We start from the raw sequence: 60948 nt of genomic DNA, 5'->3' as shown, positions 1-60948 counted from the left end.
GTGAAAAAGTTGCTGTAGGGATCCAGCTGGGAGACAGCGAGGCCAAAATTATAAGCAGAGCAGGCCCTAAAGAAGTTCCTCCCAGCCCACAAGGGCATTTAATGCCTGGCACTTTGAAACAGTTTTTGGCCCTGGGAACTCTCTCCCTCACCATCTGAGCCACCTCAGCCCCTCTGTTCCTGAGACTCCTGTTGGTGCTATCTCAGGTCCTCTGATTATTCTAGCTGGAACCATGGTCTTTGTCAGTTTCTATATGGAGGCCACTGTGTGGTTCCTCTATGTTTGCGGATTTGTTAGACTCCAGCTCAGCCTACACCCCAGCCTCTCCCAGTGTGACCATTTCATGCACCCCCAGTTAGGAATGTGGCTGAAGCATCACCTCACCCCACTGTCATCTCATGCTACTCCTTACCTGAGGCCAGTGGCATGTCTGATGCTGAGGGAAGGGCATCCCCTGTAGGCAGAGAAGCATAACCTGAGGAAAGGCCTAGAGGTAGGAAAATGAAAAGATGTTTGGGGAGCAGGGCTGGCATGGTTAGCAGGGTCTGGCAGGGACAAGTCAAGGCCTACAAAACCAGATTTAGAGCCATAACCATATACTACAAAGAAAGGGATACCATAGCCAGGTTTTGAGCAGGGATTGAGAGTCACCTTCATTCATTGACTCATGAATATGCACAGAAACCTGTTGAATTATGCAGATAGAATGGATGTAAATGTGCATGCAAATTTGGCACTGCCCTCCCTGTTGCTATGGAAACCAGAGAATAGCAAAATAGGGGCCCAACACCTTGGGGAGACCAGGCTAGAGAGACTGAGGCCAGGAAACTCCTCTGTCCCTCACTCACTTTGCCCACTCATAATGTTTTAATCTCTTTCTTTGCTTCACCCTGTTGTTGCTCCCTTCTGCTTTGTCCTCTGTCCATCTCTCTGCCTCCCTCTCTTGATCTTGCTGTCACTGTCCTCCTCTCTCTCTTCTCCATCTCTCTGTCTCTCTCTCTCTCAGTTGTTTTTTTCTCCCCACCTCTGTTTCTTCATCTGAGTCTGTCTCCACATTGCTGCCCTGTGACTGAGACAGTTTCTCTCTGATTTCATGTCTCTCTCTATCTTGCTGTCTGTCTTTAATTCCATGGCTCTCCCTTCTGCATTTCCCTGTCTGTCTCTGACTCACATCTCTTTCTCTGCATCTTTATTTTTGTGTCTGACTGTGTCTCTGAGAATTTCTATTTCTCAGTCTCTCTTCCAGGCTCTCTCTTCTCTCTTTTACTCTGATTCTATCTCTCTGAACCTTTTGTCTCAATGCTTGTCTTTGTATGATAAGAAGGACAAGAAGCCACACATCTGCCCTTACCTGATGGGATGTTTTGTTCCTTGCCCAGCTGCCTACATGTTCAAGGATTCCTGGTCACTCTCCCACATGAAATCCTGTTTCGAGTCTGGCCCCCATCACAGTACTGGCATAGGATCCTCCTAACAGGCCCAGGCTGGCTACCAGGACACCAGACTCCTGCCTTAGCCTCTGCCTGCCCAGAGTTTCTCCCTCTCTGCCTCTGTATTCCCAGTGCTCTTTGCTTGAAACTGGCTGGTACCTTGAGGCAATGATGTGTTGGGAGTAGGGAAGTGATGGGGGAGTCTCAATGGCCCACCCAACTGGCTATTTGCCCAAGAGCTGATGTGAAGGATCTGGCCAGGGCCCAGGTGTGGTGGCATCTAGGGCTAGTTGAGACCAATTCTGACCCCCAAAGAATACTCTTTGCTGAACCGCAAAGTTGAGCAGCAGCCTTTCCGTAGTCTATCCATGTTCCTGCCTGCTACAGCCTCAGCTATTCAGTTCCTTGTTTGGAGTCCTCTGTTTGCCCCTCCTTTATTTGGTTTACATTTGTGAGCACTTATTCTACCCCATGCCCTCTGCCTTCACAGGTCCACAGTGACATGGAAATGACATCTGGATTTCTTGAGTTTGCCCCACCACCACTACCTAGAAGGAGCTTTTTAGACCAGGTGAAGAACACATACCCTTCACCCCCTGCAGTTTCCTGTCCCTGGTGGTCTTAGCTTAGGGGTGCAAGGCCTATGCAGCTGCCAAAGTCATGGATTGAGATTGAGAGAGACAGAGATAGAGACAGAGATAGACAGAGCCAGAGACAAGAGAAACTAGATCTGTGGAGGCAATGTGCTTCCATACAGGGTTTGGGATGGGGTATGGGAGGCTCAGAGCAAAAGCTGGCATGAGGATGGGCCAGAATGTTTTGAGGGCAGGTAAGCAAACTTGTGTGGGGGTAGAGGGCTACCCCTTTCAGTTCTGAGCTTTGGGCAGGTTGCCTCACCTCCAGGCAGGCACTAGTTATGGGCAACTGGCCTCAGTCCAGTGTAGGGGCGGCTAGAGAAGTCAGGACAAGTCTCCCCTCCACCAAGAAGCTGCCAGGCTGAGCCTCCAGCTCTCCTGCCCAGCCAGAAAGGGCCATAGACAGGAGTACTCACTCCAAAGATTGTGGTTCACCTATGTTCAGGCTCAGGCATGACCCTGATGCCATGAATGCCATATTTGAATTTACCTCCCTGGACACTCCCACCCTACTTCCCCTGGGCCAGTTGTGCCAGAGGGTTGGAGTAGGGTCATGCAGGGCTCTCTACGGGGCTGCAGACAGGGCCAGATACAAGGAGAGCCAAAGAGATCAAGAGAGAGACAGTAAAAGACAGACAGAGGATGATGTTGACAGAGAAATAAGGAGAAAGGCTGTGACATAGGAAACATAGACATCGACTGGGAGGAAGCCAAAGCCAGCATATGAAGGGGGCTTTAGCACCTACCAGGCCTAGCGGTAAGCACTTAATTGGATTATCTCATTTAACTTAATCTTTTCAACAGTCCTAGGATATACGCACTGTTATGATCCCATTTTACTTCTGAGGTAATTGAGACATTAAATCACTTGCCTGAGGCCACAAAACCAGTAGGTGGTAAAGTATTCAAACCCCTCTGTCTCTAACCAAAGATCCAGGGAGAGAGACAGACATAGAGAGAGAGGCAGGCCCAAATTTCTACACTAACACTCAGGGAATCTGGGAATCCTGAAATCTCTGGACAGCTGTGCAGGGGGAGGGCCTTCCCATCAGTCTTACAAAAGTGCAGCTTCTGATTCTTTCGGTAAGGGACAAAGACTGAGACACAGAGAAAGAGAGACATCCAAGCAAGGAGAGAGATTCCAGGCCACAGAATTCCTTATCTGACCTTTTCACTTCCTGCTACCCTTGTGTACAGGCTGTCCTGCCCCTGCTACAGTTCTGACCAGCCAGCACCTCCCTCTGGCAGGGTCTCCCTCAGGCTTTGAGATCTATTTTCCTCCACATATTTATTGAGCACCTGCTAGTTGATGGGTACTCTTGCCCCACATCTACCTCCTCCCTTTCTTTTTCACTATCGCAGAATTATTCTCATTGTATAACTTCAACCTTATAGGTTCTGCAAAAAGGGATTATTAAGTCTAGAATTTGGGATGTCTCAATATGAAGAGGTTAGTCTGGTATACACTGAGCTTTTCTGCGCACAGAGAAGAGGTCCCCTGAGGTCTGGCTTTGGGTGCCTTCTGGTTGGAGGCCCCTTCTAGGTGGTTTGAGGAGGAGGGTCAGCAGCCCAGCTGGTGGGGGCCTGGGAGAGCTGAGCTGTCAACGGCAGGGAGGATCGGGGTAAGAAGAAAACCAGGAGCTATCCTGGGGGAGCCGCGGAGTCAGCGTTATGGTTTCTAATGTCTTAGCCCTGGTTTCAATTACCCCCAGGGTCCCTAGGGTTCCCCAACCACTGCAAGCTCCCTAGTTTGAGTAAGGCTCAGAACACTCCTGGGAAGACCAAAGACCAGGGGCTCAGGGATGGAAGTCTAGAAGCCTGGGAGGAGCTTTTTGATTCTTCTGCCTGACTGAGAGAGGCCCCCAACCCAAGCAGGGCTCCAGGGAACAGCAGGGAGGCTGGGGAAGGAGGGGTCTACACTCTACTCATGGGCCCCTGTGGAGGGGTCTACAGCAGCCTGTTCCATATCCCCAACTTGATCCCCTTGGCCCCAGCCCACTCCTGGCTGCTAAAAACATGGGCTCTTCCTTGGTCCCACCAGGCTGCTTTTTGGCCTCATACAACCCTGATTCTTCTATCTCAGGGGCCACCACACCTTCCCTGTCTTCTGGAAGTCCCTCATCTTTCCTGTTTTATTTTTATTTTATTTTATTTTTTTTGAGACAGAGTCTCATTCTGTCACCAGGCTGGAGTGCAATGGTGCAATCTTGGCTCACAACAACCTCCACCTCCTGGGTTCAAGCAATTCCCCTGCTGCAGCTTCCCAAGCAGCTAGGATTGCAGGCGCCCATCAGCACGCCTGGCTGATTTTTGTATTTTTAGTAGAGATGGGGTTTCACCATGTTGGCCCAACTGGTCTCGAACTCCCAACCTCAGGTTATCCACCTGCCTCGGCTTCCCAAAGTACTGTGATTACAGGAGTGAGCCACAGCACCCAACCCTTTATTTTTATTTTTATTGATTTATTTTTGTTTATTTATTTTTTACTGCTCTTCCACCCCCAATTTTGTTGTTGTTGTTGTTGAGATGGAGTCTCAGTCTGTTGCCCAGGCTGGAATGTGGTGGCACAATCATTGCTCTTCGCAGCCTCTATTTCCTGGGCTCAAGTGATCCTCCCACCTCAGCCTCCTGAGTAACTGGGACTATACGTGTGTGCTACCACACCTGGCTATATATATATATATATATATATATATATATATATATATATATATATTTTTTTTTTTTTTTTTTTTTTTTTTTTTTTTTGGTAGAGACAGGGTCTCAGTAACGTTGCCAAGGCTGGTCTCAGACTCCCAAGGTGATCCGCCAGCCTTGGCCTCTCACAGTGCTGGGACTACAGGCATGCATCACCACCCATTTCCTCTCTTTTCATCATGGGTTCCCAGAGTTTGTCTCAATCCTCCCCTCTTCCTTTCTTATCACACTCCTTTCCTGTTCTCTGATCTATCTCATCATCCCCTAGTACCATCGTAATGCCCAGGTCAGTCTGAGACTCTGAATGCTCAAGCCTCTAGCACATGCTGAGTACCAAGTAGGCTGGGAACTTTTGAACAGGTGCTGCATACCTAGCTGTCACACCACAAACCCTTCAACTGAACATGTCAAGTCCCTTCTCTCTCCCAAGCTCAGTGAATGGTAGCATCATCTCCCAGTCTCTCAAGCCAAAAACATAGGAGTCATCTGTACTTTTGTACACAATGTTCCCTCTATGCCTGGCACACAGTAGGCACTAATAAATGTCTGTTGAACTGAATTTAATTCAGTTTTCTCTCTTGGACTCCCCTTCTGCCTCTGTCTATTTCCCTGAGAGTTGGTGATGCTGGCATTCAGTTTCCAAATCTCTGACTTTTCTCTGCCTTCCCAATCACCACGGTTGAGTTTCTGGGGGAAAGTTGGGATCTTTTTTTTCTCCTCCCCCCCACTTCCGGGAATCACAGGCTGGCGGGAAATAGAGCCATGGGAGGTGAAGGGAGGGAACCAATCTTGGGGACACATGGTCCTTAGGCTTTCCTGGAAATCCCAGCCTTGTTATCTGGGAGGCAGCTCTGTAGCAGCAGAGAGCAAGGTCAGACTCTGGGCTGGTACCAGAGGGGACAATCCTTTGAGGACAGTTGCCTCCTCTGTGAAGAATGCTGGGTAGGTCAGATCAGAGCCCACTAGGGTGGGAAGGTACGGAGGGACTTTGTGCTTCTGAGCAGGGAATATGTTCATGCAAATTTTTGCAAAATGAAAAATTGTGTCTGTGATTTTGCAAATGTATTCCCCTGCTCCCACCTTCTGACACACATAGTCCTCTGACTCCAGGTTTCTTCATCTTCCCATCTCTGCCCCCACCTCCCACTCCCTCTCCCTGTCCCTCTTCTGGATCCTCTGTTCCTGCTCTCTCCACTGCTTCTCTTTCCACACTTAGCCCAAACTCTGGGATCACACAGGGGCAGGGTGCTTGGGAGAGCAGACACAGGACTAAGTGTCCAGGGAGCCTGTTCTCTGTATATAAGGTGACCTGGGAGACGGGGGTCATGGGACCAGATGAAGCAGATGAATCTGAATGTCCTGCTCCTTTCCCAAACCCTGTCCTCTCTCTCCCTGCTGCAGGTCAGGCTGGAGATCTCTTTCTTATGGGCCACTACAAATACCTCTCTGTGGCTGCCCCACCTCCAGCCTCTGCCATCCTCATCACCCTCTACCCAGCAGCCTCAATGGTCTTGCTAAAACTCCAATGTGTTTATATTCCTGACTTCTTTATGCCCTTCTATACCTCCATAGCTTTGGCCCCAAAGGCATTTCAGGATGTGGTGTCTGAGCCACTCAGGTTGCCTCAGCCTGCCTTCTGGTCTCTGCCACCTCACCGGTTACTAAACTTCTTTCCCATCCCTCAAGGTGGCAACCCATTCATGTAGGCTCCCACTCCTGTGCCCTGGAGCTTGGGTTTACTTCTCACTGTTCAAGGTTGTCCTACTTATTTGCTTGCATCATTCATTCAGTCAACATTTATTTAAATCTATTTCAAACGTTGGGTGTACCTGTGCTATGCCAGACCCAACTCTAGGTGACTGGAGATGAAGGCCACAGGGCTGCCCTCATTGGAGCTCACACACATCACAGAAGTAACTAGATAATTGGACATCAAACTAAGTATGGTAAGGAAAAACAGCATGGCATTAAGAGAGAGGATAAAGGGGCTTACTATAGGCTTCTCTTAGGTGTTATTTAGGCTGCCACCTCTTTTTTTTTTTTGAGATGGAGTCTTGCTCTGTCACCTAGGCTAGAGTGCAGTGGTTCGATCTTGGCTCACTGCAACCTCCACCTTCTGAGGTTCAAGTGATTTTCCTCCCTCAGCCTCCCAAGTAGCCAGGACTACAGGTGCATGTCACCTCACCAGGCTGCTTTTTTTTTATTATTTTTATTTTTTTGTATTTTTTGTATTTTTAGTAGAGATGAGATTTCACCACGTTAGCCAAGATGGTCTCGATCATGATCCACCCACCTTGGCCTTCTAAAGTGCTGAGATTACAGGTGTGAGCCATTGTTCCTGGCCCTAGGTTGCCACCTCTTGCCTGAGGGGGCTGGGGAATCAGACTTGGGGCTTTTGCATGAACAAATATATACAGTACACAGTTGTGGTTTTTGTTTTTATTTTTTGGAGACTGAGTCTCACTCTGTCACCCAGGCTGGAATGCAGTGGCATGATCCCAGCTTGCTGCAACTTCTGCCTCCCAGGTTCAAGCGATTCTCCTGCCTCAGCCTCCCGAGTAGCTGGGATTACAGGCATGTGCCACCACTCCCAGCTAGTTTTGTATATTTAGTAGAAATGGGGTTTCACCATGTTAGTCAGGCTGATCTCAAACTCCTGACTTCTGGTGATCTGCCTATCTCAGCCTCTCAAAGTACTGGAATTACAAATGTGAGCCATCCCACCTGGCGTACAGTACACAGTCTTAATGCATGTGTACAGTTGATCCTCCATATCTGTGAGTTCTGCATCCTCTGATTCAACCAACCACATTAGAAAAAATAAAAAACAATAAAAAATAGAAATACAATTTTAAAAAATACAAATAAAAACCAAAACAGTATAACAACTATTTACATAGCACTTACATTCTCTTCGTTATTTCAAGCAATCTAGAGATGATTTAAAGTAGATGCTGGGGTGTGCTTAGATAATATGCAAGTATTATGCCATTTGTTATATAAGGTACTTGAGCATCCTCAGAGTTGGTATTCTCAGGGGGTCCTGGAACTAATTCCCCACAGATATCTAGGGACAACCGCACACCTGTATCACTCTCTTCCCAACAACGGTGAATACAGTTGTGATTTCTGTCACCATAAATTAGTTTTGTCTTTTCTTGAGCTTTCTATAAATGAAATCATTCATCATATACTTCTTTGTGTCTTTTTCCCCCTTTGCTCAACATTTCATCTGTGAGATTTATCCACATTGTTGTATGTAGATGTAGTTGGTTCTTTTCCATTGTTGTACTCACATCACAATCTGTTTACCTATTTGAGTTGTTTCCAGTTTGGGACTATCATGAGTAAAGCTGCTGTGAACATTCTTGATCAACATATTTGATCATTCTTCCTGGGTATGTATCTAGGAATGGACTTGCTGAGCCATATAACAAATATATTTGTAGTTTTAGTAGATACTGCCACATAGTGTTTCAAAATAGTGGTACCAACTTAACATGCACTAGCATTGTATGGAGTTCCAGTTGCTCTACATCCTTGCAAGGGCAGAGATTTTTGTCTGGTTCACCGCTGTACTTCGATCAATGTCTGGCATATTGTAGGTGCTCAATACATATTTATTGACTGACTTAGGAATGGGGGAGCCATCAGCATTCCTGAGGTTCTACTCTGGCCCAGGCACTAACTTGCTGCGTGTTTCTGAGCAAGTGACTCTCTTTCTCTGGGCTGTTTCCCTGTCTGCAGCATAAGAGGACCAGCACTAGGGTCTTTATCTTTAAGTGCCATCTGGGTGCTATGAAAGCTAGACACCTGTTCATTCATTTACTCCACTTGTATTGATTAAGGATCGCAACTGCTATGTGCCAGGACGGTGAGGGTATTATCTGTGACATGCCACTGACAGCGTCCTTCAGATCAGCTGGGGTCAGGGGTCACTGCCCATCTTGTCCCCAAGTCATCTTCCCAGAGCCCTCTCCTCCTCCCTCTGTCCAGCGCTGACCCTGGGGGGAGGGGGTCTGGTCTGAGACTCAGGATGGAAAATGTGATTAATAATCAAAAAAACATCCAAGAGGAAGAGACCAGGAAAACAACTTGAGGAAGGCTCCTCGCCCGGGGGAGGGGGGCCATGTCCTGGGCCTCGGGACAGCTCCGGCTGCCCTCCCGCCTCCCTTTCTGGGAAGCTGCCACAGGAGTGGATAATTTTAGCCAAAAGTGAAAAAAAGTCACCCTAATTATTTACTTTTTAAAAAGATGCCCCCCAGTGTAAATTATGCTTCCCTTAGGGGCTCCCTCTACTTTATTACCCTCCTCCTAATGGTCCCCCTGCTTGGTCAGGCTGGGGAGCCCTGGAAACACTGGGCTGGGGGCAGAGAAGGAATTTCAACATGAAATGTTTTGTTCATTAACAGAGAACATAGGGGGAAATTCCCTTTCTGCCCGGGTCTGAGCAGCCCAAGCAGACACTCAAAAGCTATTGTGAAAAATTGAGTCTAGGCTACAGAATGGGGTGAGGGTTATGTTGGGGGTGTGTACAGCAGACATTTCCCTCCTCTCAGACTCATGACTTCCAGGGGTTTCCTGAGCCTTAATCTTTCTGCCTTTTGGTGATTTTGTTCCTGATTCCTCAGGTTATGCTCAAAATTTCTTCTTAGCAAAGCATGAGAAACTGGGATTAGACTGGAGTTCGAACTTCCAATGGAGGAGGAAGAAAGGACATCAAAGGGAGGGAGGAGAGACCTTGGACATGAATAATTTAGAATTCTGATAGAATATATTGGAATTGGTAGGCAGCAAATGTGAGGGGAACCTGGACAGGAATGAAAGCCCCTCTCAGAATAGATTTAGAGGGCCCTGGTGAGAAGGGAAGAGGAGATAGCTCCAGGAACTGGGGGCAATTCCAGGTTGAATACTTAGTTTCCTCCGTTCTCTACCTTTAGGAAGTCTTTGCCCTTTCTGGTGCCAGAGGTTGGAAGGGTCAGGGCACACAGGCAGCCTTCCAGATGATGGGATTCCAGAAGGGGGTGTACAGGATGGGGATGTTGTGAGTGGGCCCCAGGTACTATCTCAGGATGGTGCTGGGAGTTGTCTCTGGAATTGGGGGAAGTTGTCCCTAGGGGCCTGGGCTGGACCCTGAGTTGGGGGGCTTTGGACCCCCCTCCCTAGCTCGGCCCCGGAGCTGTGTCGGATCGGGTTTCTCGGCGCCTGGAGCCTCCGCGAGGCCGAGCTGTTCCCGGGCCCCGGCCAAGCCGCCCCGGGCGCTGGCACTGTGTGAGGAAGCAGGCGGAGTGAGGGGGAGTGAGGGGGGGCGCTGTGAGGGCGTTTACGTAACAGCCTCCTGGAGCCCGCCCCACACCCGCCAAACCCCAGTGTGAGTGAGAATGTGTGTGACTGTGTGTGCCTGTGACACTCAATGTGACTGAGTTCATGGCTGTGTATGTAATTGTGTCTACTTGTGTGTATGGTGTGTGTGACTCAGGAACTCTCCCACTCTTTTGGGACCTCTAGTTCCTAGCCCAGGCTGGGGACCCTGACTCTCCGTGTATCACAGTGAAGTTGAATATATACCTTTTACTGTTTGAGATTCGATGTGTGACTTTGTGTGACCATATGTTTGGCATTTGTAATACAGAGAGCCTGTGTGTGAGTATGTGTTTGTAAACTTTGGAGAGCCAGGTGTGTGCTCCAGGGAGGAACTTTCTGATGGTATAGCAAGTTAGAAGGCCGGGCACAGTGGCTCACGCCTATAATCCCAGCACTTTGGAAGGCTGAGGTGAGCGGATCACAAGGTCAGGAGTTCGAGATCAGCCTGGACAACATGGTGAAACCCCATCTCCACGAAAAATACGATTACTTAGATGGGCATGGTGGCGGGGGCCTGTAATCCCAGGTACTCAGGAGGCTGAGGCAGGAGAATTGCTTGAACCTGGGAGGCAGAGGTTGCAGTGAGCCAAAATCGTGCCACTGCACTCCAGCCTGGGTGACAAAGTAAGGCTCTGTCTGGGGGGCAGGCAGGGTAAGCAAGTTAGAAACCAGCACTGCTTCCTAAAGGAGCACTGGAAAGGTAGACCATAGGAGATGGGCAGAGATTTCTCCTTTCTCAGGGACGTGCCAGTAAGAATGAGGAAGGGTCTTTGCTGGCCCAAAGGTTTGGGATGGCACAAATCACCCGTTGGTGGTGAGGAGGAGATCCAAGTTTAGGTCACCTGCCAGTGTGAAGAGTGGTGCCAGAAGTCCTGGCAATAGAGCCCCTTTCATGGTAGTTAGGTACTGAAAGCCAACGCTGAACTTCCCCTAACTTCCCAAGGCCTCTCGGGGTCACCAAATCTGAGATCCACATCACGTACAGGGCACAAGGGATCTGGCCTGGGCGTGTTACTTCCAGCCACTACCCTCATGGGTGAGGTAGATGGTGAAGATTGGAAAGGCAGTGAATTCGTGGAGGTGGGGTTGGGGAGAGGACGTCAGTGAAGTGGATTTGGCTTAAGGATAAGTGACATAACACAGAAAGGGACTGACGCAGGGCTGGGGAGGCCGGGAATAGGGACGCCTAATAAAGCTAGAGAGGAGGCAAGGCCAGATACTGCAGGGCTTTGAAGCCCCACCTAAGTAACCCAACTTTACCCCCAAGGCACTGGGGAGGGCCCAGCACTGAGGATTACAAGCTCAAAGGCTACAGTGTAGGTAAGGGCATCGGAGGCGGCAGGAGCGGAAGCCCCGACTAGTCTGTTGACCCAGCTCCAGGAGGAGGAAAATTGGTTGTGGGCCGGGTTGCAGCAGTGTGGAGAGGTGGCAGCACTCGGTGTTCAGTAGGTGGCAGAGGACTCAGCGCGGAGCAGGAGCAGCAGCCAGAGGAGAAAGCACGTCTCGCACTGCCCGCCAGGTGTCGCTTCGGCCCCAGGGAAGCGCTCGAGGCCGCTGGGTCCCGCGCTGGGAGGAGCTGCTGACCGACCCACGCCCGGACAGAGGTCCGACGTGCGCCTCCACTCTTCCTTTATCCCCCGACACCCACACGTCCACTTCCAGGACTTCGGACGCCCAGTGCGCATCTTGTCCCCGCAGCCGTGCACTGCGGCTCTGCCGACGGCAGCCTCTGCGTCCCCGGGGGCCGAGGGTGGACGTTGGACCAGGGCAGAATTCCCGATTGCTCCCAACCTGGCAGAAAGAGGCTGAACCAGGGACACCGGAGCTTCTGGAGGTCAAGTCCGTTCCCCAACCACTCGCTGATTTCCACCCCGTCCGCCCCTCCCCGGCCGGATGAAGAGCGCCCAGGCCTGTCAGCCCCCTGGGGAGGAGCGGTCCCTGGTGTACCCTGGTGAACCTTGCCAGGGCCTAGCCCTAGATCTTTGCTGCAGGGGCAGGGGCAAGTTCTGCTCCCCACAAGATCCCGTCGCACCGCCCCCTTCCTTCCCCTAGTCCACCGTCTAATCCTGGTCTGCGGCCCGGGAAGCAGCAGGCTAGTGTCCCGGAGAGCCCGGGGAGAGGTCACCTAGTGTGGGCGGCTATGGGCTGGTCCTCAGCGGAGCGCAGCTAATTTGCTGTGTGTCCTGAAGTCCTAGCCGATCGTCTCTGAGCTCCAGCCCATGCTGACCCCTGCCAGTTGTAGGGAGGGGATTCTGTGGCCACGGAAGTGAAAGTGAAAAGCCCAGGCCGCGGCGGGAAGAAGGATTTTCCTTTGCAGTGGGAGTCCCTGAGGCATTTGTTGGGAAAGGGCCCGGGCGCTCTAGGCAGCCTACTGGGGAAGGATGTGAGGAAACAGTGAGACATTTCTCTCCCTTCTCCTTGCTCTCAGTCCTAGAGCAACTCCCCCGAGGGCAAGGCCCAGGATTATGGGTCATGGGTCAGGTGAAAAACCCAAAAAGTGGAGACGGGGTGGCCTTCTCGGTCTCCGCCTCTGCCATGGCCTCTCCATTGCGCTGTCGCGTGGCCTCACAAGTTGGTCAGGTTGTCTAACCTTACTCTCCCATGTTGCAGTCGGACCGGAGGCCCAGAGGCGAGTGCAGTGAACACCCTGGCCCCTCAGAGGCCCAGGCTGCGAAGGGAGTGAGCCTCCTCTCGAGGGGTGCACCTCCTGCGCCAAGGCCGCCGAGGGGTGTGCCTGTGCCCAGCATTAAGGGTGCACCCTCCCTACCCCTTCATTCCAGGGGAGGCTTCTCATCCCGGCTGTGTGTCCTCGGGGCGCGAGGAACATTCCAGTAGTGGCGTTGGTGTCATAGGAGACAAGAGAGGCATGGGCCTGGGCTCCCGGCCGGGTCCATCCCCGATTAAGGAAGCCCCTTTCCCTCCCGCGAGGGGGTGACCCAGAGGGGAGTCGTTGCGGGGGGCAGTAGGAATAGGGGAGGGGCGGAGCCGGCTGGCTGCTTCTGCCCAAAGTGGGGGTTGGGGGTTCTGGCTCGCGTTCCTCTCACGGCGACGCCGGAGGGAGGACCCCGAGAGTTGGCCCGGGGTGTGCCGTGCCAGGGAATCGGTGCGAGGCCGTCAGGGCCTGAACGTGCGGGAGTGTGCGCAGGAGAGACCTGGCCAAGGCCGAGGGGGAGAGTGAGTGTGAAGGAGCGATCCCGGGGGTGGGTGCGCGCCCAGCCGCCCTAGGGGAGCAGGCGGAGTGGGTGTGGGTGTGTGTGCGCGCGCGTTTGCGAGACCCGCGGCCGGGGTTGCGCGTGAAGCACGGGGACCACAGCCGTCTGGAGGGCGCACCCGAGAAAGGGTGAAAGCGAAGGGGCAAAGCGTGCCAATAGGGGCGAGTGTGCCAGCGGGGGGGGGGCAGAGCGCGTGCCAGTGCCAGGCGAGTGGGAGTGGGGGCTCACAGGCCCGCTCAGGGCAAGCGTGCCCCCGCGAGCTGGCCGCGCGTGCCAGGCGCAGGAGCGTGCCAAGTCGGGGGCGCGCGGGGCCCGAGGCGGGGAGGGGTCGTGGCGCGCGGCCGCGGAGGCGCGGGGAGACAAGGCAAGAGGGGGAGGGGAGCGAGGGCGCGCGCGGCCGAGCGGGCGCCCGCGGTCACATGGGCGAGGGAAGGAGGGAGGGAGCGCGCGAGGGAGGGAGGAGGATGGGGGGGTTAAAGCCGCCGAGCGCCGAGGAGCCGGTGCAGAGCGGGCGGCGGCGGCAGCGGAGGCGGCGGCTCCAGCCGGCGCGGCTCGGGGCTCCAAGGTGGGATCCGGCGGACAGTGCTAGCTCCGCGCTCCCTGCCTTGCTCGCTGCCTGGGGCAGTCGGAAGGCACGGCGCGAAGCACGGGTGGCCCGAGGGCGCGGTGAGTACCCTGCGGCGGAGTGCGCGCGGCCGGACCCTCAGAGCCTGGGTTGACGGACAAACCCGCGGCCCTCGTGCGCGCGGGAAGAGTGAGGGGACACTCTTGGGCCCACGGCCGGGGGCGACAGGAAAGTTAACGAGAAACTTTGCCCGCAAACTTGGGGGCGGGGGCGCTGAAGAAGCGGCCCCCAAGTCCGGGCGCTCCGGGGGTTGGGCGTGGTGGTGGTGGTGGTTGGGCCGGACTGTCGATTAGAGGGAGGCGGCTCCGGCGGTTCGCCCTAGTGTCCCTCTTCTTCCCACCCCTCAGCTGCACGCGCGGGGTCTGAAAAAATTCCTGGGCTTGGAGCGTTCGCAGTGGCCCCTTCGCGCCCAAAGGTTGCTTCTTTCTCGGGCAGAAATCTGGACTTCAAAGCGCCCGGGGAGGCGAACGGACGGTTGCGCGTCTGCCAGTGCATGTGTGTCCGTGTGAATCCGCGCGCTCGTGTGTGCGTGTGTGTGTGTGTGTGTGTGTGTGTCGGTCGGCCTCCCATGGATTTCTCTTGAGTCCTCCTGGATGTATCTCCATGTAGTGGGTCTCCTCCAGTGTGTCTCTTTGTAAGTCTTCCTGGCTTGTGTGAGTCCGCCTGTGGTGTATTCCCCAACTGTCTCTTTGTGAGTCTGCTCGTGTGTGTCTCCTCCAGTGCAGCTCAGTGTGAGCCAGCCTGGGTGTCCCTGCTCTGAGTAGTGTATCTCCGCGTGCATGGGGGCTGGGCCGTGGGGAGGTCACCAGACGGACAGCTCTCCCTCTCGGCTCCTCTCCTCTCCCGAGCCTCTCCTCCAGCGTTAGCTCGCTCGCTCGCTCGCTCGCTCGCTCACTCGCTCGCTCCCTTGTCCCCCTCCCCCCTCCAGTAGCTTCAGGCGGGCAGGACTATTTCACGCCTTGTTGAAAATTCAGGATTTTCTTTCTCTTTCCGCCTAGTCTGTCTCTTTGAGAAGCGTTTGTGTGTGTCTGTGTGCCTGGCAGCTTGTCTGTAACATTGGGTGTGTGTCTGCATGCCGCTATAGGAGTGTGTCTGTAACACTAGTTGTTCTGCCTGTAACACTTGGTGTATTTGTGTCTGTGTCACTGGGGGTGTTTGTGTGGCTGTGATCACTGAGGTGGTGAGAGTCTGAAATGCTGGGTGTGTCTGTGCATCTGTAATTGTTGTGTGTCTGAGGGGACAGAAACACCAGGTGTATTTTTTGTGTGTCTAACTCTCGGTGTGATGGTGTGCCATTGCATGTGTGGGGATGGGGCTTGAGCCATTGCATATTCCTAGGGATGTAGGACTAGCAAGGACTTGTGGGCTAGAAGGGCCTGGGTGTCTCAAACTATGCCCCCCTGTCTCCACTGTCACAACCCACACAAATCCTCTCAGCTGGTGCAGGGGCTCCTGGTCAGTATTGGTGAGATGGAGCTAAGGTTCACACCATCAGGGTTGATACTCCAGCTGAGACCCTGAGCCTACACAAAAACTAGGAGTTTAAAATTCATGCACAGGGCGTCTGGGGGCTCTGGAATCCATACTCAGATGCACACTGAGACACTTCAACTCCTTCTAGGGTCTAGGGATTTACACTCATATGGACTCACACATTGTGGGGCTCATATCCAGTGATACACTTCAGTCCTGGAGTTTCCACATAGACTCATGTTGGGACTGTGCTCACACTGGGACCCACACTGGGACTATAGGCTCATGCTTAGATTCACAGTCTTATCCTTTAGCTTAGATATACATTGAGACCTAGAGCTCACACTTAGAATCTCACTGGGGTTCTAGGGCTCACACGAAGACTCTGGTGCTCACTCCAATTCACACTTAGATTCTGGGACTTTGAGTTACAATCAGATTCACATGAGAAACATGGGGCTCACATTTGAACTCGACTCAATGAGGACACTGGGGTTAATAGTCAGATTGACATTTCCAAGCTGGGGCTCACACTGACTCACGCAGGGATCCTGGAGCTCACTGAGATTCACATACAACCTTTGGGCTCACACTTAGATTCATGTGGGGACTCTGAGGGTCAGATCTCCATGGAAACCTAGGGCTAACACTTAGATTCATACCAGGATCTTGGTCACTCCCTCAAATGCACATGAGACCCTGTGACTCACTCAGATTCACGCTGCGATCTCAGAGCTCACACTCAGACTCACACTAGGACTCGTGCTCACATTTGAGATTTCCCCTTCCATTTTAGGATCACTTTGAGACCCAGTGTTCACACTCAGACTCACACTAGGGTTCTGATGTTCACACTTAGACTTACATGGGCACTTTGGGACTCAAACTCAGAATTAAAAAGGGACACCAGTGTTCACACTCAGACTCCATATGAGTCACCTTAGCTCATACTCAGAAGCCCTTACGACCAGGGGCTCACACTCAGACTTACACTAGCACTCTAATGCTTATGCTGACTTGTACAGGAATTCTGGGACTCAGGCTAACACTTCAGTCCTGGAGCTCACATTCAGACCCACTGGTTAGTTTTTTTTGTTTGTTTGTTTTTTGTTTTTTTGAGAGAGAGGCTTGCTCTGTCACCAGGCTACAGGCTGTAGTGCAGTGGCGTGATCTCGGCTCATTGTAACCTCTGCCTCCCGGATTCAAACAATTCTGCCTCAGCCTCCCGAGTAGCTGGGACTACAGGCATGGGCCACCATGCCCAGCAAATTGTATTTTTTAGTAGAGATGGGATTTCACCATGTTGACCCAGGATGGTCTCAGTCTCTTGACCTTGTGATCCGCCTGCCTCAGCCTCTCAAAGTGCTGGCATTACAGGCGTGAGCTACCGCACCCCGCCCCACTGGGGTTTATAGTCAGATGCATGCTGGGACCTGGGCTTATACTCAAACCTGTACTTGCATCTTGGAGTTCACACTCAGATGGACATTAGACCCAGATGCTTAGATTAAACTCACACTTACATCCTGGGTTCACATTCAGATACACACTAAGATTGTGGCAATCACAATCCCAGTGGAATTTAGGACTCACAGTCAGATATGCCCATGCTTTCCTTTGGTTTGTGGTGAGTGTTGGGGCACTTGAGGTGAGGAAGAGAGACTGACTGCTACAGGATACATCCCCTCCAAAGGTGAGGAAGAGAGAGGATACACATTTGGTCACATCCCTCACATGGGCTGTGGGCTGATGGAGACTGGGGGTGGGGGTGATAAAGGCTAACCCAGTTCAATTTCCCTGCTTTCCTTCCGTAAGAAGACTAGGCTCTTAGCAGGAAGATCTGCCAAGATTGTTGGTACAGGGGTGACACGAACCCTTAGATTCCTCCATGTGCCATATCAATGCACACCCATTCCCCTTGAATAGTTTTGGACATCCCTTCTGTGGTAGAGAAGGCCAGGTAGGGGAAATAAGACTCTTGTCTTCCCAAGACACCTCCCCCCATACACACACATCTCAATCATTCTTAAGATGGGAGGGGTGTGAAGATTGGAGGGAGCAGACTTTGGTTCCTATGACTGCTCCAGGGTGTTGAATCTGTGATTATATGAGAGATAACAGCCTCAAATCTATGCAGGGAAGGTAGCTAGAGGAGAAGACTAGAGCTCACCCTCTCTTCTCTCCTCTGCCCTGGCTGGGGAGGGGTAGAGACCATGTTATGTTGTGTGTGTCTCTGGGATTGCCTGTTGAGCCCTTATCCTGGCTCCAGGGCATGCCTAGGCTTCCCCACACTGTTCCCCAAAAGAGCAGTAGGCTTAGAGGGGGCTAGGTTGCAGCCAGCCGTGGGACTCCAACTCCCCTGGAGATTCTCATGGACTTTGCGTGCTCTGCTGCTTTGGAGGTCAGTAGTTGCGGCTGCCTGAGACACACTGTCTTCTAGGGACATGGTCCTGTGGTCTCTACCCCAGTGCTGAGATGACTGGGCTATAACTGCTGCCTGTTCCCGAAGGGGACACATGCTCTCCAGCCCCCCTACGGGGGTGGGGGGCTGGGAAGCAAGGCGCCCCTGCTCTCTGCCCCCTCATGGTGAGTTGAAGTGTAAATGAATCGGAAACATATGGAGTGGATTTTCTTTGAAATGCAGATGGGTTGGGGGGACTGTGTGTGCTTGCTTTGGGGGGCGGTCCTGGAGAGCAAGGAGCCTGAGAAGTGAGAAGTGACCCCCTCCTCCAGATTCACCATTGGGTGGGGGTGGTGAGGGAGACCTCAGCTGTGTAAACTCCTTTGGCCCTGGGTGATCACACCCACAAGGGCTCTTGGCTTCCTATGGGGAGGGGCTGAGAAGGCAAGTGGTCCCTGGGGATGGAGAGCACTGAGATCAGTCCCTTTTACCTTTCCAGAGGGCAAAGAGAGTCCCAAAGCACAGAGCTGTGCCGGTTTGGGGGTTACCAGAGCTAGGCACTCTGGGGGCCAAGGGGTGGATGGAGGAGCTGAAGCAGATGTTCAGGAAGAGTCAGACCCTGCTACTGTGGGCAGCCAGTTCCCAAAAGCTGGGGCTAGAGCTCCAGTAGCAGGAACTGAAATGAAACTATGATAGTGACTTGTGTTCAGCTTGAGGGCCCATCTTGGGTTTAGGAGCGAAGAGTCCTCAGTCCTGTAGAAGGACAGGTTTCTCCAGACCCAGGGCAGTCAGTGTGTCCCACCATATACCCTACCTATACTTTCCCCATGTGACATTCAGCGAGGTTGCATAGTAGTTGCCTGTGAGCTCTGTGTGACTCAAGGACTGGATCTACCTTGCTCACCCTGTACTCACCTGCCCTTGGCACAGACCTCATACACCTTAGGAAGGCATTCTTGTGTAAATAGTAATACATCTTTTTCTCTCTCATCAGACTGAATGCTCCTTGTGGGCAGGACCATGTGCCTGGCTCTCTGTACAGTGCCTGGCAGGGAATAGGTGCTCAATAAATGTTGAGGCATGAATCACTGAGTGGGACAGATGGTGGGGAGAGGGAACCTCCTGGGATTTGTGGTTTGCGACCCACCATCCCTTGTTCTACACCCCTGTTTGGCTCAAAGGAACACTGGTTTGCAGATTAGACTACAGGAAGGAAGGACTTCCCTGAGTGAAGGGAAGGCATGCAGAGGATAGGCCCCTTCCTTGGAAAGGTCTGGACCAGAGGAGGCTGGGGCAGGGCAATCACCCTGATTCCATAGCAGAGGTCGGAGGTCACCCTCCCCCTTCCCACCCTCAGGATGTTTCAGAAGGCAAGGTCCTTTTTTTCCCTGTGTGGTTGTAAACATGTCCCTTGCCCTCTCTAGGTGTGGCTTTCTTAGACTCTACCTGAGGGAATAGACCCTATCTCTGACCCTCCAGCTGAGGGAATGGACCCTATCTCTGACCCTCCAGCTGAGGGAATGGACCCTATCTCTGACCTTCCAAGGCTGGGCTCTGAGACTGTGTAGCTGTTGTGGGCACCACAGAGTGTCTGTATCGGTTATTAATGTCTGTCTGAGAACACGGGGTTCAAATCCTAAAAATACTCTGTCCAGCCAGAGCCCAGGAGTTGCTGGTGTGGGCCAGTGGCTACATCTGGGTCAGATAGAGATAAAGAGGAAGAGACACACACCCAACACCAGGAAAGACTGGGAGAGTGTGTGAATGTGGGGAAACTGAGGTAGCATGGATGAGAGAGGCACAAGAGACAGAGCCTTTGTTTTATGTGGAGCAAAGATGTATAAAATTACTGGTGCCAGTTAGTCAAATTATGGCAACATTTAGGGTAATCTGTTATCCTACACTGCACAGAATTTCCTTCTAAGAGAGTCTGGAGATACATCTGATACCAGACATAAAAACCAAGTATTCAGTAGGATCCATTTCAAGTCCAGCTTCAGGATGTTCCAAAATAAGAATGTGGGAAAAAACAAAGTATTCCCAACTACCCTTTTCTGAGCCACTGCCCTCCTCCTTACCTCTTCAGAGCCCCTTCTTGCAGCCAGAGTCCCAGTGAGGGTCTTCAGACTCCCTTTTATAGCTGCCCCCAACCTCACTTCTAAATCCCAGGCCTTTGTGTAGCCTCTCTCTCCAGAAGGGAGTTGCATGGTGGTCCCAAAAAGACAAGAGGAGCCCAGAGTCAGAGGGAAGATGCCATGTAACCTTGGTCCATGAGCTGACCTTTCTGGGCCCCTTTGTGAAATTGTGGGATGGGGGGCTGGGCCATGGCCCAGGCCTGGAAAGAAGGCAGTTTTGGCACCCATCCAGGCCCCTGACGTCAATGACTCTCCAAATAATGGAATCAATATTGGGGGGTGGGGGCAAGCGTGAACCAGGCCCCAGCGATTAGAAACAGATCAGCACAACCTCGCAGCTGATTCTGATAGAGCTGCCTTGGAGCGTTTGGGTGGGAGGCCTGGAAGGAGGTGAACCTGCAGGGGTGGGGTTGCGGGGTGCTCAGGAATGGGCAGGCAGAGCCACCATGTGTCCAGAGCTCGAGGGTATACAAGTGGGTAGAGATTCGAGCTGTCTGGGATTGGACTGATGGGGTGAGGGACCTTGTCCTGGTCCCTTTCTCCTCTAAGTCTACAGGGTTCTGAGGCTAGGTGAAGTTTGTGGATGGAGTGACAAATTTCAGCCAACGAATGATAAAGAGTGGGCAAGGGAATTCATCTCTCTGCATTCCAGATGTGGGCCCTAGGCCATATTAGGGGTCACAGGTTATACCCATGTCGGGGAAGAGTTCTGAGTGAGATCTAAGTAAGATGACCTTTTGCTTGGAGGCAAAGTGCATTAATCCAAGATAGAGAGATGGGTATCCCTCCTCAGATTGGGAGTCTGGCCTCCACCAGCTCACATTCTCTCAGCCTCCAGAGGGCAGCAGGTGAGGATGGAGGGGACCATAGGGTCTATGGGGGGCTGGCCTGGCAGCAGCTGACAAAAAACAGGAAGAAGGGCTGGGGGAGCGGCTGTAATTATGGGGCATTTATTATTAATCAGATGAAATTGCTGGAAGCAGCTGGTGTAATGTGCGTAGCGATACAGACTCTGCATGCTTCCCCCACAACACGCACACACGCATACACACACCATACAGCCTGAGCCTTGCTTGCTTTCAGTTTGTTTCTTGTGAAGGTCAAATGGGTCTATGTGTGTCTGCATACTGGAGTGTATCTGTGTTTTTTCATGTCAGCCTGTACCCTCCTCTACTCCTGTTGTCTCCTTTTCCAGCTGTCTCTCTCATTCTTTGGCCTAATGTGTCCTTCGCTGTCTCTGGCTTCCCCTCAGTCTCCCTCTCTTTGGGCCTGTCTTGTTGTGGCTGTATCTGTCACCATCAGCCAGCCTGTCTCTAACACCTTATTTTAGTTTCTGGCCCTCTCTCCCTGGTTGGTGATGTCTCTGCATCTCTGGGCAGGATTAGAAGACATGGAGTCCCTTTCTCATGGTATGTGTTTAGGCACCTAATCATACCTTTGGCAGATATATCTGGGACCTGTTTTCAGGGGAGCAGTTGGACCCTGAGGATCAGCTGGGGTCTTATTGAAGGTGAGGGGTCTTTTGAATGGCTGAGTTTGTAGAAGCAACAGTGGCTTTCAAGATATCCCTGAGTTCAAGACCAGCTCCTTTAACAACTACCAGTTGTGTGACTTTGGGCAAGCTGCTTCTGCTCTCTGAGCCTCAGTTTTAGGGTCTGTAAAATGGAAACAGGATTACCTCAAAAGCTTGCGGGTTTTTTTGTTTGTTTGTTTAATACAGGGTTTCATTTGGTCACCCAGGCTGGAGTGCAGTGGCTCAATCTTGGCTTACTGCAACTTCTGCCTCCCAGGCTCAAGTGATCCTCCCACCTCCGCCTCCAGGGTTTCACTATATTGCCCAGGCTAGTCTGGAACTCCTAAGCTCAGGTGATCCACCTGCTTCAGCCTCCCAAAATGCTGGGATTACAGGTGTGACCCACCATGCCCAGCCTTGAAGCTTGTTTTGATGGTTCAGTATCAGAAGGTAAATTAAGTACTTGTCATAGTGTCTGGGAAATCCAGGACCCTGAACAAGTGCTACCTGCTATTATTATTGGGGAAGGCACTGTGGAGGTGGATGAGAGATCTGCACAGGCAGACTGGTATAGCAGCAAGGTTTTGGAGCCAGATATGGACTCAAATCTAGGCTCTGGAACTGGTCAGCTCTGTGGTCTTGGGCAAGACCTCCTTGAAGCTCAATCCCCTTAGCTATCAAATGGGAAGAACAATAGAACCTACGTCATGGAGAAATCATGAATATTAAGTAAGATAATGCATATAATGTGCCAAACACAGTTCCTAGCATATAATAGATGCTCAATAAATCATACTGGTGATAGGAAGGGGGTGTTATGATGGTGGTTATTTGCACCACGCCTGTGACCCTGTGACTCTAGGATTGTACATGTGAAGATATATGTGATATGGAGGTGCCCGTGTGTCTGCAAACTGATTGTATGGGAATTGTGGATTGTCTGTTGTATGCATCTGTGTTGTATCAGGCCACTGCCTTCTGGCAACCTTTGTCCCTGTGGTTCAGAACTTGAAGTAAGCAAGGGGTGCTGGAAGGGGTCTGTGTTACTCTCAACTTTTCTTCTTACAGATGTTTATCTGCTGCCTGACTCAGTCTCTCCTTCTCACAGTGGGGCTGTAAGTATGGAATGGCCTCTGAGTTGGACTAAGGCCTGTGGCTCCTCTGTGACCTCTGATGTGTGCCCTTTGCTCTTCTAGAATCTAGCCTTGTCACCTCGTCTCGCCTCCTTGGTTTTGGAAGTTCTGAAGAGTTTGGTCTGGAGGAGGAAGAGGAGGACATTGATGTGCTTGGTGTGTGGCCAGTGGTGAAGAGGTAGGTGCTGGGGCCCAGGTGGGACAGGTCAATCTCAGGGCATGACGTGGGTGCAGTGGGGCTGTAGGTCTAGGGGACATGAGTGGAGGAGGACCTGATATTCCTTCCTCTCTTCCCGTCATTTCTTCTTCCAGAGGTTTTGGATTCAGCCTGACTGAGGCTTTTCATGCTCTCATTATAGGCCTAGAAAGGGAAGAGACTTAACCTATGGTCACACAGGCAAGGGCAACACTAGGTCAGGAAATGGGGTTCTATGCTAAGTGGGGGCTGAGTCCCAGATATGAGAGTATGTTTCTGTTTCAGTGTCCTCTGGTTTTCTATCTGGCCCCGAAACATCTCTCTGGCTTGATTGGAGGAGCAGCTAGGCTTGAAAGAGGTGGAATGGGAGGTCAGAAAGTCCAGAATCTTCTGAGGCCAGCTGTGGGGCCGCGCCTGACTCTCCCTGTCTCTCATTCAAGCCAGGCAAGGCCCCTGGATTGGCAGCTTGGGGGTGGGGGCATCCAAGGAATCGAGGCACTGGAGCGGAACGGAAGGGCCTATTGTCCAAAACCCGCCAGAGGCCCACAAAGGCCTGCCGGGCTTTTCATCTCAGCTCCCAAACAGACTGGCCATTTTCCTGGCTGGGGGCTGGGGGGACTAACCCTTCACAACTGGGACCAGGGTGTTGTTGAGGGTGGAGTGAGGTACCCCAGGCTGACACATAAAAGGGGCTTAAGATGGAGCTGGGGCCCAGGAGAGGAGGAAGGGAGGCCTGAGATGGCTACAGAAAGTTAAGCTTTTCACCTCACTGTTTCCAGAGGACCCAAGGACATGGGGTGTGTATCTGATAGAAGTCGAGACTAGGATGGGGCTAGGAGATGGATATACAGCATAAAAGATAATATTTATGGGGGATACCTTGGGAGGAGTCTGGTGGCTTATTTGGAAAGTGGGCTACTGAGCTTTGAGGACACATAATCCTCCACAAACTGGGACCACCTTAGGGACCCAGGACAGGAGCTGGAGAAGAGAGGATAGTGGTCAGGGGAAAGAATGGGCTCCCTGCAGCAGGAAGAACTGAGGCCAGACAGCAGGAAGGACTTCCTGCCAGTGAACAGTAGCTCAGATGCCCTGACCCTGTTCCTGGGGATCTCAGAGGATTGCCTTGGAGAGCAGGGGAGCTGGAGAACACCCCAGGGGCTCAGGCTGAGGCAGCTTCTGTGGGGGCCAAGGAGGAGGAGGAGGCCGGAGAGGGAGGACTTGGCAGTTCTGTTCACCCTCCCCCACCAGCACCTCCAGCACCACTTTAAAAACAGCTTTTTAATTTAACAAAGTGGCTGAAAACTGTTTTTGGAAATAAAAGGTATTTGCTGTCTCCCAGGCTAGCACTCAGCCCTTGCAGAGAGCCTCTCTCTGGGTTTCTCCCTGCTGCCGGTGGTTCCTTTCTTCCCTGTCTCTTTTTGTTTGTTTCTGCTCCTCACACCCCCCCACACCCCGCCCAGCTTCCCTTTGGCCTCCCATCACCCCCTCTCTCTCCATCATTCTCTCTCTCCATCTCAGCCTCTGTGGGAGCCTCACCCTCATACCTTATCTTGATGGTATCTCTGCATTTCCTTCTGTCTCTCCTCTCCCAGTCTCTCTCTTCTGGGGCACATCTCTCTCTCTTGATTTGTCTCTGTCTCCCAGCCTGTCTCAATCTCTGTCTCCCTCCACCCCCTTCCTTTTCCCCCAACCCCAGCTCTAAATGGGTCTATTTAAAACGCCCAACGCTGCCAAGTCAGAAAAGCGTCTCCTGATAAAGCACATTAGGCGGAGGGAGGGAGGAGAGAGAAGGAGGGAGCGGCGGGCGGACGGATTGATCCAAGCCCGTAACCCCATTAATCAGGCAGCGTGGATTCCCCTCCCTCCCCCGTTCCAGCCCCTTTTGAGCTAAAAGCCCCTTAAATATTTATCACCCCTCCCCAACAGGGGCAAAGGGAGGGATGTATGGCCCTTGGTGTAAATATCCACAGCTGTCTGGTGCCCCCGACCCTGTGTGCCTGTGCTCATGTGTCACGGGTGTGCACACCTGACAAACCTAGGGTCCTGGAGACCCTAGGAGTCTGGCCCTGCTTCTGTCCCTCTGGAATGGGGACCTGGGGTCCTCATCCCAAATGCAGAAAGTAACTGGAGAACGGGTGGCATTGCACTATCATTCCCAGAGGGCAGGATGGTGAGCCTGGGGTTCAGTTCCCAGATTCCTCCAAATTCCCAGCATTGGAAGTAACCGGGAATAGAGTTAGGGCCCCATACTCCTAAAGTAAGGCAACTTGGAAGGTTGGCTCAAGTTCCTGCTTTATCCTCAGAGGGCAGGAATAGGACCTGGAATACGACCTGGGCCTTGGGTGGGGGCAGTCACCCCGGGGAGGAAGAAGGTAGCCCAGAGCTGGGTCCAGGTCCCACATCTCTCACCCCTTGCTGATAGCCCCAGGCAGCAGAGGTCCGCCCTGAGACGGGTAGTGGTCTGCCTGAGTTGGCCTCCGGCAACTTCGCCTGGGGCGGGGAAGGGAGGCCCGGGCCGCCCCTGGGTGTGGAGAGGGGCCGGGACCGGAGCGGGGAGGGTCCCTTCTCCCTCCCCTCCCCCATCATCAAGTGCCACATCTCCTCCTGACTCAGACAATTAGATTCAAAGGATGACCTCACTGCATGCCGTCCCTCACTCTCCCTCCGCTAGCTAGCTCGCTTGCTCGTTCGCTTGCAGCGCGCTCCTTCCTCCCCTCCTCCCGGCCCGCTTGCCCGGTCGCTCACTCGCCACTCGGCCCTCGTCGCTCAGCTCACCGCTCACCGCGGCCCCTCGCCCACCCGCCTGCCGGAACCTCTAGGGGGGTTGCTTCTGCCTCCCGGGTCCGTCCCTGCTGCCCGGGCCCAAGCCCTGCAGACCCGATGCCCGCGGGCGGCCGGGCGGACCCGCGGAGAGCCGGAGGCACCGACGGGGCGCCTGCCTGGGGACTCAGGTCAGTGACCGCAGGGCCGGAGGACTTGTCACCCCTTGCTGCCGCTGCAACGCCCCCGCCCGCGCCGGCCCGCCAGCCAGCTCGGCCCGCCTCGGCGCTTCCCGCTCCTTTCTCGGCCCCCGCCCCCCGCGGCTGCTCGGCGCGCTCCCCCTGCCAAGCTGTCTCTCTTCTCTTCTCTTTCTCTCCCCTCAGCCCCCCTGCCTCTGCAGCCGGTGGGAGGGACTGGGACTTCCTGAGGTCCCAGGGATGGGGCCGGGGCCCATTGGCTGCAATCGGACCAGGCCTCTGAGAGGGGAGGGGGCTCTGGCTGTGTCCATCGGCCTGGGGGAGGGGACCACTGCCTGAGTGGAAGAGGGGCTGCAGAGAGAGAGGCCCACAGTGTGGGGTGACATCTAGACAGAGGGGATGAGCTCCTGATATCTTTCTTTTCTCACATCCTGTGGGCCTCCTGCCTGGTTTCATTTGATCCCCAAAGCCTGGCTTCATTTGTCCATACCTCCTAGCTAACTCCAGTCCCACTGCCTGGTTTCATTTGGCTCCCGCTGCCTACCTTCTTTGGGGCCCTGTCACCTGGTTTCCTTACACCCTGCTGCCTGGTTCCTTTTGTCCCCACTGCCCCCTTCCCCAGAGTCCCTATCATCTGGCTTTATGGCATTGCCCCAGACAGGTCCTGCCTGGCTTCCATGGAGTCACATCAGGCTCCTTTTAGGATGGGGGCATCGAGGCCCCAGCTACACCTGGAGTGGCAAGTGGCAAGGATGTCCACAGCATTGCTGATCTTTCCCGAGTTGGGGCCTGGCCAGCACAGCCTGGATTCCATTCTGCCTGGACAGCGACTCCGTGTCTACTCCTCAGGAGATGGGGGCGGGGCTGCAGGGTCCAAGGACACCTTAGGACTCTTCTCCTCAGTGGTTAGAGTGGCACCCACTTGCTCTGCCTGCTGCCCCCCCCCCCCCCCCGCTTCTGGGCATCTGCCCTACCTCTCTGTGGGCGTGGTGCACATGCACATTAGGGGGCAGAGAGAACAGAATACAGTGATGCCAGGGCTTTGGTGGGGACTGGGGGGCTGGAGTGGAGGGCCTATCTCCTTCCCCTCTCCTGCCCCTTCTGCACCCAGGCCAGACATCTGGGTGCCTGCTAGACAGTTATGGGCACAAAGAGGTTTTGAAGAGGCCTTGGGATCCCACGGCAGATAGCTAGGCTGAGAGCTGCTGTTGATCCTCATCGTGGAGAAGAGGGGGTGATGAGGAGAGGCATCAAGGGCCTGAGGAGCTGAATGGTTTCTGGGCCTTTCTGGCTCTTGCTGATTCCAGTGCCACCATCTGTCTCCCTCAGGTACTTCCTTCACCTCTCCTGTCTGGACTGGATCTTCCTTCATTCCCTAATGCTGGTGAAAGCAGGCTTTGGGGAAGGAGGAGCTGCCTGGGGAATAATCATCTATTTTCTCACTTTTTAGGGACAACTAAGTATTTCCTTCCCTTTTCCTTACTGCCCTAGGCCACCCTGGTCTTTCTCTCCCTCCCTTCAGGTACAGCTAGGCAACCTGAGGTCCCGGCACAGTGTGGCTGTTCAGGGTGTATATGTGGGTGATACCCATTGCCGGGTTTCGGGGCATGAGAGGCTGAGGGCAACTGGGGGCTCTGAGCTTTTGGAGGGGTGCAATGGTGTCTGTGTGGAAGGTTGATTGTTCTGAGTGTGTGATGATATCCATATGTGAGACCATGGCTGTGAGGGAGTCTGTGTGTGTATGACTGTAATGTGTGTGTGCACGCACATGAACGTGTACGGGGCTATGGGAGCGGGTGTCCATGTGGGAGGCCCTGATGTGTGGCCACGATGGTAAGCTCAGAATACCAGTGTCTGTGAGGGGCTGCCTGGTGTGTCTGTAAAACCCTGGCCCTGTGTGTCTGAGGAGGCAGGGGCTTTGAGAGCTCTGCTGGGTGTAGTAAGAGCCCAAGTGTGGGCTCTGTCTCGGGGTGAAGTGAGCACTGGGTGCTGTGTGGACTGAGTGACTGGTGTGTACATGAGCATGTGTGTGCGCGTTCTCACGCCTGTGTTTACCCATCAGGAACAGATTGCTCTGGCTTCCCCACTGCAAGGAGGGGAGGAAAGGGGAGGAAGGATGGCTTGGTCTTGCCCAGCAGACCAGAAGGCTCCTCAGAAGTAGCGTGCATGGTGCACATGCACGTTAGGGGACAGAGAGAACAGAACACAGAAGACATTTGAAGCTTCTGTTCCCCAACTCTGGCTCTGTCAGAACGACCACTTTTGGTTTTTTTTTGTTGTAATCCAATGCATCACATGTGTTGCCCCCTGGGGTGTGTGTGTGTGTGTGTGTGTGTGTGTGTGTGTGTGTGTGAGCTTGCATGCATGGGCCTCTGTGTGGATGCAAGGGTGTGTCTGCACCATAGCAGGGATGGGGCCGGGGGTGGGTGTGGTAGGAGATGCTGAGGCAAATAGGTCTTTGTCCCAGCCTCCAATTCTGGAAAGCCATTCTATCCATTCTTGTGTCTCCATGGAGGGCCCTGCCTTGCAGCTTCCTTCCTGTCCCCATCCTGTCCCCAGCATCCGCTTCGGGCCTTTCCCTACCCCATCCCCACCCTAAGGGAAGTCTTAGTCAACCCTATTGCTCTGTCCATTCCCTGCCTTTCATGGAGTTCTTCCAGCTATCTAACCTGCTGCAGCATTCTGTCGTTCCAAGAGGAGCAGCACCCTACTCCCCACAGACTTAACCTGAATGGTGTGTGTGCCTTTCCTGGGTAAAAGGGGGCTCCTGATTTTTCTGGAAACCAGAAAAGACTGGACTGGGGGCTGGAGGATTTGGCACCAGTGCCTCAGGTTCTGTGAAGCTCTCTAGAGCCTATGTCTCCAAAGGGAGGATCTGAACTTATCTGCCCCTTCCTCCTGTCCATTCAAGAGGCAGGGGGCTGGACCAGATGACTTTTGAGGATGAAAGCCCAGCCCTTCTGCATCTAGAGGGCTGCGTAAGCACAGGCCTGCATGTATGTGAATATAGAAGCCCATGCCCAGGTCACCAGGCAGCACACAGGGCCCCAAGTGGGGCACACATGTGGGCACAGGCTGGTGACAGATTCTCATCTCCCCAGGATGCCTCCCCAGCTGCCCAGCCAGGCCCATCATGGGAGGGGCCCAGGCTCCCCCCTACAACACGCCCGCACACACTTGCAGCAGGGCACACATATGCTGATCTCAGGGTCCCCACAGTGCAAGAGACTGGGGGTGAGGGTTTTGAGCACTCAGAGTCCAGGCTACTGCCAAAATCCGTCAGAATCTTGTCCCCCCCGCCAGACCCCCATCTCTGGCTGTGGAGGTCACAACAGCAGGTGCAGATACCCACCCCTCTAACTCACTCAATTGGGCCGCCTCCTTTTCCACAGCTTCAGCCAGCAGTGAAAGCTGGGGGACCGCTCCCCCTGCCTCCCTCTTGGCCCCCTCCCACTGGTGCTCAGCTTATCCTCCCTGCTTCTAAGGAGGAGGATGGGGCCTAAGTTTGGGTAGGGTCCTTTCCCCTGAGCACCAAGGCTTGCCCCTGGTGTGGGTGGGGACATGGTAGCCCAGGAGGAGGTAAAGCTTGAATCCTGAACCCAGACACATCTTGGAGCCCTGTGCCACTTTGGGTGGGTCACTGAGAGAGCTGAGAGGAGAGGCAGGTCTGGATTCAGTGAAGAGGGAAAAGAGAAGGGGCTAGAGACTGGAGATTCAGAGACAGGAGGGAGAAACACCACCGGGAGTGGGAGCCTGCCCGCCATGGCTGGCCAGCCACAGCCCAAGAGCTGGCCCCTGACCTAGGCCCATCCCTCCCTGGTGGGGGGCCTGGTAGGCCAGCTGCCAGGGGCTAGGCCTCTGGTCCCCCCACCCACTAAGCCTCTGGACCGCTCAGGCCTCTGCCCCCGCCCCCACCGCCCACGCTGTCCAGGCTGCCTAGGCCTGGTGGGATCTGGGGGCCTCACAGCCTCAGCCCCTCCTCCCCCTCCTGGAGCTTCCCACCCACCCTGATTATCTCTCCCAAGCTCCCCCTCAGCCATTGCTGTTCCTCCCTGCCCACCATGTCCTTGTCCCTGTCTTTGCTGCCCGCTCTGTCTCTTATTTCCTTATCTATCTCCAAGTCTATGTATCTCTCTTTCCCTGCTCCAACCTAATTCCTCTGCAGTTCTGAGGCATCTACTGTCCCCAGGTGTTTGAATCAGTGAGTCCATGCTGTGTCCTGTGTTCTTGCTTCATTCCTGAGATGGGCCCCCTAGGCTACTGTGGGGAGAGGTGAAGGAGATGAGGCCCCAGGATAAAAGGTGCCTTTTCCCCCCTCACACTGTGGGATTCTAGAGTCTGGGCTGTGGGAGTCAGAGGGGGCACTGGAAGCTGTGGGGAGTCCCCTCTGTTCTATGCTGGGCCAGATGCCTTTCCTCAGATGGATGTTCTGAACCCACCCTGATCCCTGGCAATGGTGGGGAGTCCATCTGGTGACCTTCTTTGGATTTCAATTCCCTGCCTCGGAGATGGAACAGTAACCTTGCTTTGAGGTCACTTGCTTTGAAGCCTCCCTGCTCACTCATTGTCCAGGCTAGACTGAGCCTACCTGACCCTCACCATGCCCACACCAACCCAAACCCTGAAGTTCACAACACACTATTACAGATCAACACACACACACACACAATTACAGCTGAGACAGTCAGTGGTGCTAATTACCCCCCACACCAACCTGATGGTGGCAGGGCTTCCCCAGGGTTGGCCTTGTACAGTCTAAAGTGCTGTCTGTGGTTCTGCAGGGATAAATAAAGGCTTTCCAAAACTCACACCTCCCTCCCCTAGGTTGTGCCCTCAGCTGGCATGGGGTGAGGGGAAGGGCGCAGAGCAACTGGAACGTTGCTGCATCTGGCAAGAGGGTTCTTGGGTCTTGGGTCCTAAAACCGGATAATAGGGGTTCCTGACCTGGAGCCTGTCACTGTGTCTGTTACTGTTACCGATGGCAGCTGTCAGACTCCAGGACTGCCAGTATTACTGTGGACTGGTATCATTCTGTGAGACTGTTACTGAGTCTATCAACATCTCTGTGTCACTGCATCGATGTCACCATCGGTATTACTCTGTGTGACTGAGTCTCATTGCATCTTTGATTCTGAGGTTACTGTCACTGTGACTGTGCCAGTGTTAACCGGTATCCTTGCCCTGTTTGTTGGTGTCAATGTATGTGATGGTCACTCACTGCATTATTGTAATTGTGATGACTGTTAACATCCCTGTGTCATTGTCAACTGTGTCATTTTCACTGGAAGGCTATCATTGTATAATGGTATCTTTATGCCACAGCGGGACAATGGCAGTAAACTGGGGCCCCAGAATTTGACTCTTAATGTGTCACCTGTGTGGGAGTAATGATGACACTGGGGTGCTGTGCTGGGAGAGGTGCAGGGACTCTTGTGCTGACAGGAAGTTCAGGGGTTGCCAGGTGCTGAGCTCCTTTCTTGCTCATGGGGTACCCTCTGTTCCCTCCTCATTCTGGGGCTGACTTCTAGGGGCTGACAGGAAGCCTGGGCCGGTTCGAATAGCCCTTATCTGGGGCTCTGTGGGAATTATCCTGCAGATCTATCCCAGAGCCATGGGGTGTGGACTTGGAAAATTCTCGGGAAAGATGCTCTTTGCCCTGGGATGGGTGGCCTGGAGTGAGCCAGGGCAGGATGGAGGTGTGTTCTGGATGCCTCTGGCCTCATCCTCCCGACCTGGGCAGTGGGCCCAGCTGAGACTCTGAAGAAAGGGGTAAGTGAAACTGGCCTGGGGCTTTCTGGATCTGCAGGGGGCAGGGGCAGGGGCAGAGGTGGGGTTTCACCCATGGATCTGCAGGGGAAGGAGTAGGTGCAGGGATGGGGTTTTGCCCTTGTCCCCTAGGGCCTGGGCTCCTAGATCCCCAGCAAGAATCCTTCCAGCCTCCAGGAAGGCACTGCTCTTGCCTCAAATTGCACTGACCACCCTCCCACCCTCCTTTGTGCTAGAGGAGCTGGGCAGGACATGGAGATGCCCTAGGGTGGGCAGAGAACCTGCCAGGGTCTCCTCCCTTCTGCCCTTGAGTATCTGCCCATCTCCTAGGTGCGCCATCTTTCCCCGTGTCTCTTCTATTTCTTGCTATCTCAGCCTTTTCTTGTTTCTCTGGGTCTCCACTCAGAGCTCCTCCTCTCTCCCTGCCTCTTGCTTCTCCTCCCTGAGTCTCTGTCTTTTCTGGGTGCCCCCAACCCTGCAGTGTCTGTCTTGGTACCCCACCCCCACTCTGCAGCACTCACTCTCAGCAACGCCTGTCTCCCGTGGCTGCAGCCCCGTTGGCCCAGGGCCCGGCCCTTACAGTAACTCATCGGGCTGATGGAGGCGACTTTGATGAAGAAGCCACCCCTCCCCCTGCAGAGGCCTGAGAGAAAGAGAGAGAGAGAGAGAGAGTGCGTGTGTGTGTGCGCGCGTGTGTGTGCATGTGCGCGTGTGTGCACATGTGCGTGCACTTGTGCACATACATAGGAGTGTGTGCTTGTGTGGACCAAGAGGGGGCTGGGAGTAGAGGACACCACTCCTTCTTTCCCTGGGTACTCCTATCCTGGGATCTAACCTCAGCGGTTCCACCTGCTCTTTTACCTGCCTATGCCCTGGTTCTTGCTCCCTTGTGGTGGGCAGTGGGCCTGGCATGGAGGCAGAGGATCTTCCTGGCTGTGAGGAGAAAGGCATGGACAGATGGCAGAGTCAGTGGGGGAGGGTCTGAGGGCAACTGGCCAGGGCTGAGGTCGGGGATCCAGGTAGGCTCTGGCTGCTGGTCTCTTTTTCTCTTTCTCTTACACCAGCCCTGAATTCAGGCAGTCCTGGGTTCATTTCCTGGCTCCACCACTTGCTGGCTGTGTAACTTTGGCCATTGTCTTAACCTCCTAGGCCTGAGGAATAGCTGAAGAGTGGGCAGTGGCTGAGGGTCAAAAGAAGCCAGACTAAGTGGTAGTAAGGCTCCAGGCATTACTGACACACAAAGGGTAGCGGGGGCCATTTGGGACACAGAGAGGTTTGCTGTGCCAGAGGGGCAGTCAGGGCACCTGTGGCTGTGACAGGGAGGAAAGGAAAAGCAGGCTCAGAGGAGGGGACTTTCCTGGAAAGGGTTAAGGGTAGCAAAGGGCAGGGCAGACAGGAGCCCCCTCCGACAGAAAGCCCCAGAAAGTCCGTTGCTCTCCAGCCTCTCCGCAGCTGCTTCAGGCTGATACCCACATTTGTCTCTACTATGCTATGCCTGCACCGTCTGGAGCTGGGTCTCTGGCACTTTGTTGGGGTGTATCTGGCACTGCGTCTCTGTCAGTTTCTCTGGCTGTGTGTCTGTCAGTTTCTCTGGCTGTGTGTCTGGCTGTTTCTCTGGCAGTCTTTCTAACAACGTCTCTGGCAGTACGTCTGACTGTGTGTCTGACAGTGTCTGTGGCAGTGTTTGGAATGGTGTGGATACTTCCTGAATGAGCATCTGGCTGTGGCTCTGGCTCTTTACTTGAGCTGTTTTTCTGAGTGTATGCCTGTTTGTGTCTATCAGTTTCTCTGGTATTTCTCTGCTTGTGCGTCAGACAGTTTCTCTGGCAGTGTTTCTGACAGTGTCTTAGCTCTCTGGCTTTGTCACCGACAGCTTCACTGCCTGTGCTCCTTGCTTGTCCTCCAGTGGTATGTCTGCCTGGGTCTGTCCTTTACAGTGTTTCTGGTGAGTCTTTTGATTGTGTCCGCTGTTCTCTGACCATCTCTCTGGCTGGTTATCTGGTTTCATCTACCTGCCTCTTTGGCTTTGTCTGATGGTTCTTCTAACAGTCTCTGGTGTATCTTACACTGTCTATGGAGCTGTTTCTTTGGGGTTCTGTCTGGTTTGGGGCAGTGTCCCTGGCCAGCATCTTTGCTATGTGGCTGGCTGGAATCTCGGAGGGTGGCTCTGGTTAGGTGCCTGGTAGCATTCCTCAGTGTATCTCTGATCTCTGCTTCTGTGTGGTTGATAGTTCTTCTCTCTCCTCAGACTGAAGGTCGGCGGGTGGGGGCGTTGTCACATTTGGGGCCCATTCTGCAGGAAATAATTATTTTCTTGCCATCATGTATAGGCATGTGCTGGGAGAGAGGGAGAGAACAGCTGGACTCTTCAGGAAGCAGGACACCAGACTGGGGGGCACTGGATCCATCCTGGCTTCTGGGGCCATGTCCTGAGTGTGACTTGTACTTACATGGGTGCATGTAGACACTGATGCACACCTGCTGGGCTGGGTTCCCAGGCTCCTAGGGGCACATGGCTGCAGTCAAGGGTGGGCCGGGGTCCCTGACAAGGACTTACATATGAAAATCCCTCATTTTCTCTTGAGCATTGGTGTATAATTAGGCAAAAGCCACATCCGACCTGGGTCATGTCCCACTGCCCTGACTCAACTACTCTGAGCTTCCCAGGGCCCAGTGGCAAGGCTTGCCTCGGGGGTGTTGGGGACAGATGACAGATCCAAGGGGCTCCAGAGCATCCAGGTTTCAGGCTCAATCCCCAGGAGCATGGCAGGGGTCCTTCCATTCAAAGCAATCTGTAGAAGTACAGACCTCCAATTAAGTTAAAACATTACCCTTTCAGTTTATGATGTTTATAGCCAATTAGCTAACCTCACCAGTAAAGTTATTATTTATTATTTTTTTTAAGAAAAATGGCCCTGGCATTACCAATATTGTATAACTCATTCGCGGTTGACAGCATTATGCAGCCAGCAGTCTTATCGAACAGCAAACCACCATAAGTTGCCTTCTACCATCTTAGCAAACCTTTGCCTACAGATGCCAATAATGTTGCTTTATATTGCCTGAAAGAGGATCTTGAGCCCCATTAAGAAGGGCATTTTCGTGTCAAGGTGCCCTGGCCCTAGGGCTGGGATTTCCCAGTCTTGCCTGAGGAACAGGAGGGGCTCCCCAGGAGGGTCCTGCCTGGGCTGATGCTGCCCTCCTCCCCCACCCCGGTTTCTCCCAACAGATGGCTGCTCCTGTCCCGTGGGCCTGCTGTGCTGTGCTTGCTGCTGCCGCTGCAGTTGTGTACACCCAGAGACACAGTCCACAGGGTGAGTGCTCACGGGAGCCGCCTGCTGACCCCCCTCTTAGAGGTGGGCATGAACCCTTGTTGGCACAGCTGCATCCTGATACCACCCAAGAGCCACACACTGGCATTGTCAGACATGACCACCCAGAGGGACATGGAGTCATGTGATACTGATATGCACAGTCCTCCACAGCCACACCTGGGTGTTGGAATGCTGATGGTGTCTCTCGCTTGAAATGATCTGTCTTCCTGCTAGGGTGTCATAGGATATAGGCAGGTGGGATGGGAGTTGGTGGGGGATGCTGGGGTGGGGCCCGTATAGAGTATCTGGGTGAAAGGGGATCTTCTGGAGATTTGTGGGGGTGCAGTTGGAGGCACTGATTGGAGACAGTAGGCAAGACTGCAGGCCTTCTACCCTCAGCCTCATCCCAGAGGGAGGATGGGGACAGAGATGGTGACTGAGAATGAGATGATGGGACAGGGTAACGAAGGAGAGGGTCAGTGTACTAAAAAGGGGACAGGCTAGTCAGCTGGAAAGGCCACATTAGTGAGGGACAGCTCAGGGCTGGGCCATTGGCAGCCTCCCTGCCCTCTCTCTACCTATTTGTCCAATGAGGGCTAAGACCTGCCACAGCCCACAGGACAAGGAGCCACGTCCCTGCGGGGAGACACAAGGGCCCTCAACTTGACCTCCTGCCCCTCTGCTGCACTTGGGGCAACACCTCAAACAGCAACAACAGTCCAGGATCTGGACTAAAAACTCACCTCGAACGGGCTCCCTGAGCTCCCTGCCTGCATGATTCCTGCCTCCTACTTCATGTCAGTTGGGTTGGGTGAAAACAGACAGGGTGAGGGCCCCTCCAGGGACCAGGCATGGAGCAGACCCTGTTGTCTGGACTCTGCCACCCTCAAGGCTGTGGGTAGTGAGTTTAGGTTTCTATGGACTCTTCTTTATGAGATCAATAGTGAGACCCAGAGAGATCCTGGCCAGCTCCAGGGACGCTGACTGGGCCTCCCTAGGGCCTGCCAGTGGTTTCTAACTTGTGCCACCATGATCCTGGACATAAGACCACCTCTCTGAGAGTGTGAGACTGTGTTCTTGTGAGAGTGACAGCGTGTGTCCCTGTTTGAGTGCATTTCTCTGTGTGGCTGTATCTTTGTGGGCTGTGCCTTATGTATGACACTGGCTGTCTATGTCACATTGCCTGTCTGCGTGCCCCCTGTGGGGCTGTATTCTCGAGTTTGAGACTGTATCCCTTGTGTAATCATATCTCTGTTTCTCTTTGTGTATTTGTATTAAACTGTTTCCCTGTGTTCCTGGGCATAACTGTGCCTCCAGGTGATGGTGCCCGTCTTGTACATGTACCTGTGATTTTGTGTCAGGTGTTACCATCCCTGAAGTGAGCGAGTGTCCCTGTGTGACTGTGAACTTGTGTGTGACTGTGGCCTTGTGGGTGACTGTCCTGCATGTCCTTCTTCTCTGGGAGTGACTGTCCTTGTTCCTGTGTGTGTGGCAAAGTGAAGTTGCTTTAGGATGCCCAGGGGGACTGTTTCTGGCATGTGGTTCCCCTGTGAGCCTGTGTGTGCAGGTGCGAGGGAGCCGTCAGCTCTGTCCCTCTGTGTTCTCCATGTTTATGACCTCATCCTGTCTCTGTCTCTCATCCTGGCTTCTAACAACCTTTTCACAGCTGATTCCTTTGGAGCATTTGTCACCGTGTCAGGGCCAAGAACCCCATCCTCCCCCTGCTGCTTGATTTAATTTCTGAAATGGACAGCACATCAGTAGGGGCACACACGGGGTGGGAGCAGAGCTGTCCAGAGACAAAAGATTAAATCACTGCCATATTTGGAGCAGTTGCATGGCCGTGTGTATTGCTGTTGTGTTATTGTAGCAGTTGTGACACTTGTCTGCTTGTCACCTCCTGTTGCCCCTCTGCCTCTCCATTGTGGCCTGTCATCTTCTGCCATTGTGTTGTTATTTTTCATCCTGCCCTGCCCTTACATGATCGGTTTGTCGTTATTGTCAGGTTGTATTTCTACTTTTCTTGTGCAGCAGACAAGGTGTGGTGGGGAGGTGTTATAGCCGTTGTATTTGATGCGTTGTTGGGTTGCTGTGTCCTTGTGTGGTGGCTGTACCTGCTCCCCAGGATTAAGGGCCACACTGGGTTGAGTCAGCATTGAGCTGCCTGGTCAGTGTGACTGTGTTGCTTCTGGGACCAGGGTGGCCACGCCCCCTCCCCAAAGGTCAGTTTTCAGCCTCCTCCTCAGGCAGCTGGATGCAAAGTCTCTGCTAGGGGGTGCAGAGAGAGGAGCTTGGCATGTTTCCTGGAAGCTCCAGGTTTTTGGAAGGGAGGCTGGAAGAGGGGCTCAGTGGCTGGAGCTAGTGGATTGTTGGGGGGGCTCAGTGGCCTGAGTCTTGGACACTGGGCCTCTGGTCAGGGGGAGGCCCCCATTCAGTGTCTGGTCCAGCCTCACAGCTGTGGCCTCCAAGGCCCCCAGCCACCGCCCTTCCGCCTGTTCATCCTCTGTTCGGCTGGTCCCAGGCCCCACAGACGAGTGGTCAGGGCTGGCTGGGTTTCCTGCTTTCTTCTCCTCTGAAAGGGACAGAGAGGCTCAGAGAGGGGCAGGATAGAGACAGGCAGCAAGGGAGAGAGACCCAGAGTCAGAGAGACCCTGGCACAGCAAGGACGACAGAGGCAGCAAACCAGGACAGATGTTCCAGCGCAGAGCAAAGCAGTGCTGAGGAGGCAAAGGGTGGTCAGTGGACCCAAGGGGGATCCCTACCCCCGCTGCAGTCTTGGTGGTGTTAACAAGTCTAATTAAGAGGCCACTGGCCCAACTTAATTGGCTCGTTAACAGGAATTGCCTCTGAAAATCCCCCAACTCAGCAGGGTGGCTCTCTGGAGGGGAGATGTAAGGAGTGTTAACGAGGGATCCCGCAGCACCCCCAACTGCTGCCCCTCCCCTTCCCTTCTCTCCCATCCTCACTCCACAGATCTGGCCAAGACCTGGGAAGCATCTGTCCCTCCCACTCAGGACAGGATGAGAAGGGGGTGTCCTGAGAGTTCCATCTCCCTGTCTCTGTATGGCTGCATCTTATATCTGTCTCTGCCCTACTTGCTTCCCCCACTTCGCATTGCCTCTCGACAGGTGCTGGCCTCCACCCTTCCATCTCCAGTCTCTTGGGCTCCTTCCATCACGCCTGGGTTGCTGAGGCCAGGGCTGGGATTTGCTTTTGGCTCTGACAGGCCCCTCCTGGGGGCAGCAGAGGAATGGTCGAGTGCTCGCTCCATCCCAGCAGCACCACAACCCCCTAGCCTCCAACCTGCCCTAAGTAGTTCCTGCCTTGTGAATTTGACAGCTGCCAGGAGTTCCCTAGGGTTCCCTGCTGCCCATTCTCCCTTCTCCGGCTGCTGCCCAGAGCCCTGGATGGCTGAGGGGTGGGTTGTTGTGGGGTGGAGGGCTGGGCAGGCAGAGGAGAGGGAGAAAGATAGGAAGAGAGATGGGGGAGGTAGGGATAGAGACAGGATAGAAAGAGACGAGGATGGCGTGGGAAAGAGAAACAGATAGGGAGACAGAAAAAGGAGTCCAGTAGTGTGGCTCGTCAGTGCCAGCTTGCCTGGGTAATGGATGTCAGTGACTGGGCTGGGCCGGTGGGTGGCAAGAGATCATGGGGGTCAGGAAACTTTAAAAGCATCCAGGGACTAGAGAGGAACCTGGTTTTCACTGAGAACTGACCCCTCTCAGCACTATACAATCTCTCTCTCACATGCAAACAAACACACACACACAGTCTTGGCCCATTCACATTCATAGCCCTGGACATGCACATTCACATACACATTTGGAGACACTCATATACCCACACACTTGCATAGGCACAGAGGAGCTTTGAACACTCTCCATCTCCCCAAGACACTCACACAGTCATACACCAAGCCTCTCAAGCATCTTCACAGGCTCTTGTCTGAGCACATTCACCTGGGGGTTCTGGGCAGGGCTGTGACTTATGGCTTTTGCCCTGTGCCCCTGCCCCCCTACAGAAGCACCCCACGTGCAGTATGAGCGCCTGGGCTCTGATGTGACGCTGTCATGTGGGACAGCAAACTGGGATGCAGCGGTGACATGGCGGGTCAATGGGACAGACCTGGCCCCTGACCTGCTCAACGGCTCTCAGCTGGTGCTCCGTGGCCTGGAACTGGGCCACAGTGGCCTCTACGCCTGCTTCCACCGTGACTCCTGGCACCTGCACCACCAAGTCCTGCTGCATGTGGGCTGTAAGTGTTGTCCTCACACCTCATCCAGCCTCCCTCCTTCCTTGAGACCCAGACTTCTAGCCCAGATCAAGTCCCTTTCCTGTTAAGGGGACACAGGGGAGAGCTGCAGCCTGACCCTTGCCCTCTGATCTGTCCTGGCCTGCTCTTCTGGCCTCTGAGCCCAGTCTTGCCTACTGAGTTCAGACCTTTAGACACTTTGCCCATGGATCCTAACCCCTTGGAGGTCTTGGGTATCCTAAAATCCTATTCTCTTTGACAATGTGGGCAGAGAGCTGGTAAGGCATGGCTCATCCAGGACATGAGTGGGGAGAGACCATTAGGTTGTGGGTATGTGCTGGAGGAGGCTCACTGTGTCTGCTCCCACAAAGGCTGGTCAGAGGGCCTCAAAGAGGGAAGTGGTGATATAGGTATAGGTGAGGCACTCCAGGAGGCCGCAGGGAAGGAGGAAGGCCTCCTGGAGTGGGAAGCAAATGGAGACTTGGAGAATTTAGAAGACGCATTGAAACATCATTTCTGGCAGAGAGCTGGTTGTGACTGTAGGCCTCAGTGGCCGAAAGGGCATGTAAAGGCCACTTGGGCTGGTATAGATGTGGAGAGGGAGCTGAAGGAGGGCACAGGGGGCAGGCAGATCATGATTCTGGAAGCTGTGCAGTGACAATTTCTGGATCATGTTCTTAAAAGATCACTCTGAGTGAAGAGAGGCAGGTTGGATGGAGAAAAACCAAGGTAGGAAAGAGGCTGTTGCTGGATGCAGGAGAGAGAATAAGGACCTGGGACCAGGGCATGGAGTTGAGGAAGCTGAGAAGGGGCAGTTGGACCTCCAGAAATTGGTGACGGATTGGAGGTGGAAAGGACAGGAGAGTAGAGGGTGGGAGGAGTCAAGACAGCTGGAGGGATCCATGACTGCAACAGGAAGAAAATGGAAGGAAAAGATAATGTGCACTGTTTGAACAGTGTCTTAGTTTAGGTTTCCCTAGAATCAGATCCCAAGGTGAGAGTTCTTAGGCAAGTAGTTTACTTGGCAGTTAAGGGGAATATCATAAAGGAATGGGAAAATGACACAGAAAAAGGAAGTTAAGTTAGTCAATAAAGAGGGAGTTGGCCAGGCGTGGTGGCTCACGCCTATAATCCTAGCACTTTGGGAGGCCGAAGCCAGCAGATCACCTGTGGTCAGGAGTTCAAGACCAGCCTGGCCAACATGGTGAAACCCTCTCTCTACAAAAATACAAAAATTAGCCGGGCCTGATGACAGGTGCCTATAATCCCAGCTACTGGGGAGGCTGAGGTGGGAGAATTGCTTGAACCCAGGAGGCGGAGGTTGTAGTGAGCCAAGATTGTGCCACTGCTGCACGCCAGCCTGGGCAACAGAGCAAGACTCTGTCTCAAAAAAAAAAAGAGTTATCCAGATATTGCCTCTTAGCCACTGACGTTACCACTGAGGGTGCAGATGTAGAACACATACCTGAGTTGCCCTGCCTGAGGGTGAGGGAGCTGGGATGTTTATAGGCACCTGCCTATCAGTGGTTGAGAGATTCACCTGGGGTGGGAGGGAGGAGCTTTGATTCTCCAGCACTTTTGCCCTCATGTCCCAGCAGGCAAAGCAAAAGAAAGCTCTTAGGTGAATAACTGTAGAATTTGGGAGTTAGAAGTGTTAATAGTTTGGGCAAGGGATCCATGGCTCCCTAGACATCTGCTGCAGACCTGTTTGCTGGGATCCTTGGAGGACAACCAGGAGTTGATGACTGGTAACCAGTGGGTCTGAGTGTCTGGGATTTGGGGAGAGGCCTCTGCTAGAGATGGATATTTGGGGGGTTGTCAGCATTAAAGCCATGGGAAGGGGTGAGATGGCCAAGGGAGAGATCATGGAGTGAAGAGAGAAGAGGACCCAGAATTGAGCCCTAAAGACCATCAGCATGTAAAGAGGTCGATGGAGAGAAATGAGCCACAAAAAGAAATAAGAAGGAGCCAGCAGAAAGGTAGAGGGAAGACCAGGTGAGTGTGATTTGGAAGAGGGATCTGGAGAAGTCAGAATGATGAGGACATCACCATTGCTGAAGGTACCCACCAACAGAGTGAATACTCTGAACATAGTTCCATTTCTTTATTTCTTTTCTCCTGAGCCAGTGAGTCAAGCTCCTCTGGCCTCATTTTATTTGGGTACGGTTTACCCCACTGCCCAAAAATGATCTCCTTATTCCCTAGAAGCTACCTAGGAGATGTCTAAGGGATCTGGGAGCAGAACTTACCTCGCTGTCAGAAGACTGGTGTACATCACCATGTAAAATATTAGGCTGAAGGCTTGCTCAGGGTCTCCCACAAAAATACTGACCCACCAGTGGGGCTTAAAGAGATGTGAAAATTCATTTTGGTTGGAATGTACCTTCCCCATGTGAAGACTTTTTTGTTGTTGTTGTTGTTTTGTTTTGTTATTGTTTAATGTGTCTAAACTGAAGAGATGGTGTTCAAAATCCAACATTTTAGTTGCATGCCACGGGCAGAGTGACCCCTGTTGGCCAGCTTGAGAAACGCAGGACCAGCCTAACAACCTTCCTTGGTCCACTCTGGAGTCCATCAGAAGTGGAGCACTCAGCCTAAGTCAGGCCCTTACAGAGGGAAAAGGGCCATTTACTGAGTGCCATGGAAAAAGGATGAACCCAACTTGGCACCAGTCACCCACATCCCCGCCTTCTCAGTTTGGGTCCTAGAAGTCCTCAGGATGGACAAGGCTGGCTGTGATGGCTGGGTTCTGGCTGTGATGGCTAGGCTTTGGTGACCCTGGGCTCCCATTCCTAATGATGTGATCTTCTTTGAGAGGTCATTGGAGGAGAATTGGGTCTTGAAGTAATGTCCATAGTCTATACCGACAGTACATGCCCACAGCTGCCCTGTTGTGACCAGGGCTCAGACTTTTTATATAGAGTGCTCACTGCCCTCCAGGCCCTACTGCCAGAAGAAGGCTGGCCATGAGTTGGCTGTAGCATTAGTTTCAGGTACTTATCTCTCATTGCATTATTTCCTCCTAAAGACCTGGTCAGAGGAACAGGGGATAGTAATCATTATTGTCTCAGTCACTTTATATTAGTAACAAGAGACTGGCTTTGCCAACACTCAATATCAAATTATCCTTCTGCCAGCTCTCAGAGAACAGACAGAGTTACCCCTGATTTGTGGGTCATTCAAACCAAAAATTACTTAGTATTTATCCTAAACATGTGCAATTTTTATGTTTCCATTTCCACGGGAACTTGGTCTTAACAGTATTCTGTTGGAAGTCTCCTTACCCAGGCTAATCTCCGAACTGTTTCTCTTGATCTGCCTTCTTGTTCTCAAGTGAATCCTCATGAGCAGAGCCCTAAGGACCCCTCTCCTCCTTAGGATGACAAAAGGATCCCCCAGCCCCACGTTAGGAAGCAGGATCACAGTGCTCCTTTTAGTAGCATCTTTTTATTTACAAGACACTGCTGATTCTGTATTGTTCTGATTTTAAGGTAAAACAAACCAGAGATTAAAATGATTTTTAAATGGACAGTTCTTTGTCCGGTTTTTAAAAACTCTTATTTGATTGGTGAGGATGGAAACTCTGGATCCCCTGGTTCAGCACTCCTTTCCCCGCAGCCCTGTTTGGCTGGAAAGGAAAGAGTGGGGAGAGGGCTATGGTCAAAGAAGATGCCTGGGGAGAAATCACAAGTGGGAGGGGCAGGGGGAGGCATTTGGGAGTCCAGAAGTTGGAATGCCTCAAGGGATGCCACGAGATAAGGTTGAGCCAGGCCTGGGCCTTGAATGCCAGGCAGGAGGCGGTGTGCGGGTGGGGCGTGGGTAGGGCTGGAGTGGAAGGGTCATCCTGCCCCACCCTGCCTGATCTGGCCTGGCCTAGGGTGTGGGAAGCTTGCCCCTCCTCCTCTCTGGGCCGGCGGGCAGGCCTCATTCGTGCCGGGGGCTCCAGCCCAGGCGGGCTGGCGAGATGAGAGGAAAAACATGCGGTTTGGTGGGCTGGACATGGAAAAACAAGCCAATTAGGAGGAAAACAAACAAACCCTGGGCCAGCGGGGGCATATGCACGCATGCACACGCACACACGGCCCCAAGTGGGACCCAGGGACACCCTGTCACAGGCTGACACACAGTCACTTGGGTGTCTCAGGAGCCCCCACAAGGGGCAACCCAGCCTGTGTGTCCAGAGCCTGTTACTGTAACCTATGTGCACAGGAGCTTTTGCTTGCACACTCTTTAACATGCACTCACACGGTGTTCAGTTCATACATGTGAACATGCTGGGAATTCCGGGCACCCTCCCACACACATAGTTTGCAAAATACATTCAGTCTCACTAGGCTTCAGCACATATGCACTACCTCATATATGAGGTCTAGCTGTCACTGCGTTCAGACACAATGGCACATTTACAGGCACTCTTATAGAGTGCCTTGGCTACACAGCCTTGCACATAGAGACAGTCTCGAAATTGAACAGCCTCACCCTGAGTCACGTGCAGACACAGTCATCCAGTCCCACACAGCCTCCCATCATAGTTACACAACTGCCCAGAGTCTCACAGTCACACACACAGAGCCTCTCACAATTACACACAGCCTTGCAATCACAGCGTCTTAAAAACAGCTTTTCTTCCAACTCGCAACACACTCACAACAGGCATCCCGATCCCACACTGTCCCACAATCTCACAGCACCCCCACCTCCGCCCACCCAGCCCCTCAGCTGGGCTCCAGCTGCAGCAAGTCACTCCTTTTCTTCCTTTTGTTTTTCTTTCCTCCTTTTCCCTCTGAGAAACCTGGTCCCTGTCAGGAAACCCAAGCCCTTCCCTGCTCAGGGCCCAGGGCCAGGCAGGAGTAGCCAGATGACAGACAAAACCCCCAGTCAGTCCCCCACCCCCCACCCCACCGTGACCTCCCCAGTCAGGGAGAGGAACTGGCGTGAGGGGGAGGTTGGAAGGGGAGGCTGGTCTGAGGGGGGAGGACAGTCCGGGAGTGGAGGAGCCTGATCAGTAGGGAGGCTGGTGGGGACGGGGGGGCCTGTGAGTCCAGTGCCTTGGCCCGCTCTGCCCTCCAAGGAGTCCCGGGCAGCAGGGAGCTGACTCTGCAGGCTCTGATCCCCACCCCACCCCCATGGCCCTTCCCCTTTGAAGCTGGGGGTAAGGGGGGCGGTGGCAGGAGCGGGGAGTGGAGGCTTCTCGGCCGACCTCAGAATGTCCTTTCCTCCTGGGGTGGCTGCCAAATCCAGCCTGGCCAACAGGCCCCCAGAAGGCACTTCCTGTGTCCTTGGCCGCCCCCCACCCCACCCCCAGACAGAGTTCTGCACCCGTGGGCAGACAGGGAAGGGACACTAAAGACACACAGGATGAACATGGAATGACACGAGATAGACATAGGGCCCAGAAGGCTTCCCAGGGGAGGCTGACAGTGGAGAGCAGAACGCAGATGGGCCCTGTGGGGTCTCAGCTGGGTCCTGTTCTCCCTGGCAGGCCTGGGGAATGGAGCTGTCTCCGCCCACAGCATTGCTCCCTCCACCTGCTGCCCTGGAGCTCTCCTATTTGCCCTCTCTGCCCCCTCATCGATTCTGCTGCAAAGCCAGATCTGGATCCTGGGGGTTCTGCCCCGGGCCCCTCCCAGCATCACACATACTGGACATGAACATGCAATCACATAGAGTCACTCATAGTCACGTGCACACTGTGGATGGAAGCCCACTGTTCCCCTGTGTCACCATGGCCACTCTGCAAGCATAGACATGCACTCCCCTTCACTGTCCCTGGCTTATTGAGCTGCCCCCCTCCCATTTCCTGTCCACCTGTCAGGCTGGGGGCGGGGGAGGGGGGAGGCACAGGAGGGAGGTGTCAGTGTCCCTGGAGCCACAGACGGACATTCCTTGCCTGGGTCAGATCACATAAGCTGCCTCCTTCCAGGAACCTGAGCCGCCTGTCCTCACGCCTTACCCAATGCCTGAGGGTGGAACAGCTGGTTTAAGTGCTCACGGCAGCAAAAAGAGTTCGGGTTAGACAGCAGAAAGGACTTCCCAAGTATGCGCGCGTGTGTGTGTGTGTTTGTGTGTGTGTGTGTGTGTGTGTAGCCCCCATCCTGGGGTTTAGTCCCAGCTCTAGCTTGCTATCTGACCTTAAGAGGTTCCTATCCCTCTCTGGGCCTTCTTATTCCAGAGAGCAGCTGCTTACCATGTAAAGGGCTTCTTAAAGGTGCGACGGAGATGCTAGGGGCTGGCACCGGGGTGAGGTACACACAAAGGGAACAGCAGCTTGCTTTCCACAGGCACTGGAACACACACACATACATAGACACACAGATTCACACACATCTGAATAGCTGCTCCTACAGATCCCTGGTCACTCATTTACGTTACATAGAAACATGCATGTAGCACATACGTCTGCACACATACATCTACAAACACAGATATGCACACGAGCAGCCACTCACTTCTGCTCCTGTGTAGCCACCAGGCCTGTCCTTGTGTCTCCATCTCTACTGAGGGAAGTCTGGGGTATCTCTTCTCCAGGAAGTGACCCGATCACTCCGGCAGTCGGAGGACCTATTCAAGACTCCCCTCGTCTCCGTAGCAGTCTTCCTCTGGGAGTGGACACAAAGTGGCAGGAGATGTGGGGCTGGGGCCGATTCCCCCGGACATCACCTCCATCCGGTGATTGATGAGTTGAGGCCCACAGCCCCCTGCTCCCCACGGTTCCTGCCTCCATTGAGCAGGTGGAGGGGGGGTTCCCTGTCCACACAGCCCTTGTTTTTTTTTAATTAAACATCTGGCTCTCTGTGGCCTGGGAAGCCTCAGACCCTCGCTGACAGCCTCCCCCCAACAACTTTGGCATCAATGATGGCTTGAAGGGGGAGAGCTGGGGCTCTGGGGCCCACCTGTCCCCACACTAGTGAAGGGGACTGGGAGCTCCAAGAATGCCCTGACCATGCTATCTTCACCCCCAGTGCCGCCACGGGAGCCCGTGCTCAGCTGCCGCTCCAACACTTACCCCAAGGGCTTCTACTGCAACTGGCATCTGCCCACCCCCACCTACATTCCCAACACCTTCAATGTGACTGTGCTGTGAGTAGCTGCGCATGTAACCCTGGTCCAGCCCTGACCTCTGACCTCTCCCCCATCCCTCCACCATGCCCTCAGTCCATACCCTAGCCCTGTCTTGGACTTGACCTTCCCTCAACCTCTGCCCCACCTGACCCTTGATGTTGGTAACAGTACCTGGGCCTCACCTCTCCCCAGGCACGGCTCCAAAATTATGGTCTGTGAGAAGGACCCAGCCCTCAAGAACCGCTGTCACATTCGCTACATGCACCTGTTCTCCACCATCAAGTACAAGGTCTCCATAAGTGTCAGCAATGCTCTGGGCCACAATGCCACAGCTATCACCTTTGACGAGTTCACCATTGGTATGTGTGGTGGTTGATGGGGGAACCTGCTGTGTATTCCAGTGGGAGTGTAAGTGGATGTGTGCCAGAGGCACATGAACATTGGTGGGGATGTCCACATGCATGCACGTATATACATGGCATGTACATGACTATGCACATGTATGTACAATATGCATATTTGTGCACATATATGCATGACATATACGCACCTGTGAACGTGTAAGTTAATGTCCTTTACCTGAAGGACCAAGAGACCTGTCCAGCAGCTCTTCCTATCATCTTTCTGGCTCCCAGAACATGCAGCAGGGGGAAGGGGGGACAGGCCAGGCCAGACCCTTGTGCAGCTGCAGCCTCCACCGCACTCCCCCAACTCTAATGGCTTCCTTACGGCCTGTGATGAATGAAGTGTCAGAACAGGAGACAGGACTGGGACAGATACCGCCCTCCCCTGCCTGACCCCCCATCCCAGCCAGACTCTCTACCTGCCCCTGCCCTATTCCAGGCAGGCTCTCTGCCTGCTGTTCCCCTGCCTCAGCCAGACCTTCTGATTGCCCCTGTCTTCTCCCCCAGACCCCATGGCTGGATTCCTAATCAGAGTATTTCTACATAAGCTGGGCCCTTAGGCGCCCCATCAGATCCCCAGCCTACCTCCAACACAGATCTGCAACACCTGTGGACTCTTTTACCCTTGAACCAGATCTTAGTTTGGAACTGGAAAAGTTGAAGTGAAAAACCAGGCCTGGGGGAGTGTGTGGTGCTGGTATAGGAGTGTGTAATTCAGGTGATAGTGGGGGTGACAGTGGTAACTATGGAGGCATCACATGGGCTTAGTTACTGGGATGTAGCTTGAGAATAGGGTTGGGATGATGGGATGGTGAGATGAAATTTGGGATGTTGATATGAAGAGTTGGTGACAGTGACTGTAGTGACAGTCATTGGTGATAATGGGGATGTCAGACTTGGAAGTAATGAGATCATTGTCTATTGTGGTTGCTAGAATTGACAACAGAAAAGAGGCATGGTGACTATGATGATGACAATGGTTGGCAATATGAGAAGGTTGGCATGGTGGCTGGAGTTGACAAAGTGGGTTGTTGCCAAAGATGAGTGTAGTAATGAAACTATGTCTCCTGAACAGTGAAGCCTGATCCTCCAGAAAATGTGGTAGCCCGGCCAGTACCCAGCAACCCTCGCCGGCTGGAGGTGACGTGGCAGACCCCGTCGACCTGGCCTGACCCTGAGTCTTTTCCTCTCAAGTTCTTTCTGCGCTACCGACCCCTCATCCTGGACCAGTGGCAGCATGTGAGTGCCCTGCCCTGCCAAGATCCTGGGTGCCCAACTTAGAATCATGTGGAGAGTGGCACCCATATCTCAGGAGGCAGCAGCTCCAGTGTGAAACCTGATGCATCAGACTCTCCGGGAGGTGTGGGGGACCAGGTGGGCCTGGGAGAATGGATGGAGCTGAGGCAGGTGTCCTTAGGTATTCCTAGTGACCCCTGTTAGTACAGTAGGAACACATATGTCCTTTGTGGCTCCCCAAGGTAGTGGAGAGAAATGCAGGAAGGGAGATGGTGGGCAGAACAGGCAGGGTGCCCTTTTAGTCCTGACCAGGCATCTCCCTCTTTACACTCTGGCCCAGGCTCTGGGCCTGTGCCGGCCTCAAGGGGCAGGAACGTGCCTGTCCTCAAGGGCTCCCAGATGTGCTCAAGGAGTCAGGATCAGGCAGTGGGATCAAGCCTGGTCCAGGGTGGGAGTTCAGGCATTGACTGGCATCAGGACTCCAAATTCAGACGCAGCTTAGGGGTCAGCTTGAGGTTATGAGTCGGAAGGTGGCCTAGGCCTGGAGCCAAGCAGTGGACAAGCGTCAGTATGGGGTCAGGTTATGGTCCGGATCAAGCTATGATAGAGAGCTCTGGGGAGCAGCCAGAGGTTTGGGTCAGCCAGAGGTTTGGGAGGTTGCTTTGAGAGTCCTGGGCCCATAGTGTTGTGGCACTCTGTGTGGCCAATGAGGCCTGTGGGCTAGCAGTGGGGTTGGGAGGGTCCTCCACGGGGCAACCCAGGCTGGTTCCTGGGGGTCACCTTGTACTCCCACCTCATCCACCAGGCTCCATCTCCAGCTCCTCATGCCCTTATCCTGTCTGGCCTTTAAAGTGCGTAATTCGATTCCTGGGTGCCTGTCCGGGATGCGGGCCTGGCCCCCACAAAGGCTGCTTACACACTCACATGTTCCCTGACAGAGTCCGGAGTCCTTCCCGCCTGGCCAGCTGCCCGCGCCTAATGCATTGCTAATAACCAGGGTCTAGTTTCACAAGCCCCCCTCCCCCGCTAACGAGCTACAGGCAGCAGCCCCGCGCGTCGCGGCGCACACGACTTGCAGTGGACCTGGCACACCGCCCACCACACACACAGGAACATGCACACATGCACGGCTCCCAGCAGGAACCATACACCATATTAGTGTGACTAACATGCCAAGCCCCTGTGCAAAACTGACCCTCACACTGAGGTGAGAAGAGCAAAGTGTGCAGCCTCCGTGGCAAGAACACAGGTAGCCTGTAGTGTATCCTAGCCCCATTCTGTGTCTCACTGGCATTGGGGTTGGTTAGATTTATGATTCTTTTCAGCTAAAGTTTTGCTCTGAACAGTCTGTTCTCCCCGATCCTTGACCTTGGGAGAGGCAGGTGTATGATTTGGAGGGGTATGAAGGGCAGAGCAGGGAAAAACACCATTTGGATTTTCAAGAGGAAAATGCAGACCAGAAATTGCAAAAGAATGGGCCCTGGGATGCCTGACAGGGCCTGTCTCAGCACAGACAAGGGGGAGGCAAGTACTGGGACATAACATGGGTTCCCTGCAGCTCCTGCCCTGGCCCTAACTCGGCAGGGAGGCCTGGAGGGCATGTCTGGCATCTGCTGCAGCAGACCATGGAGGACTTCGAGAGAGGTGAATGCCAGTGACTAGGGAGTTCCAGCCAATTGAGAAGCCTTTCTCTTGAGAGGGAGCATGAAGGGATCACTGATAACCTAGGAAGAAGGATTCTGATCTCGGAGATGTGGACCCCAGAAGAGCACTGATCTCCTGGGGGCCACATTCCTAGAGGTGTGGTACCCACCATGAGCCTGCAATGAGGCGGCAATTTGATCTGTTCCCCATGGTTCCCTCCCTGTGGGGAGAGACTGACGTGGAGGTCTGCAGGCCTAATCCTGGCAGAAAGGAGATGAAGGTAAAGCCAGGGCTATTCACCCAGAGGGCATCTTTGGTGAGCAGAAAGGGTCTGGGGTGTCAGAGGTGGAACTAGGACCCTGGCTCCAGGAGAAGAGGGTCTTTGGGACCCTCCGAACTTCCAGGGCTGGGATTAGGATTTACTGAGCCCAGGGTCTGGGCCCAAAAGGTATCTCACCATGACCCTGACCTTTACCACTGTATCAGGGCCACCGGTTGAGCTGCAACTGGAAAGGCTTCCTGCCCTGTTTGGACCCACTGCGCATGCCCAGACACACATATACACACATGCGCACATGCACTCACAGACTGTCAGGTCAGGTAGCCCAGACCCAAGTTTTCTCGGGGGAAGATTGGAACAGGGACCGAAAAAGCCCTGAAGCCAGACGTGGCCCAGAGCAGCCCCCTTCTCCACCCCCGCCTGCTGCCCCTGTTTACGAGGCGGCTTAATGAGGCGGCGGGTGCCGCTGAGATGAACCAGAGCCCAGCCTGGGCCTGGGAGGGGCGCCGGACAGGCAGGCTGGCCTGGAGGTGGCGGGAGACCAGCAGGATGGGGCCAGCGTGGTGGGGGTGGGGTGGCGATGCCTCCAGAAGGAAATGGAGCAGCTGTCCTGCACCCGCAGCCCCATGGGCTGTCCCTGACCCCTTTCCTCTTCGGCAGGGTGATAACCACACTGAGGCCTTCCTAAGGGGATGCCCAGCTTTGGCCGGGCTGGTAGGTACCCTGGGCATCTGGGAACCTGGGCTCTGACCGAAAGCCATGGTGATGGCACTGCTGGCTGAAGTGTGTTTGGTGCTGTCCTCATGCCTTGGTCCTCGCTGTAACCCTAAGAGATGGATCCTCTCGTGAACACCGTTTTACAGATGAGGATGGCAAGGCACAAGGACACTAAATAACTTGGTCACCTTGCTACTAGAGGATGGGGCCCACTTGGACCTCAGGCAGCCTAGCTCCAGTCGGTGTGTGGAACCTCCCCTCTCAGCGGCTTCTTGGTGGGAGAGGAGCGCGGTGCTACCATCTCCTCTCACCCACTGCCTTTGCCACCTCCAAGCTGGGACTGCGGTCGGTTGGGATTTAGCCAGGCTGGGGGCTGTGAGACAGGAGGGGGCAACAGCAGAGTCGCAAGCACAGGGCAAAGACCTCCTTCAAAGGCACCCCCTGGTGTGTTTCTGGTCTCCTTAAAGATGTCCTTACTCTCCTTCAGGGACAACTGTCTTCCCATGGGGTCTCCTCCCTAAGTGTCCTCACTCTCTGGCAGGAATATTCTCCATGTCCTCTTTCTCCTCCAGGGAAGTCCTCACTGCCCTCAGGGCCCTTCACTCTCCTCTTCCTAGAGGTGTGCTCACTTCCTCTGGAGGGACCTCACTCTTCTGGCCCCTGGGTGTATCCTTACCCCCACCCCATGGTCTGGTGCAGGTGGAGCTGTCAGACGGCACAGCACACACCATCACAGATGCCTATGCCGGGAAGGAGTACATTATCCAGGTGGCAGCCAAGGACAATGAGATCGGGACATGGAGTGACTGGAGCGTGGCCGCCCACGCTACACCCTGGACTGAGGAACCACGACACCTCACCACCGAGGCCCAGGCGTCGGGTGAGCTTGCTCCCACCCCTGCCTCCTGGGCTCTGCTGACTGCCCTATGGCCTGCTGCCTCCAGCCTCTGCTCCTGGGGGTAGCCGCACTCTGGCAGCCACACTTCTGCCTGCCTGTTCAACCCCTGCCATTCCTGGTCCTTGCTATCTGGACGTCCTTGGTAGGGGTCATTGGGTGGAGGGGTCATCTGTGAGCCTTGGGAAGCAGGATCTGCCCAACGAGGAGGCAGGGCCTGTCTAATGGGAGAGGCAGTACCAGTTTGGTATAGGAAGCAGAATGATTTTTCTCCTGAGCCCCCAGATCTGGATGGGACTGCCGCCCTGGCCTTGCCCTGAGTTTCCCCCATGTTCCCCAGAGACCACGACCAGCACCACCAGCTCCCTGGCACCCCCGCCCACCACGAAGATCTGTGACCCTGGGGAGCTGGGCAGCGGCGGGGGACCCTCAGCACCCTTCTTGGTCAGCGTCCCTGTCACTCTGGCCCTGGCTGCCGCTGCTGCCACTGCCAGCAATCTCTTGATCTGGTAGGTGGAGCGAGGCTGGGTGGCAGAGGAAGCCTGAGGGAACCCCCACTCCAGCCCCCTCCCTCATAGGCCCCTACCTGTCTCTGCAGAACCCGGCACCTTGTGAGGATAAGCAGAGCACCTGCAGAGGAGCAGGAGGCTGGAGCTGAGCCTGCAGACCCCGGGTTCTATTTTGCACACAGGCAGGAGGACCTTTTGCATTCTCTTCAGACACAATTTGTGGAGACCCCGGCGGGCCCGGGCCTGCCGACCCCTAGCCCTGCCGCACCAAGCTGGCCCTCCTTCCTCCCTCAGGGGAGGTGGGCCATGCAGCTAACCCACCCACCAAAGACCCCCTCACCCTGGCCCCTCGGGCTGGACCCTCCAATGCCAGCGACTCCCAGGAGCCCTTGAGGGGTGTGAGGGGAGCCTCTCACATCCAATTTCTCCTCCTGCCCCAGCCTCCTGTCTATCCCAGGGTCTCTGTTGCTACCATCAGATTATAAGCTCCTGATGCTAGGGGGGCCCAGCCATCCCCCTCCCCCCAGCACCCACACTTTTCAGTCCCCTCCGCTCTGCCCTGTTTTGTATACCCCTCACCTGTCCCTGCTCCTATCCCACAGTATTTAATGCCCTGTCAGTCCCTTCTAGTCTGACTCAATGGTAACTTGCTGTATTTGAATTTTTTATAGATGTATATACAGGGTGGCGGGGGTGGGGGGTTCTCATTAAACGTCACCATTTCATGAGTTCTTGAAACAGACCCACTTTGGGAGAGTACCCCCTTTCTATGGACCCTGCCCCTTCCAGGCCTGGTGGAGGAAAGAAATTGTGTTTGGGGAAGGTGGAGAGAAGCGTTCAGCTTTCAGGCCATGTATCTGGTAATGGTGTTGTCTACTTCTTGGGGAATAAGGCTTCCCTGGACCAGAGTTGCAACCAGGGAAAAATGGTGGGAAATGAGAGGTCCCATGCGGGTATCTGGTAAGTCCTGGAGGCTACTGAAGTCTTGGCTGGGTCAGAAGCCTTTCAAGGGTCACCTCCAGAGCTGCCTTCCTTAAGTACCCAGGCCTGAGCCCAGTGCATAGGGCTATAGAGATGGCAGAAGGGGAGGGTCAGCCTTCATCCCTGGGGCCAGGGGGTGTGCGTGATCCCTGCCATCCAGGAGACATTCCAAGAGTGCTAGAAGGTCAGGCCTAGGGCCCAGCCAGACCACAGGGGCTCAGAACACAGAGTGTCCTGGGCCTGGACAGGCAGGGGGTGCTGCCTGAAGGAGGAGGCTGCTTAGAATGTGACCAGGGAAGGGACCTAGACTTGGGCTGGAATGACAGAGGCTTACTCCCAGGGTTAGGTTATAGTCGGGAGTCAGTGTGGAGCGGGAGAGGGTGGGGCTTTGGCTTTACAGGGTGATCAGTCTTTGGTCCAGTCTCATTCCCTGCCCACTCCTTTCCAGTCCCCAAACTGGGGCTCTGGGATCCCTCTGACTTCTCAGAGGAGGATGCTTGGCTGTCCCAGCCCTACTTAGGTCTAGAACCGGCTCATAGAAGTTTTCTTACTGAGCATAAGCAAGCATTCTCAGCTTGGAATGCCTGGGGCTGGGGCCAAGTAGGGAGGCCCTGTGACCTGGAGGCGGGGCTGAAATGGTAGGTCAGAGCTCCGACCTGGGGAACCAGGTTTTGGCCTTGCTCTGGGTGTCTGGAATAAGAAGAAGGGGGTAGAGTTAAAGTCAGGTCCATACCCACTGGTGCACAGTTGTGTCCTGATACACTTCCAATGGCAAGCACTGAGCACCACACCTCCACAGAGCCATCAGTTCTCCCATGCCATCACACACATTCTCCCAGTTCAAACCCTTGCCCTTGGAGCAGGCTCCAGAAATGGACACCCCTTCCTGGGATCTCCAGGCCCTCCTGGGATCATGCCCTGGGAGGGGGCACTGACAGTGCCTCAAGCACTGATGAGTTCGGCCTGGACAAGACACAGTTCCAGTGTTGGTGCCCGGTGAGGGGCTCCAGAGTAAAGTGGCCGGCTCCTACGGGTTAGAAGAGAGAGGGGTGCTCTAGGTGGGAGACCTATGAAAGCAAAGGCCTGACATCAAGGTGAAGCCTGTGGCTTTTCAAGCTGAACAGCTCCAGCTATGGAAGTACAGGGCTCTTCATTCACAAGAGGTTTCCAGGATGGACATCCTGAGAGGTGGCTGTGGACCTGCTCTGAACCCTAAACCCTCAGTTCGGCCTGTGGATCTGGTCCCTGTGAGGTGTGGCTCAGCCGGAACCTATGCTCCAGGTCCAGCATGAATAGAGAGAACAGGGGTCACCAACTGTCTTGCCAAGAACATTCCTGGGTTGTGCCAGAACTTCCACTCTCATCTTTGGGGTGGGTTGGCTGAAGTGAGGAGTCTCTGGCCTGTGCTGCCTTTCCGTCTTAAGAGCCCTGGTCAGCACTGACCTACCCACCGCCCACCCAGAGCTTGGGCATCAGCAATCTGGCCTCCATTAGCAACATGGGAAAGCAATTATGTGGGGCCTCAGGAGGAGGGGGCAGAAGGAGGGGAGGGGGCCTGCCAGAGCCTCAGGCCAATGGAGGGGAGGACTGGAGCCTCTATCTCTCTGCCCCCAGCCCTAAGAGAGAGACTCTGCTCTGCCGCAAGCCGAGGGTGGCTGGAGGGGCAGCCTCATTGCCTCTGACTAGACAACTGGCCTGGGCCTGGGGGGTGGTCACCCTCCTTGTGGGTCCTGGGCCCTTGGCCTCACAGAGGCTGTTCATCTTGGAGGGTCTCAGCTGCTGGCTGCCACCTCTCTCTAGCATGGTCCCTCCATATCCAGTTCCCACAATGGTTCTGGGGAGCTAGGCATAATAAGTATAGACATCAGTTCTTGGAGCTAAAACAATCTGGAGAATTAAAACAACCCTGAGGCATGGAGGGAAGGGGAGTCTGGAATCCCAGACCCCAGGTGCATTACGGCCCCCCACTTCTCTTTGCTCCAATGATGCACTGGGGCTGGGCTGCGGCTCTAAGTACTGGCCTATCAGCCTCCTGCCCACTTGATCTCTCCTCCCAGTGTGGCTCTGCCCCATTGTTACAACTCTAGACCTGTCTCTGTGCACCCCCACCCCTCTCTTCTTGAAGAAACCATTCTTATTTCTGTGTTTGTCTCTTTTTTTTTTGAGACGGAATCTCGTTCAGGCAGGAAGGAGTGCAGTGGCGTGATCGCGGCTCGTTGCAACCTGCACCTCACAGGTTCAGTTGATTCTCCTGCCTCAGCCTCCTGAGTAACTGGGTGGGATTACAGGTGCCCGCCACCACGCTCGGCTAATTTTTGTATTTTTAGTGGAGATGAGGTTTCTCCACGTCGGTCAGGATGGTCTGAAACTCCTGACTTCAGGCGATCCGCCCGCCTCAGGTTCCCAAAGTGCTGGGTTTACAGGCATGAGTCACCCCGCCCATTCCTATCTCTGAGTCTGTCTTTGTCCTGGTTCCTAGCTTCATTTCTTTCTGTATGTCTTTGCTCCATCCCTATCTCTCTGTATGTCTCCATTTGTGTCTCTTCTTCCCTCCTTGTCTCTATATCCATCCCTCTCTGTCTACATGCTTGTCTTCGCATCTGTTCTTCCTTGTCTGTCTTCCCTTTTTCTGCGTTCTCCCTCTCCCTCTGCCTTGTGTGTCTCCATCCCCATCTCTCTGTCTCTCTGTATATATGTCTCTCCCTGTCTCCACCTCTGTGTCTCCCTCTTCCCTGACTCTGTCAGTCTTCTTTTTTGCCTCCCTCTGTGTTCCCACCGTCATCCAGACCCCAGCCTTTGACCGCAGTTCCTCTCCGGCCTGCACTAGGGGCTGTCCTGGCTTCTGCTGCCCCCTCTCGGCCGCCCGCCTGCTCTTCATTCCTGCTCCTAGGCTGGCAGCTCTCAGCACAGACATCCCACGCCTGGTGTGCATTCCCAGCAGCCAGCCAAGAGAGAGGGCAACACCAGGCAGGAGTCCCTCCTGGGCAGCCTCCAGCCATGAGAACTCCCCGGAGCCTGTGAGCTCTCTGCCTGTGTAGTCGGGAACTCCAAGAAAGTTCATTCTCACATGGAGAGAACGGAATGCCGGGCTCCAGCCCCAGTCCTGCATCCTGCACCTCCCTGTCTGCAGGTCCTGAGGCCCACAGCCCAGAGCCACCAGGCCCTGGGAAGGCCGTGCTTGCCTCGAGATGCAGGCCAAGGTCCTGGGGGCAAGAGGGATTGGGATGTAATCTCCCCACCTTGTCTATTCTCAGAGGATGGGGAGAGGAAGGAAGTCTGAGGAGGGGCGTCGGATGGAGCCAGTTTGAGGAAAGGCTGGAAGGGACCTGGCAGTGACAGGCTGACAGGGAAGCCAATCTGAAGGTGAGTGAGTCTGAAAGGGCCCATGCGACAGGTTAAGCCTGAGCCAGGGCTGATCTGGGACATGCATCAGAAGAGCTTTTGTTTGAAAGGGCCAGCCTGAGGGGTAAGCTGACCTAGGGGTGTCTGAAAGGGTCTGGTCTGATGGGTCCAGTCTGAGGGGAGACTGAGCTGAAGGCACACGGATCCATAGACCTGCCAACTAGTTTTAGTCTGCTTGGACTTTTTAGAAGTCTCAGAAAATACTCAGCTCCAGGCAAACTGAGACATTGATCACCCTGTTTGAGGAAGGCCTTGCCTGACAGTACCAGTCTGAGAGGGAAGGCTGGTCTGGAGGACGTCTGAGGGAGGAAGCTGGTCTAGAGGACTTCAGAGGGGAGGCTGGTCTGGAGGACATCTGCAGGGGGAGGCTGGTCTAGAGGACATCTGAGTGGGGAGGCTGGTCTGGAGGATGTTTAGGGGGTAGTCTGGTCTGGTCTGGAGGATGTCTGAGAGGAGAGGCTGGTCTGGAGGACATCTGAGGGGCCTGGTCTCATAGCTCCAGTTTGAGGGAAGAGCTTGTTCTAGGCCAGAAGGTAAGGAGGTAGAAAAGGTCCTTCCAGAGGGGCAGTGGCTTGGGGAATGGCCACCAGGGGGCAGGACAAGCTCTCAAGAGATCTGGAAGCAAGTGACCCAGAGAAGGAGCCAGACTCTGGGGCTGTGTGCAAAGTATGCCCACAACAACATGTGTCACTGTGCGATCATGTGCAAATGGTGGTGATGGTATTCAGCTGTGCACTGTGTTTGTTTTAGTGTGGCTAGGTGGCCAGGGGCACATCTGTGCTACATTCGTACCAGATATTCAGTGCTACCACATGCGATGGCATGTGCCTGGTGTGGCCATGACTGAAGTTTCACCTGCGGCTGTCAGGACAACAACAAGAACACCTTGGGGGTCACCAGGACAGGGAGGCACCAAGAGAGGAGTAGTCAAAGGAGGCCTCTGGGAGAGGCTGAGGATGGGGAGGAGAGACAGGAACCAGGCTTCCCTACTGCACCTGCCCCACCCACCATTAGTATCCCTGAGATTCTAGACCCAAGAGCCAAGTGCTTTGGTCATAACAAGAGCAGACCCTACCTGGGCCCTGCCTGCCCACGGCTCCAGCCTCTCCCCAACTTCTCCAGCTGGCACTTCTCCAGCTGGACTCCTCCTGTTCCCTGATAATTGTTCCCATCCTCTCCTACTTCCATGCCTTGGTTCATTCCGTGCTTCTGCCCAGATGCCCTCCTGAGAAGTATTTGAGTTCCCTCTGACTCTGTCTCCATGAAATGCTCCCCGCTCATTCCCTGTCTTCCTCGGACTGAAACCCACTGTGTGCTGAGGCCTAATTCTTTTTTTTTTTTTTTCTTTTTGTTCTTTTGTGCTGAGGCCTAATTCTATGGGTCCTTGTCTCATCCCAGGAACTTGAATGTGCTGGGGGCTGGGGCTGCCAGAGGGGGCGGTCCAAGGGGAGCGGTATGGATAAAGCAAGGTGGGGACCTCTGAGTTAATGAGACAAAGTAGCACCGTCACAGAATCCCTCCACCCCACCCCCCTCTAATAAAATGAACACAAGCCGAAATAAAAACAACAACGCTACTACAAACTTATCAAGTCCAAGCAAACAAGGAAATCCTTTTTATAAACCTTAAAATGTGACAGCCAAAGAAATAACAGGATTCTGGTGCAGTGAGTGAGTAATATGTCTCCTAACCCCATTCCCAAAAGTAGCACTGAGAAAAGATGGCTCCATGAAACACAATTTCCTGTCATCTAATAGTGCACTGTTGAGTAAGTAGGCAGGAAAAGTCTGGAAAAAAACGTTTGTAAGGAGAAGTTTCTCCTTGAGACCTCCATGTGTTTCTCCATGAGACCTCAGGAGAAGCAAGAAGAGCTGCATGGCTTGGTGTCTTCCTGGGGATGGGGTTGGTGGGGACAAGCCAGTGCCTGCAGGAATAGTCTGTGCCCCACTCACCGGTTGGAACAAGATGTCTAACAGGGCCTCAGAGGAGGGACAGCACTCAGGCCCCATTAAGGACAGCAGGCAGCCCTAGCCAGGCATCCTCAGGCCATAGAAGTCATGGGTGATGGGGGCAACAGCTCCCTGCAAAAAAAAAAAGCAACAGCCAGCCTGCAAACCATACCCTCCAGGGGAGATAAACGGGCATAAACAAGATGGGAAGGGGCTCCTGGGCCTGCACACCAGGGCAGGGAGAGATCAGCTAAACATGGGCGCCAGCAGAGAGGAGTAAGAGGAAAGGAAATGGCATGGCCTTTAGGCACCAAGACCACAGCCAGAATGGAGACAGGAAGGAGAGACGGTGGAACAAAGAAAGGAGAAGGAAGGGGGAGGAGGAAGGGAGCAAGGAAGATGATGGTAAAAACAGATGAAGACCCCAATCTAGAAGAAAATACACCCAAAGGAATAAAAGCAGAGTCCTGGAAAATCATTCGTGTTATGGAAGCCCTTATTAATAGCATGAAATCAGGAGAACAAAGAACTCAGACAAGATGATAAAACAGTGAATGAGAAGAAAGGGAGATTAGAGAAGTAAGTAAAATAGTAGAGGACTGAAATCATATTATTAAAGATGTAATAAACTAGAAACAGAAAAACAATAAATATTCATATAATAGGCATTAATAGACTTTAACCATTAGATATTGGTTAAAAATCAAAATAGGCCAGGTGCTGTGGCTCATGCCTGGAATCCCAGCACTTTGGGAGGCCAACTTGGGCAAATCATGAGGTCAAGAGATTGAGACCATCCTGGCCAATCTGGTTTAGTAGAAACCGTGTCTCTACTGAAAAAAAAAAAAAAAAAAAAAAAAAAAACCAAAAAATTAGCTGGACATGGTGGTGTGCACCTATAGTCCTAGCTGATCAGGAGGCTGAGGCCGAAGAATCACTTGAGCCCAGGAGGCAGAGGTTGCAGTGAGCTGAGACCAGGCCACTGCACTCCAGCCTGGGTGATAGAGGGAGGCTCTGTCTCAAAATAAATAAATAAATAATAATAATCAAAATAATGTTGTCTAGGAAAGGCTTGAGATTTTGAGAGTAAACCTGGTGGGAAAAGATAAAGATATTAAAGCAATTAGAAGATAATAGGACAAAGACAAGCTACCATAAGCTTAACTATTAACAGTCCTAAAGTAGGGGTTCTAAAAATGGAACATAAAAGGATGTTAAGGTATGAAATACAGAAATCTTCCCTTGAAATGAAAGAACTGAATATTCAGATTGAAAGGAGTATATACCAGAAAAATTGACACAAAATAATTGACATTAAGACATACTGATTTGGCTGGGCTAGGTGGCTCATACTTGTAATGCCACCACTTTTGGAGACTTAGATGGAAGGATCACTTGAGCCCAGGAGTTTGAGGCCAGCCTGGGCAGCATAGTGAGACCCTCCCCTCTGAAAAAGAAAAATGACACATTGATTTATTTATCAAATTTTGGGACTAAAGGAAGAACACTTAAGGCACCTAGGCAGAAGCAGCAAGTCATTTGTTTACAATGGGGAAGGGGGAAAATTCAGTCTGGTCTCAGACTTCTCCAACGTAGCATTTGACAGATAAAGACAATGAAGCAATATCTGCAGAGTTCTGAGGGTAAAAAAGTGTCACTGTAAATCATAACCAACAGAGTGGTTCATCTCAATCATGAATTTGGGGGGATGGTGTACTCATGAACCTTTCCAGGGAAAACTACTCAGTGACAAAATCCAGTCAGCCAAGAGATTAGTCAAATTCAGGAACTGAGGAAGGGAGATTCATGGTAAAGAAGTGGTGGTAACATTAATTCCATTTAGGAATTAACCTTAATTCCATTTAGGCTAAGATTACATTGTGGGAATTTTAATTGCAAACAATGTGAATACTGTTGACCTTTGAACAACACAAGTTTGAACTGTGCAGGTCCACTTATTCGCAGATTAAAATCAATAAAAGTTACATCAAGAGTGCCTGCCTCTCCTGCCTCCCTCTCCCGCTTCTGTCTCTGCCACCCTTGAGGCAGCAAGACCAACCCCTCCTCTTCTTCCTCCTCCTCAGCCTCCTCAACATGAAGACAAGGATGAAGAGCTTTATGATGATCCACTTCCACTTAATGAATAGTAAATATTAATATATTATTAATTCCTTATTATTTTCTTAACATTTTCTTTTCTCTAGCTTTATTGTAGGAATACAGCATATAATATATATAACATAAAATATGTGCAAATCAATTGTTTATGTTATCAGTAAGGCTTCTGGTCAACAGTAGGCTTTTAGTAAAGTCTTGGGATAGTCAAAGGTTACATGCACAGTCTAGAATGGAGAGGTGGGGTGGCAAGGAGAGCAGAAGTACTAATCACATCTTTGTTCATAGCTGAGTCAATAAATAGCAGATAAAATCAGAGTGTAATGGTAAAATCCTACTCCAACCTCCTTTTCATTTATTTATTTATTTTCCTAGACGTTGCTACAAAGATGTGTCCAACCTCCTTTTTATTTTTGAGGCAGGGTCTTGCCCTGTTGTTCTGACTGGAATGCCATGGTGCTATCCACGGCTCACTGCAGCCTCGACCTCCTGGTCTTAAGCAATTCTCCTGCCTCAGCCTTCCAAGTAGCTGAGACCACAGGTATGTGCCACTATGCCTGACTAATTTTTAATTTTTTTTATTTTTTATTTTTTATTTTTATTTTTGGTAAAGACAGGGTCTCTCTATGCTGCCCAGACTGGTCTCGA

The 60948-nt window shown here is 53.4% G+C and overlaps 1 protein-coding gene across 4 annotated transcripts; it reads left to right on the top strand.

The window, feature by feature from the left end:
• The first annotated feature begins 13217 nt into the window (after window positions 1–13217).
• Window positions 13218–52593, top strand: CNTFR (ciliary neurotrophic factor receptor). Of its 4 annotated transcripts, none has more exons than XM_074394996.1 (10): window positions 13218–13300; window positions 22554–22600; window positions 22682–22796; window positions 34770–34854; window positions 38876–39109; window positions 46069–46186; window positions 46361–46527; window positions 47648–47811; window positions 51149–51329; window positions 51685–51857. In XM_074394996.1, exons 4-10 carry the CDS (start codon window positions 34770–34772, stop codon window positions 51855–51857), a joined length of 1122 nt encoding a protein of 373 aa, XP_074251097.1. In that variant the 5' UTR covers window positions 13218–13300; window positions 22554–22600; window positions 22682–22796. The 4 variants fall into 4 exon arrangements, with proteins under 4 accessions (XP_074251097.1, XP_074251098.1, XP_003943885.1 ...); XM_003943836.3 differs by lacking the exons at window positions 13218–13300; window positions 22554–22600 and adding exons at window positions 13841–14004; window positions 51943–52593 and having other exon boundaries at window positions 51685–51853; XM_039475126.2 differs by lacking the exon at window positions 13218–13300 and adding an exon at window positions 13921–14004.
• The last annotated feature ends 8355 nt before the right edge of the window (window positions 52594–60948 follow it).

Source organism: Saimiri boliviensis, chromosome 2 (genome assembly GCF_048565385.1).
Source record: "Saimiri boliviensis isolate mSaiBol1 chromosome 2, mSaiBol1.pri, whole genome shotgun sequence".
Lineage (NCBI taxonomy): Eukaryota > Metazoa > Chordata > Mammalia > Primates > Cebidae > Saimiri > Saimiri boliviensis.
Note: the sequence above shows the minus strand (reverse complement) of the source record. Positions and strands in the feature narration are given on the sequence as shown.

Excerpts from the sequence above, each read along its gene's own strand:
- CNTFR (XM_074394996.1), top strand. The coding sequence starts at position 34,770 with ATGGCTGCTCCTGTCCCGTGGGCCTGCTGTGCTGTGCTTGCTGCTGCC. Across the intron at positions 46,187-46,360 it reads ACCTTCAATGTGACTGTGCT|GCACGGCTCCAAAATTATGG; the intron begins GTGAGTAGCTGC and ends ACCTCTCCCCAG. Across the intron at positions 51,330-51,684 it reads CACCGAGGCCCAGGCGTCGG|AGACCACGACCAGCACCACC; the intron begins GTGAGCTTGCTC and ends CATGTTCCCCAG.